Below are 72089 nucleotides of genomic sequence, written 5' to 3'. Positions count from 1 at the left end.
CACCCTTGTTCTTCTTTTGAAATGTCTTGCCCATGCTCCCATGAAAATAACAGTTGCTGGAAAAATGTCTGGAAAACCTTCCAAGTGTCTTTGACTCTCCTCCATGAAAAACGTACGGCATTTATTGTGTCATAGGGTAGGGACTGGAGATAATGGTTTGCATCAAGGATAGGATATGTTTCCTAGAAAGCCTTTTGGGTGTACAGAGCTCTTCCTAGGTGGCTAGTTATGGTCTTCTCCTATTCTGTGGCCAGGTGCAGCAGCCAGACTCATGTAGGAGTCAATTGTCTACATCCAGGGCATGGAAAAAAGGAAAGAGTATAGTGTTTCCAATGAATGTGATACAGCTCTCTCTGTGGGGGAGTGTGATGAGAAGAGACACAGCTGTACCTCAGCCTGTGCAGAAGGCTTTAATCAGTTGTTTATACCAGCCTGCTATTGCAGAATTCTTTCCAAAGAGTCTTGGGATAAGTACTAATAGATGTGTCAAAAAATATTAAGCATTGCTAGATTGTGTTGTCTCTATCACACACTAATTTGTGGTTTGGGAAGGTGTAAATGTGTGTGTTGGTAGTGTCATTGGCCCATGCTTTTATTAAAAGGATGTGTGATCTGGATGGAGCCCATGCAATGTATGGTGCACTTGTGCTCCCCCAAGCTTTGCAGCTTGGTGTAACTAGAAGAGCTGAAGGCAAAACTCCTTGACACTGCACCTCATGATGTGACAAGAAACCTTTTCCCAATGAGCCAGTGACACCTGGCAGAGACAAAGCTTTCAAACCACCTGGAGAGGAAAAATGGAAGAGGTCCCAGAATTTGGAGGCAGAAAAGACAGACAACCTGCTGTATGCCATGCTGCCAAACACATTAGGTTAATGAAGCTTAAGGAATCAGCTTAAGGAAGGGAAAAAGGTGGATGAAGGTATTGCAGGTTCCTTTCTTGTCCTCTGCTTATGGTTCTCCTAATATGTCTGGTCTTAAACTTTGCAGCTCCCTTTATAGCAGTGTATTTACCAGAGCAGTTCCAAGGTATCCTTTTTCTCCACATACTGAATTACAGCACCCAGAGCATACAAGCGTCATCAGGGACACTTGCAGCTATGATGATGGGGAACAGATGCCTGCGCATGAAGAACAGGCCTTGCCTGGGAACTCCAGCTATGAGAGTTGCATCATAAATTCATGCCTGAGTACCACTGATACAAAGCTTTTTAAAAGAGAACCCTTTTATAAAGAAGTCGAAGTCAAAGTAGGAAAGGAGGACATTTCTGACAAGAGTATTGCTTGATCTTCAACCTGGAATATACCAACTCAGCAAAGTCCCATACAAAACTTGCTAAGCAAGCCCTTTTCAGCCACTCCCGCTAGAGGTGTCTGACTGCTTCTTGCTTAGCACACGTAATTTACTGCCCACTTTGCAAGCGTTTATTTGTATTAGAATTCTGAGCTTCAGTGTGTCTGCACAGAATGGTGATCATGAATTTGGAGTTACTGCTGCAAATTTATGTCTTTAATTCTCCACTGAAAATAGGTGTTCAGAGAGATTCTGTGTTTATGGGTAAACTGAGAGGCACCAGAGTGCTTTTAAATTCCTGGGTCCAGATCCATGCCTCACTCTTCCCAACTCTACAGTGTACTGTCTTCCTTGTCTCCCTACCCCTGCTCACGGCTTTCCATAGTTAGGAAAAACCACTGAGTGGGAAGGGAACTGAGATACTTTGTTAGGAGGTCCCCAGTTTGTCACTCCACAGCACACATCAACAGCACAAGCATGTAAGTTTTCTTTGGTTACAGCCTGATGTTAGCATGAGGCTGTGGGCCCAGAACTCTGTGGCTCTGGACTCTTGCATTTCTTCAGGAAAATCCTTTCTGTAAACAGGTGCAAAATAGAAATGACCCAAATTCTGTCCAGCGTGGCTGAGGATATTAGAATACTCAGTCTAGGATGTTAAAAGAAACTTTGAAGTTGAGATGTCCGCACTTCAATCAGTTGAATTCAGCTACCAAACACGGGAAAATGGGAATCTTTCCTATCCTTACAAAAAGCTTTTCTTTAGCTATTAAACCAATTAATAGAATTTTGGCAAGTTATAGAAATCTCTTGCCAAAGTCTTTTACTGACTTAGTCAAATAAGAATAGAAGCCTTCATGGAGAAATGTACATCTAAGAGCTGACTTCTTCCTCACGAGAGTTTGATTCCTGCACAGTACTCTTCAGTGATGTTATAACAATCACAAATATCTGCTTTGCCTGGGACCCCATCCAAATGGTGGATACAATGAATTCAATGTATTCCAAGTTTGATTCATTTGGCAATGTCCATAGAATTTATAAAGTAAATGTTTCGATTACTGCTTTCTTTGGTGGGTAACTTATGTGTATGTGTTTTTTGTTTGTTTGTTTGTTTGTTAGTGCAATGGTGAGTTTTCTTCCATCTAACCAAACAGAACCTGACTTGATCATAGGAAGTGAAACTGGCTCAATAATTGAGGTGAACAAAGTTCCTTCAGAACTTCAGATATTACTTCTTGTAAACACACTTTTTTTCTTTTCAATGTTTTGAAATAAAAATTCAGAGATCTTTTCAACTTCCCTTTCACTTATCTATATTAAAAAAAACAAATTAAAACTCTGTCACTGGGAAATCTTTGACATTATATATATAAAAAAATTGCTTATCCATGCTAAGATTAACTACTTATCCTTCCAATGGCTGAGCACCCATGCCTTCAATGGAAATGGAAGAACTTGGCCCCTCAGAAGACTGGGTTATTGTCTGAGTCCTTCTCACCTCTATGGGAGCTTTACCATTAGCTTCAATGAGTCATAGGAATTGTGCATTTTTTGACTGTAGAATTTCCTGCTGTCAGGATGAAACAAGAGGAGATCAACACCTGATGATTAGAAGCATCACAGTCCCCATCACAACCTGTGCACTAAGAGCAGTCAGTCTTGCATTTGGTATGGGAATTGCCTCTCAAGAGATCATGAACCCTGTGGTTGAGGAGCCCAAGGTAGATAGGACTGAAATCTTGCTTTGAAACTGATGCTGTATACTCATAGACATTTAAGCAAGACTTTGAGTTCCAGTGAATGTCAACATACTTGCACTTCAGGTTCGTATTAACGTTAAATACTAGGCTGAACTCAGGCTCTGGGACTGTAATTTTGCAGTAGGAAGAACTGTGCAGTCCAGAATCCAACAATGCACTAAAACATGCATTTAATGCTAGCCAAGAAGTCAGTTCACCAACAATTTAGAGAAACAAGTACTCAGAAACAACTCTGTCTTTATTGGTATTTATGTTTAGGGATAAGAAGAAAGTAATTTAGTAACACAAGATAATTGATGTAATGATTTATTTTGCACTTGTTCCTTGCTTATAAGAGCTGTTTATGTAAGGACATGTATTAAGTTTTTAATTGAAAATATGGAATTTTACAACTCTTTATTGGACAGCTAGAAAATCATAACATTGATTGTATATACACAGAACACTGACTTTAGCATGCTCTCTTGTGAGGAAGAGAGAACAGTTCAGTGGAGAGATGTTCAAAGTGATGTTTATCATGGGTGCAATGGGGCAGTAATGCCTTCTTCTCTTCTGCCAATTGCTGTCACCAGTGTGACAGTCACAAGATGATAGGAAAATAACTAAACTGTTACAATCTCATTCCTCTTCTCCTTACAAATACTGGCCTCCCCGCCATCAGTCCAAGCTGATGTTTCTTCAAGGAAGTGCACAGCTTCCTACAAAGGAATAAGATGTTATTTAGGCCCTAGAATGCAAAGTGGGGACCAGCCTGTTCAAGCTTTTGTTGGGCATGGTTGTTCAAGGAGGACAATATTCTTGGTAGTGACAATGAGAAGTTGATATGATGTATTATACTTCCTTTTTGATTCTTAACAATTGACCAGACTCTGGATCTAGTCTGGACCAGTGCTATTGATGAGAAAACATCAAAGTACCACTTTTTTGGAGACACTGCCAACAGAGCTTCATGGACAGAAAGTCACAGTCTTCTCAGGAGCATCCACCTCAGCTCAGCAGCTTTCAGGTAGTAAAAATGATGTGCAAATAGAACAAACCTACCATAGTATTTTCTTCCTAATCACTTTTGGCTACAGCAATCATACAACAGGGGTCATTTTGTAATTATCTACAGTAGGCTGTTTTGGAGATTTCATTTTGGGCATGTCCCTAGGATCAGTGAAATCAGCATGAGTCACTGGAAAAAGGTAGGTGCTTTAGGGGGGTAATCCAACATGTCTAAGAGAGACATCAAGGAAAGCTGTAAGTGGAGGTGTGAACAGTGCCACCCACCCATACATACCACGTGAACAGAATTATTTTCACATTACTTAATATTTCCACCCACCACCTAAAATCCAGGTGTTTAGATGAAGGAGCAAGATCCTTCTAACCCTCACCTTGTAAAAATCCTAGCAATTGCTTTACTCACACAAGAGTCAATTGTTGGCAGACAGATCCAGACCTCTCAGCAGTAGTGTGCTTCCCTGCCTGGACAGGTTTCCGTGGGCTCAAGGCCTCTCAGAGCAATAGGGTGCACTGAGTGAGGTAATAACTTGGAAAGGGTGTAACATCCACCGCCTTCTGTGTTTGGACTTCTTTGCTGGCAGGCTCTACTTCTCTTTCTACTTAGGCTTTTACCTGGAGACGTATGATCTACATAGGATCTAAAGAATCCTCGAGCATCTTAAACTTGTGCTCTCTAGCGCTGCTTGGAAGGGGTTCTGCAAGACTGGAGCATTACAGCAGTGCTACATGTGGAACAAAAAAGTTGGAACCAGGTTTTCTGTGGATATGCAACAAAGTGAAAGCACAGAATAGAGGTAAAGAAGGCAAAATATACAGAGGATGCATAAAAGTTGCTTGGGCACATAAACATGAGTTCTTTGCAGGTATATATAGATTTTGTGCAATAATTGAGGCAACTCCCTTGAAAGCAAGGATTTAGGATTTACACTTAGCCATCCCTGCAGAACAAAAAGGAATCTATTTCCTAGTAGTCTTGATTCTGGTTTCCTATTTTATACTTAGGGCCTCCAGCAGGAACGTGTTTTCTCAGATTTATGATTTGCACATTTTTATTGCTCATGGTCTTTCAGAATAATTCACAGCTAAAGCAATTTTTGGGGCATCCAAAAGAGCAATGCTTAAAAATAAAATTTCCATGACCTGCAGTGATTTAGTACCTGGCACAAATCCTAACCAGCCCTAAACTCAGCAATAAATATCTTACAAGAACAGCTTTCTTACTGTGGCATTACTTCCTCCCCTAGTGAACAAATAGAGTCCGACTCTGCATTTCACACTCAGGCAAAATTTCTGTTGATATTAGTGGGACTTTTGCCTCAGGAGTCCAAAGTCTGGTCTGCAGTTATCATAGTAGTAACACAGTGAATTGAAGCTGTTCTGCTCTGCTCCCTGTTAAAACTGAGGTTCTCAGCTGGCTCTTGCTTACTAGTCACATTTGGCATCACTTCAATGACATAAGGGCTAAAGTTTCTTTTTCTCAGTTACGTTGATTTTTTTGAGAGTGTCAGTGGAAGGAGGAGAGGAGAGACAGCAAGCACTCAGAGGCAGGAATAGCTGAACATGTCTTGAAATGGTCTGGGTGAAACAGTAGACAGACATGCAGAAGGACAAGGGAGCAGGCAAAGACATTTGCAGTGGGTCAGAAGTACAAATAGAAATTTTATGTGGGGTGTAGGAGAAGGAAGTTTGAGGGATAATTTAGGTTTAGTACATGACTACAATGTCTGGTTTTGAGCCCTTTTGCAGCCCCAGGACATGGAACATGGACTGCCCCCCCAACATGCACCAGCCTGTACTTGCACAGACAGATGTGTCTCCTTGTGGCATGTACACCCTGCCTTCTACCAGTGGGAGCCAGACAAAATCTGTAACTAAGACATCTCTGCCCCCAAGAAGAGGGGATTTCACTGCATCATGTGCTTAGCAACTTGTCTTTGAAATGCCCATGGATTGAATGTTTACTCCTACCCTGCAGTAAACAAAATAAAAGTCAGCAATGCACCATGAAGTGTCTCATGACCCTCGGTCCAGTTGCAAACACAGTGCCTGTTCATTAGCGCATATATCACTGCAGGCAGGGATGAGACCTCACCAAAGAGAAAGACTGAAATACAGACAAAACAGGAGCATCCATGGCAGAAAGCAAGTCAGCAGTTCCCTAGCAAGATGAAAAGGTTATTGTTTCTGGTGAAGACAACTGTTTTGAATAGTTTTGAACCTCAGGAGTGTGAAAACAGTAACAGATTTATGAATTCTTCCTCAATGCATGCAGCCACCAACCTTTAGCCAGCACACGAAAGAAGCACAGATCTTACACGCGTTGAGCCTGCTGGGGATAGTGCCAGGATTGAGGAGGACAGCTAAGCTCATTTCCCACTTTTTGTGCCCAAATTACATATGGGAATAACAACATGAAGTTGAAGGAACACAGTCAGATCAAAGGTCCATCTAGCTCAGCATTCTAGCAGGAGCTGATAGAAAATCCTTAGGGAAGATCTTTAAGAATGGGAAATACAGAGACTGAGGCTCTGTTTGGCATCCTGTTCTGGTTTCCAGCAATCAGCAATTTAAAGGCTTTCTAGGCCCAGGGTTGTGTCCAGACCACCAAGTTTAACAGCCACCATGGACTTACCCTCTCTGAATCTGTCTAATCCCTTTCTGGACCCTTTACTCCACAGCTCTGTGATAGCTGCACACACAAACCCAACTTGGCAACTACATGCATGCCTTTGTGTGGATGTGAGGATCCAAGCAAGCCTGTACTCATTAAAGGAAAAGAAACTGTAAGAAAGCCAGGTCCTTAAAAACCTTTCTTACCTCCCACTTTTGAGGCCAGTTTCCTGGCTCCTCGGGGCACTACTGATTGTCACTCCTGCTTTTTTCCTTCACTAAACCCTTCTGGAGGCAGGTGTTGCAGGAAGCCTGGGTAGTGAAGTGGTCACTATTACGGAGCACACTGATGATGAGCAGCTGCTAATCAGAAGCAGCACTGCCAGCAGTGAGTATGTCAGAGGCTTGTTTTAAAATGGTCCTGATACTTTATTTCACATGAGGGGAGGTGGGCTGAGGATGATCCATATGAGCCTAGTAAAGCCATCATCTGGATGCTGTAGCAAATAGCTACCCAAGGGCCAGATTTCTTTTCTACAGCATTTATGCGCTCCACTCTTCCTGATGACCCTGGGAGAGAAGGAACTAAGTCCCTTTAAAATCTGTTGCTTTGGCTTTGCTACTGGAGTCCCCACATCCCAAATAAGTTACTTCATCTTGAGAGACTGGAGGAGAGGTAGAAGCTGTGGCTTTGTTTGCTGACTTGGGTTTGTACCTGGTCCCTGTCTGTTTCTAGGGCAAAGACTCATTATTGCCAATGTCAGTGAAAAGCTATGCTCCAGGCTGGTAAGATTACACAGTAGCAATGGGATTTGGGAGCAGGGATTTATGTTAGTGCTAAACCCAACCATAAGCTAAAGGGCATCACTACTAGGTTCCCACCACAGCAAGCCATGCTAAACACCAGACTTCCAGTTTTGCACTATGCAGGACCCACAAGTTGAAGCAGTTTTATAATCTGATTTGGCCTCATTCTGAACACATACTGAACACTTCTTCCATTTAATACAGTACTAATCTTGTCTGGTCACAGCAGAGCTCACACCTTTATGGGTTGATGATGAATGACTGTGAAGGTCATTTACATGGTGTAGAACAAACCATCACCTGCCTCTCCAATAGCCCTTTGCCCTGCAGCAGCTTCACTTCGAAGGCACAAGTCATCTTCATCACTGAGTTTTGAAGAGTGTTTTTGAAGACTTTGGAGTCTCCGAGAGACATCGTAAAATTGCTATTGGCTTACATAGGAAAATGAGAGTAGAAGAGTCAGAAAATTCCAAGGAAAATAGTGGATCTAAGAATGCGGACACTTTGTGCTTCTACAATATCTCTCCTCAGCTCTGGTCTGCTGAGTGATGGTCACAAAACAGAAGCGAATTGTTCCCCGGGCTTTGCACTCTGATTCTTTGATCTAATACAGTCCTTCAAGCCACCTCACATGCGTTTGCTGTGCATGGTTATGCCCCACTCCATCTATCTTCCTCCATCTTCCATAAGGAAATTTCTAGCCAGCTTTTGCCAGAGGTTTTTTGTTTTGTTGCTTTTTTTGTAGTTTTTGCGATACGGCAGATGACAAAAGAAATCAGAGGCAAAGTAGCAGCTCTTTCAGACAGAGCTGGATGCAATGCACCAGTCCTGCCAAGGAGAACAAGCAAGTCCCACAGGACAGCACACACATGGAATCATCATAGAGTCGTTGAATGGTTTGGGTTGAAAGGAACTTTATAATCTAATTCTCCCCCCTCTGCCATGGGCAGGAACACCTTCCATTAGATCAGCTTGCCCAGTGTCCCATCCAGCCTGACCTTGAACAATTCCAGGCACGGGTCATCCACAACTTCTCCAGGCAATGTGTACCAGTGTCTCACCACTTTCACAGTAAAGAATTTCTTCCTAATATCTAATCTAACCCAAATTCTTCCAGTTTAAAGCCATTTTCCCTTTTTCTATCACTATATATACTTGTAAAAAATCATCCTCCATCTTTCTTGTGAGCCCTCTTCAGGCACTGGAAGGCTGCTAGAAGGTTTTCTCTTCTCCTGGTTGAATAGCCCCAGCTCTCTCAGCCTGTTTTCATAAGTGATCTGCTCTAGCCCTCTGATCATCTTTGTGGCCCTCCTCTGGACTTGTTCCAGCAGATCCACATCCTTCTTATGTTGGGGGATTGCAGAGCTGGACGCAGTACTCAAGAAAATGTCAGCTTTACCAGAGTTTTCTGCTGGGGTGGCTAACAAGCTAGATCTGTTCACATCGAGTACTGTTAGGAGATTTTCCTGGCACTTTTTTAACACCTCTTTTTGTTCTCACTTTTTATCTGCCAGCAGCTAGAGCCAGTTGGCTTAATGGAGAACGAAAAAAAGGAACAATGAAGACTGGCTTTCCAATTAGCAATGGCAATGGACATCCTAGGATTAGTGTTTTGTCATAACATATGGAAAACAAGAAATAATACATTGCAGAAAGCCTGATATTGAGCACTTTAATGAAAACAGATTATGAGTTTTAGGTTCCAGATTTCAGGAATGCCAATACTGTGTAATAAAGGTAAACAGAAGTGTTCAGTGCTTTTGCTCTCAAGTCCCAAAATGAAAAAGGATGAAGTATTATTCCCTATATCTTAAAAATCAAATACAGTCTAGAGCCTTTCTCTTTGGCTGCTAAAATAAAGTTAATGATGATCTGTAATGTCATGACACAGTGATTGCCCTTAAAAGAGGAAAGGGCTCCCAAAATTTGGTTTGCTAATATGACATTTGCTGAGAGACTATTTTAATAAAAAACATACAATATGAAGGCAGGTGTCTACAAGCTGGATCTGAAGCCACAATTCAAGTCCTCTGAGATATACAGAAGATTTAGAGTAACACTGACCAAGGATTTTGGCTCCCTATCCTTGACTTCATTCACAAGTGAAGCACAGCACAAAGTTAAGCATGATGAACCAGAGGTCTGGTAGTAGGTGACCCATGTAGCACTTTGGCTAGGAAACTGAGATTGTGTTGTCCTAGAAAGTCTGGAACAGCAAGTACCTAGGAGTTATTACATCTATAGCAGAAATTTTCTACCTGAAGTCTTTGTGACCTATAGAGACCAGGAATGCCTCTTGTTAGCAGACCTAAACTCACTATAAAGCAGTGTGTCCTTCCCTTAGAAAAAATGTTGAGGGATCTGCAAACAGGGAAGAAAAAGTTGAAAGCTGTGAATTTAAAGAATTGATGAAAGCTATGATTTCTGGCCCTGACACCTGCATCTCATGGTGATGAGTTCTGTCACTCCTTGATGCCTGCACAGACCCACCTGACTATTTTGCTAATGATTTCTTCCTTTCCTGCTGCAGGCATTCCTAAGGTCAGATCCTATAAACAGCTTATGGTAACTTGGTTACTCCTTGACACAATTTAGCTCCTCCACTGACAAAATGACTTGGCAAGGGTCAGGACATGATCAGGAGAAATCTGGGGCTCTCATCCTCCAAAATCCTTTCCTTTCTCTTAGGTCATTTGTAGAAAAGGCTCCAAAAGCACTGCCAGGCCTGTTATTGGGAGATAGAAGAGTACAAAAGTACTCATGGTTCCTGCAGAAGTGGCAAGCACTGACTCACGTAGTCCCATCTCCATGAGTGCATTTTTACCCTCCCTGATTGGAAACCAAGTGAAGGCAGTGCTGAGCTATGGCTATCTATTATTATGGCCTGTTTTATCTGGCTGTGTTAACCACATTCACACAAGTTCCAGAGTTATGTATCCCAGCAATGTGCCCCAGCCCACAACAGGTCCTGTAGAGGTACCCTGAGGGGTGTCATGGCCTGCACTAGGCTGGGCATCCAGCAGCAGGGCATTTACCTGGCTCAGATGAAGGATACAGAGAATAGGGGACAGAGGGAAAGTCCTGCTGCCATCTCATCTTTTCACTCTTCTGAGAGATGCAGAGATGAGTTTAGAGAGGAATAGGGTAACTGTGGCAGGCCTATGGGCCCTGATGGGGCTGGAGAAACAAGACACCTCTCAATAGCACTGTAATGGATCACAGCAAATCCCATGTTGTGGACCAGCTCAATGGGTCAGGCGAGAAAGGGACCAGGTGTGGTTGGATGGCCACAGCTGTATGGTGAATAAGCAGCCAGTGACAGGAAGAAATGGACTCTGAGCTTTAGGAGCTGCTCTAGCAGCTGAGAGCTTCTAGCTCTTTGTTAGGGTTTATGCTTGGTTGTGCTATTCCATGTATGCATTAAATGAAGCAAAAGCATTTGTGTCTTCTGGTATCTGGTGTTAGGGCTACAGTACCTTTGAAGGATATTCCAAAGAAGTTCTTCAGGCTCTTCCACAATTTATGAAAAAAAGAGCTTGGCCTCCTATTCTTGGAAGTAGGTTGTCTGTGTCCAAATGACACATGGGGAGAAGATGAGGATTTCATAGTCACCAAATCATTCACTTCTTCTTCCTAAAGGGAAGAACTTTCACCTCCAGGGTTGAAGAGGGGTATCAATTTTGAACCTTAGGGATATTTTACTTTCTCAGATACTCCATTTCTATATCCTGCTCACTGTCCTACCAGAGGGTGCCACCATGAACAGAGAATAGGTGATTAAATGTTTGCATTATTTATGCTAATTATAACAGTTGGTGGCTAAGTTGCATTCCCTTGCAATGTTAAAGCACGAAACCTCTCCCCTAGGACACCCAAGTGCCTTCTCCAGTTATCAAAGACAGCATGTCAGATGGTCAGGCGATAGGGCAAAGGCTGCGGCCTTAGACTGCAGGAGGACTCATTTGGAAGCAGGAGACCTGCTAACAGGACACTCTTCAGCTGTTTTGTGGCCATCAGGTGATGAGCAAGCTCCTGAGAGATGAGGTCAGCTAGCTGTCCTTTGAAAAGGGTCAGAGAGTACTGCAAAGTGGAACTGCAGATGTATGACTCCAGGGCGACAGGGCCCTGAGGGGAAAGCCAGATGCGGGATTTCTCTGCTCAGTAAATGAGAGTTGCTGTGTGTGCACCCAGCAAATGTACTCTTGACACTTCTGTGATAGAAGCCAGGCCATGTATGGAGGCAAGGGACTACAAACCTTCTGATTAGAAAGGAGCTGCTTGAGTCTGTTGAGATGTTCTTTCCTCAAGAGAGCTGAATGACCTCCTTCCAGCTATCTCCCTCCTCCGTCTTATGGACCATGTCTAATCTAAAAAGGACTGGCAATGAGTGTGCCTTAATTAAGGCCACTAAGAATTATTGATTTTACACTTGGGGAGGAGACTATGCATTAAACTGCAACAGAGAGAAAGAAATTCCCAATATTCAGCAAAATGAAACAATCAATTCTATCCGACTGAAGCATTTGAAGTGACCCCAAACAAATGCTTTCCTTCCATTGCCTTGGGGCTTTAAAAAAGGCAAAGAAGCAAAGACAGAAAGTCAAAGAGGGAGGCTAGGTGTCCTAGCCAAAGCCATCAAGAGTAATGATGCCTTTCTCCTCACATTGTGGCTGAAGGATTTAAGCAATAATGAGGGGGGGGTCTTGCCAGGGGTGTGTACAAATGGGTTTCAAACATTTGATCTGCTCGGTTCAGATTAATGAACTTGTATTGACATCTTATGAGAAGATGAGAGGTAGTAAATGAAGTAAATGTATAATGAGGAGGACTTGAGACTAGAGCTGAAGGAAGTGAGATCCAGCTGTGGGCAGAAAACACCCATCTTCTTTTGCCTGACATTGAGAATGACCAAAACCCATAAATGCGTCATGACAGCTTTGACCAGGATGCTGGGGAGAACATCCTGATGGTGGGGAGATTCAGCTGGGGAGTCCCCACACAGAACCATGAATAAGGCAGCAGGGATATATGAATCTATTACCTATGTACTAGGTAATTAGGGGAAGTTCCAAAAACAACCCCTCTTTGCAAAAGGGGCCCAAATCCCCCTGAGAAACCAAATTCTCCAGATGGAGATTTGGTCTGTATCAGAAATGTCAGTGCAGAGCATAAATAATGCTGGTGACCACCCACTGTTGGCTTTTGGCAAATCGAAGGTGTGCCCAACCCTTCATCTCTGAACTCATTCCTTTCATCAGCATTGCCACAGGTACAAAATGCAGGACAAGCATAACATGGGAATTTAGTGAGCCTTTGAATAATCAGTATGATGACACATCCCTTACCTAGACTCACTGGCTGCTAACCATGTCATTTACTTGGGCTGCGTGTTCTGCCAAGTCCATATAAGTCATCAATAGAAATGCAAATGCATTTCCAATTTTTTACATGAATTACTGTCACGGCACAGGCTTTCTTATATTTTGCTTCTATGGAAAATACTTTTTTTTTTTCCATTTTGTACCCAGCAGTTTTCATCCTACACATCATGCAGACAAATAAACAGTCCCACAATCTAGCCAGGGAGGTTAACAGGCTTGATACCATGCTGTGTCTAACTGAGCCAGTCTTTTACATATGTTATATATTCACCTTTTCTCTGGCATCTGCATTGCACTTGGGAAAATACTTGCACGCAAAGGGATGGGCTCTGGGGAATGGAGAAACATTATCTAGCACGGGAATACTCAATTAATTTTCAGCAAGCAACTTTTATAATACATAACATACACTTAACATAATACACTTTGGTTGTGTGCCAGAGATTCTAAATGATTAGGCTGTATCAATTTACTCTTGAAACACTGATTAAAATCTCAAAACTTTCATAGCAAATGATGCATGAACCAGAATCTGTAATGTGATGACTGAAATATTGCAATGTCACAGATTCATCACACAGCCTTTCCCAATCCACTCTCAGTTTCAGCTGGCCCATTAAACGTTCTACTCACACGTCCTTGTGATCAGTGTTTTTCTCCTGCTCTGTTCCCCCCTCCCCAACTCTCTGCCTCTTGGAAAGATAATAGCCAGGCCTTAATTGAAGCAAACAGGTCATTAAAATAGTAATTTTGTAGGCATTCGCAATGACAGACATTCATTCACTGCCAAAGAAAAGAAAAAGAAACAAGGACTGGATATTCCACGCACATTAATTCTACCATAGACCAAATCAAAGTTAAACATTCTCCTTACTTCTTACTGTGAGAAATTTCTATCGGGAACAGAATTTAAAAAAGGAAAAATGAAAAATAACTATTCATCTCTTGTGCTGTGAATGGTGCCCTAGCCTTGAAGCAGGTCTTAACAAATGGTGTCACAACTTCTCCAATGAGAAGGAGGACTTTATCTCCTGTTTCTTGGTGCACAGTCACATTACTTTTACAACCTCTCTGTAGGATAATTCTCATTGCAGTGTCACTAAAATGCACTTAGTTCTCACTGGAATCCAGAAACTCCAAGCAAAATAGTCTGCTGTATGAAGTACATTGTCCAAAGATGATGTCTGACCTAGGAACCTTTGTACAAGAGCTTTTGTGACATGATACTTTAGCAGCAAGCCAACACTATAAATCTAATATTGGGTCTCAAATGTCTGTTAAGATAAGCACACTTGGACTTCTTCAAACTGTCAGCTACAGGTCCCTTCCTTAGCTGTCCAACTGCAGTGTCTCCAGGGAAAAGTGATGTGTGATTCAGATAGTCTGTTGGTGAGGATGTCCTGACCTGTTCTGGCAAAGGAGAGCAGGCATCACCCTGAAGGTAGGCATCTGAGCCTGGACTCCTCCCATTTAACTTCAGGTCAAGTTGAGAGTCATTACACTAGCACTTTTCCCCACAGTCTGTAGGGCAAGGCACTGCCAGACTCCTTGTCAACACTCAAATGAAGACACACTTCTGTCCCCAGTGACCCCGGAGGAAATTGCTCCTAACTAAGTGTTCAGTTAAATGCCTGAAATGAGATGAGGTGATCTGGATCAGGCAGTAGCCTGGTGTAGCTGCCCATGTGCTCCAGTGCCAAGTCCAGTGGCAGGTTAGGACCAACATACCAGGCCATGACTGGCATCACATTAACATCTTAGGATGCTAGGAACTAGGGCCCTGGGGACGACTTCTACTCTAAATGTTCTAGGGGCCACATGAGGGAGGGAGAAGTCAGAGGAAGAAGCACATCACCATTTAAAGATACAGCGTAGATGCCTGGCTAGAACCAGTGGCAGTCCCCCAAGGGCTGCCCTGCTCCCAGCTGGCAGTGCTCTATGCTATGATTTTGGCATGCTTGAACCCGTATCCAGGACCTTTTCTGGTCCATCACACACCACCATTAGGGGACAACTTCTGTGTTCTTTTCAGAGCTTTTACTCCACTCCATCTCAAACTGTATATATGCAAGGAGCAAAAAAACCAACTGAATGAGATCATTTTTCTCTTCTCATCTCAGACATTCAGCCTGCTAGCCAGGGTTACTGGAATAAAGCAGGGAAGCTCTTTTTCCATAGCAAGCCATCTGGTTGACATAGACTCACACTGATGCTAATCTGTTGGTTTCTTTCTTTTTACTAATTTTTTTTTTCCTGAGGAACACTTCATCTGCAGCTGTAAATTCAGACCTACTCCCTCTGTGTGCAGAGCATTCATTTTGCACACATATTTATTACCACATTATGCCCCATTGTAAGTGTCAGGAAATCATTGTTATCTTTGGTGTGTCTACGTTATTCTAATGTCAGGGATGTACTTTCAAATGGAAATTAAGCAATTATGTTTCACATGGGGAAACCTGACAGACGCATAGATTTTTACACCACTGGAAATGTCGCTGTCACAAAAGCAGACATTGTTCTCAGTGGACTGTCAAAGAAATATAATGTATTTCAAGAGCAAAGCATGAGAGGGAGGGGAGCAAGAAGGGGGAATGTGGGGTAATTGTGTGATTTGAGTTCATAGATCACAGAGCTGTTTAACTTCAAAATGCAGTAGCGACATGACAATTAGGCTACTTAACTCATCCTTGAAAAGTAGCCTTTTAAAACACAAATAAATACTTTCAATGCTATCTTCAACTCCACCCTGGTGAAACCAGGATGCTACTGTATGCTTACTATTTGTATTGCTTATTTAGGAATTGGTTTAATTAGCTATCAAGATAAGTGCTGTAGGAGCAAAGAGTCATACTAGTTCCCAGTTTATTGAACATCAGTCCTCTAGCTGAGCTGTCCAGGTGGTGTCCAGGGAGCTTGGAGATCCTTCACCTGGTAAGAAATGTGCTGCAGGTTGGTGCCACACATGAAATAGGGATGGGTAGCTTCTGCTCGTCCCCTGTGGCTCTGTTGTTGTAATGCAGCACACAGTGCTGGTCTAGAGCCTCATGCAGCACAACCCGCCTTCCCTCTTCCTCCTCCCACCTCCCCCCATTTATTTTTGGTTTGTTACAGGCTTTATTCAGCAGTCTTTTGTGTAACTCTCTTCTGCTCTTGGTCATTAGCTTCATACTATTCCCTCGGGTGTAATAGACCAACAGCAGTCCAAAGCCAAGAGCAAAGAGCTGTACTTATGCCCAGTTAAATTCAACAGGAATCTGGGCCCCAAGGAAGACAATATCTTAGAAAATTAAGTATTTTTAAAATGTTTCAATCAAATACTCACTAGTAAACAAAAAAGTGTGTTAAGAAGCACAGTGCTGTATACCAATAACTAAGCCTTGAGTTAAAGGGATTTCTAGACAAGATCAAAAAGCACTTAGGACTGTTCAGCAAGAATTTATTTGTGTAATGGATATTTTAGATGGACAAAGCCTGTAGCCTTCACTACAGCAAAATTCTTACAATTGAGATTAGAGAGGAACAATTGACAGTCAGGACTTCTGTAATCCAAGAGCTGCATGAACATAGCTGAGGAAATGGGTGCTGCCTCAAGGAGGTCATATTAAAAATATAAGGCATCACAAAACCACTGAGGCAGGGGTGGGGGGAAGCAGAGATTTCTATCCTTCCTCCCCCCCATGAGGCAAAAAAGGTGTATACATATCAACCCAGGTCTCAGCAGAGCTTTGGATCAAGCCAAGAACTGAACTCAGACTTTTCAGATGCCAGTCTGGACTTTTAAGCTTCTCCTCTGGTCAGTCAGGTCACCTTTATCTGTGTGAAAGGAGAATAAAGCCCACAGCTGCTTGTTTGGGTCCAGCTGGCTGCAGGTGTCCTGTGTCTGCTGCTCCTAGATGTGCAAAGCAGAAGCACTGCTTGGCACCTGGACATTTCTTATGAACATGAGGAGACCCTACCCCATCTCCCAAGCCCAAGGAGTCTCAGTGGGTAATTGTGCCTAATGCCACCCATAGCTCTCAGGCTGGGAACCAGTGTTGGTACCATCTGCTTCAGGACACAAACCCTTTTGTTCCTGTCTTCTGCAGCTCCCTTCTCACTCTTCCTGCCTACTCCCTGACCCTGGTCACAGTCTCTGGTGTTAATTCTTTTCCTGGTCCCCCAGGGAAGGCATCTCTTGTTCACTGAGACATACCCCTCCTCATTCTTCCTCCTGTCTCATTTGTTTCATTTGCAGTCCCCTGAAGAAGATAAACCACAGGAAACCTGGAAACACTCCTTGAAGAGTTTGAAGATCACTGGACCAGAAAGTGCTGCTGTAGCACAAGGAGATTAATACCACATGGCTTTTAATACCACATGGCTTCTTCAACAAGAGGCAAAAATCAATGTCCCATGGATTACGTGGGAAAAACAAACCAACAAACCCAAATGATAGAGCTTCCTGTAGGTGCAGAAGGGGCATCAGTATCAGCATCAGTTGGGCTTCTGTCAAGCAAGGCTGGGGTGGAGGGACACATGACCTTTTTTGGCCCTCTGCAAATATATATTTTACAACAACTTGGCAAAATACCCAAAAAGTTTCCTAGGAATATTTTTACCTGATTGGGTGCTAAAGAAGAAAAACAAGTTAGTGCAGTGTCAGGACAGTGGGCTACAAGCAATCCATGCAGTGCTGCCAAGCCTAGGTGTAAACAGCGCGGGCCACCCCAGGAAGAAATGAATGTGAAAAAAAAGCATGGTGTGGGCCCAGTGTACTACCGATGGACCACCCACCCCACCCACAACATTGTGGCCAACAGGGAGAATGTGATTCTTGGATATCAAATTGCAAAATCCAGAGCAGGTTCCAGATTTTGAAAAAATCAAACTTGAACAAAGTAAGTTTTACAATGAAAGACTCCAGTCTATTCAACTTTCCCCAGAAAAGCTAAAAGGCGACAACTTGGGGTACAGAGGGTGGTTATGTTCTCCACCTCACAAAGGAGGAAGAAAGCAAGCCCATCTCTTCCACAGAGGAGCTCCATACATCCAAATGGCTCCTTCACAGTAATTCCCCTCTTCATCTTCCCTGCTTTGTTCCTGAGCTTGTATCAATCCATCACAACTCTCTACTTGGGCAAACTGTCCCATTATGTCCTTATACCAATGGTGCCATAGTGTTGTAGCTGCATGCAGAGCTCTAGTTCCTCCCGGTTTTTTCCCAGACTGACTGTATTTGTGTATACTTAAGGCAAGTGTCCCTTTGCTCTGCTTTATCATTTATGAAGTCTTTTATCCAACATGCTGCAGCCCCTGCTTTTGACCTTGCACACTGCTAGCCCACTTAACTAGGCCATTGTTGCTGCTTCCCTCCTTTGTCCTTCCTAGTTCAGCTCTCCTTACTAGGTTGGTCAGCTGGGTTGGAAAAGATGCTTTTGTTCAAATTTGTCAGGTGGATCCCACCTCTCCCTAGCAGGTCTTAGTCCTCAGAGTGGGTTCCATGGTTGCAAATGCCTCATTCCTGTTGACACCAGGTGTGCAACTAGGAGCTGACCCATTGGAGCTCTGTTCCTCCCCAAGCCCTTCCCTTCACTCATGGAGACCAGGTATTGTGAGCATAATGGCTTAGCTTCTGCCAGCCTAAATACACGGTAATACAAACTGTTAGTTTAAGTACAATGCTTCCAAACCCCAGGACAGAATTTAGCTACACAACTCCCTTTCTGCTCAATAGGATTTATGTGGTTACACTTTGGCAGAATTGAAAATTCTCACACACACATAGAGCAGAACACATGGACACAAGTATGAGGACATCTGAGAATGTCACTGCTTGTGGTTATTCTGTAAGTCCACTGGAACAGACACCTCATGTCTCAGTGGTCTTCAAATCCAAGTAGGATTTTTTTGTACACTGTAAAAATAGTCTTCTATGAAGAAATGCTGAAAAAGGCCCTAGAAAACTGGACCTGGAATCTTTCTGATCCTTGTGCTACTGGCAAACTCATTTCTGAGGTGGTTTTCTCTTAAAAAGGTCCAGTAACATTTTCTTCTTGTCATGCAGTAGCATGTCTATTCTAAAGAGTTACTGCTTTTTAGTAGTTGCCTGCTACGTAGTGGTTTACACATACCACTGGCACAAGGAAAGAAGAACATTCACTGCACAACTCCCAGGCAAAATGACAGCATGAAAGTGTTGAACTACAGCCCTTTTTGTTCCCCTGTACTACCCAAGCTCTTTCTTCTCTCTGTCCTTCCTATCTCTACTCCTTTATTTCCCATCTTCACAGAATCACAGAAGTGTTAGGGTTGAAAGGGACCTCTGGAGATTATCCAGTCCAACCGTCCTGCCAAGGTAGGGTCACCTAAAGCAGGTTACACAGGAATGCATCCTAGTGGGTTATGAATGTCTGCAGAGAGGAAGACTCCATGACCTCCCTAGGCAGCCTGTGAACTTTTTGTCACCCATAACTTCCTGTAAAAAAACTCCAAACCCTCTGATCCCTGTAGGAGATCATTTGGCCCATGCTGCTTGTCACTAACCAATAGCCCTGGAAGGGAAATGTCAGTCTCTTCAAGTCCAGCATATGCACACAGGGACAGTGTGCTTTGGAAATAAAAAACACATCAAATAATCCCCCCTGAAGGTCTCGTCTCTGCCAAAGCTGCACTCTCTAACCAACAGGCTGAGAAAAAAGAACATAGTACACTTGCTGCAGTTCTGTGGCAGCACATCCATTACAGATTTCATAGAATTATAGAATAGCCCAGGCTGAAAGGGATCTCGAAACATCATCTGGTCAACTGTTCATGGGAAAAGGAGCCTGGATGAGATTATCTAGCACCCTATCCAATTGCATCTTGAAAACCTCCAGTGATGGGGACTCTACTACATCCCTGGAGAGGCTGTTCTAGTGAACGATTGTTCCTAATGTAAAAAATTTCTTTCTATGTCAAACTAAAACCTGTTGCCCCTTTTCTTCTCCATGTGATTCCCGAGGAAGAGAGCCTCAATTCTCTTCTCTTTGAAACTTTTCTTTACCACGAATGACAGACCTAACTCCTTCAGTCTTTTTTTTTTCATAGAGGAGGTCATCCAGCCCTTTGATCACCTTTGTGGCCTTCCTTTGGACCCTCTCCAGTATGTCCGCATATTTCTTGAACTGTGGGGACCAGAACTGGACACAGTTCTGCAGGTGCATCCTGACAATTGCTAAGCAGAGATGATCATGTCTCTATCTCTGCTAGATTTCCCCAATACATTTAAACTTATCTCCTCATTTCTATCTCACTCCAGTTCTGTCACTGCTCCATCTGCTTAGAGCTGGAGCAAAGCACATACTTATGGTTGTGCTGGGTGTGGAGCACTTGCAAAGGTTAAAATCCTGTCCTGGCTGGGAGAAATGTGCATGACGAATCTCTCCTTGTTTTCATGGATCTTGCAAGCTGCCCAAATACCCTCCCAGGTTAATTATCCTGCTAAAGCCCCAGAACATGTTTTTTTGCTAGGTTTCTAGTATAACCAGACTCCAGGAAGGCCAGAAGTTAAAATTTTTGGCTTACTAAAGGCAAAATCATATCATAGCAGCGCAAAAACCGTAAAGGTTTTTGTTTATTCCACAGAGCCCAGCCTAAACCAACAACTCATAACCTCCATCTAAAGAACAACTTCCAGACATCAAGACTGGGGAGCGTGGGTCAGGGCCCAGTTACTCTGCACCAGGTTGTCCCCCTCACACAGTCTTATGAACCAAGTGGTAATTTCACATTGCTTTTCCTGAAATTGGAGCAAATCAGTGTCTTTGCATTGCTCTGGTTTCCAAAGAAGTATTCCTGCTTGCGGAAGGCATATGGGAATTCAAAGAAGTTCAGGTTGAGTTCACTGGATTCAGTTTTAAATGTATTTTTCTTTAAACTGTAATCTTGTGAGCTAGTAACTGTCACACCTTACTGTGATGAGGTAGGGAGACATAACTCACAGCTTATTGATTGAAGGCTGAGGGACAGAGAGTTGAAGTACACTTGGATATACTCTTTCAGTTGAGCCCTAAAAGCCTAAACAGTTACGACCCTCTGGCTGTTGGTTGCTGTTTTAATTCACACTGAAAGCCTGAATGGGCCTCACACAAAAAGTCACAGCATCACGGCCAAAGGGGCAGGGGGCAGTTAGCATCTGAGAAACAATAACTGGAAATTAAGGGGCTAAAACTCCTTAAAATCAGTCACAAGAATACATCTGGAAAGGGGAGGAGAGGCCCAGATCAACTTACCTATCTTTATTGCCTGCAGATAAAGTAGATATTGTCCAGTTCCTCAGTGCTTCTTGTGTGCTGATGGAAAGGTTAAAAGCACCAGAGAGTGGACTGCAAAATTACTGCAAACAAATTTTGCCTTCTCAAACATAGAATAGTAATTTGAAGGCTGGGGGGTAGGGGCAGGAATAATAGGGCAAAATTTCCAGGATTGTTTTAGTGGGCTCTAAGGGAAAACAGCATGGCAATAGTGCAGAATATAATTAGTAGGGTGATTGTCAACAGAACAGGTTTAAAATTAAGTTTATTATTTATAAACTTAGTTTATAAACTGAGGAGAGAGAAAATAAACAATACTCACTGGAAAGCTAAGGAGATCTTGAGAACCTGACTTATCCTTTTTAGCCTAGAGGCTGAATGCAATTCCTCAAATACAGGACTGCCTCAAATTCTTGGAGGCACAGTCATGCTGAAGAGAGCCATCTACAAATTCTACATGCAGGCACACAGTGTCTGGGGTCATCTCACAGTGCACGAAGAAAAGCTACAGCTCTGATGGACTGTTCTTCCTGGAATACAAAAGTCATATTTTCAGGATGCTCTCTGTTAATGACAGAGAAGCTGTGTAGAGGTGCACAGAGACCTAACTGTGGTGGTTAAAATGGGGTGGAATGACTCCATTATTACTTCCTTCAAGGAAGCTTGAGTTATGCCTAGCTACCAACCTCTGTAACCATTTCGCTCAGCTTCTTCAGCATAGGATTGATTACAAGATCAGAAAAGTATGTAATTTCTTTTTTTACATTCATCCCTGCTAAATCAAGTTCGAACTGTTTATGAAGAGCCTCTAGCAACATCAGTTGCACAAGGAATTCAAGAGGAGGGAGCTGGTGGTTCCATTCACAACTGGGGCCAGCTTCACTCATTTGCAGGGCTGCAGAGAGCTTTGATTTTGGCTGTCTTCATGAGTGCAGGTGTCTGTTCTGAAATAGTTTGCTTGTCTGGTCTGAAGTCAAGGGCAGGTGGGGCTGTACCAAATTAGCATCTTTTGAAAAAGAATCAGGTTCTCAGAGTGAAAAGACAAAGGGTGAACACAACAATGAAAACAACCCCAAATCAGAAGCCAAATTTTAAAGCAGAACTTTTCACTTTCCCTTTAAAAAACTGACGAACCTCACTGGGCATTTTTTTCCCTGAGACACCACTGCTTGCTCTGCAACTGTCTCAGGGTACACAATGCATTTTAAAAGGGAGCTTTGGAAAGGTTAGGGCAATTTGCAATGTGACAGACCCTAAAAGACAACAGCTGTGCTCAAAGAGGGTACTAGAGAGCTCAGCTAAAACACTTGAGCTATGGAAGTTCTATGAAGATATAAAGCAGTGTGCTGTTTTCCTCGGTCTTTGCAATACCTTGCGAGTTGACTTCATTGAACTACGAAGTGTAAATGCTATTATGTATTTAAATAATGCTGGGCTAATGCTTTGTCCTTAGCACTGGTACTTCTGTTGCTTCAGATAAGTGGTGGTGAGTGATGAGTATATGAAATGGTACAAACCTTACTGCTTTTCTTGTTTGGTTTTCATTTATATCAGTAAACCAACTTGACAGCCAAATAAAATACCCATCACCTTGCTTTGCCCCTTGTCTGGATTTTATAAATGAAATGGCAATAACTCTCCTAACAGCCTTGAAGCCTCATGTCAGCAATTTGTACAGAATTATGGTGATACTGGGATAATGTTTTGGCAGAGAACAGCATTTCCCTTGTGTTTGATTAACTGTCTGCTATAAAAAACCACAGAAAATAATTGTCTATCAGTTCTGTGTAAGTCTGTGATGGAGCATTTATATATTACATATGAGATGACAAAGAAGGTGTAATATGTAAAACGTTACATGAATATCACATCATTCTCTTCACCACCAATCTGCTCATCCCATCATCACTCAAGAGATTCACTACCACATTCATGAAAATGAAAATATCCAGAGTACATAGGCCAACAACTGTATGTACACAAAAATGGGTCTTCTTTAGAACATCTGTACAGCAACATCCTCAAGGATTACCTTAATTGCTTCACTGAATCTGTCTTATTTATTTCAGGATTCATTATTTCCTTCAACTCTGTCTAAGAATTATGGACTACCTTGTCGAGCCTCACAGTATTAGTAGCCCGACTGCACTGCATTTTTCTTTGAATTTCTCTGTGCTATTAATGAAGTAACAATCAACAAATTATTCCAAAGGCATTTATTTCTTTCTTGTATATGAATTAATAATAAAATCTCACAAAAAAATAGAACCACATTTTACTGAAATACATCATCTTATTCATATATCAAGCATTTTTCAATGTAAGCTAGAAAAATAGAAATTTCATCTTGGACCCATATAATATTCTTGCCATACTGCCTAGAAAATGATGTTAAAATAAATATTTTTTTCCTCAAAAAGTGAAAGTGCATATTGCTTAACCAGACAAGCATAATAGTAACAAAAATAATTCAGTGCAAATTTGTAAAATAGGCATTCGGATTACCTTTCCTTTCATATAGGATTTTCATATAGTTAAAAGTTCAGGCTTTTCATATTCTGAAACAGAGTTGATCAGAATCAGTTGAAAAGAAATTTAAATAAGCTATTGCCTCTTAGAATTTAGTTTTCAGCAATGTCATAATAAACTCTCCTTGGAGCTCTCCTTTACTTGAAGTTAGGCAGAACTTGCCAGAGTGGATGTAAAATATTTCCTTCTTATCTAGAATGCTTTACAGAACATCTTGGTCATTTGCTGTTGGTGTGAACTGGGGTCACAGTTAGAATTTACAGAAGTACACAGTCACTATCTTCAAAATCCTGTCAATTATTAATTTTAAGAAGTTTTCTAGTAAAGACTTAGATATTAACGGTAGTTTGATAAACAGGTATTTAAGTTAAAACCATCAGACTGCATCTGACACATATCACTTAAGGATCTCATTAGCATCCATTTTCTGCATGTCTTACGCAGACCCAGGTTGACATTTTGGTTGAAGCTCACTCCACAGAAAGTGTCTCTTACATAAATAAAAAAAATTATAATAACATCTTTTTTTTTACCTGAAGGATTATACAGATTTTGGTTTAGTTCCCAATACAAAATGTACATGTTACTTTATACATATTTATAAGGTTTCAATCCTTAGAATAAAACAAGTAAAATAAAAAATACAGCTTCCCCATCTGCCTTTCTGAACACACAACCTACCTGAAGCTTTAGCACTTAAAAGTCAGACTGTCTGCACGACTCGAGCTAGGTGGCACCTTCTTTGGATAAAATCATGTAAATCAAACTCAATGAAGTTATTTCAAAAAATGTAAATGTCCTAAAAAAATAGAGTTCACTTTTTTCTTCATTTTGGTTGATTCTATATTGGAAAATTGGACTTCTAGTCCAAAAAGGCCACTTCACTAAATTTGGATAGATTCTGACAAAGAAAGAAGGAAAATGCATACAACATATTTTGCTATACAGTTTCTAAAACTTGTGATTATGTCCACTAAAATAATATATTCTATTAAAAATGAGTTAAAAAAAAAGGAAAATTCATAAAAAATCAAGTATTTAAGAGTTGCTCAAGGATGCTGTTGGTCTGACCTTGCAAAATACTTAGGCAGGTGCTTAATTTTAAGCATATGAGTCATTGTGCCAAGAGAGATTTTATGGTGAACACTAATGCACAAAAATTAGACTGGTTCTTCCACTTCAAGATAAGGTTGTATGTAAGTGCTTTTCTGGATATGGATCAGGATGCTCAGCACCTAACAAGACTTTAGGCGCTGATCCAGCAAAGCACTTATCTATGCGAACAACAGTGCTGACTTCAGTATCACTGCTCATGTGCTTAACATTAGGCATGCTCATAAGTGCTTTCCTGGAAGGGCCCGATAGACCAATAGCATATAAGCTGTAAAATTTGAAGCAGTGTATGTTTAACACACTACATATTTAACAATGTTAATCTGCTGAGATTTGCTTTTTCTTGGAACAGGGCATGTCTAATTTCAAGCATTTATTTTCAGAAAATGCGTAAAAAAAGCCTTTAAAAGCAGCGTTGAGATTATGGCAAGTTAAAACAATATTAGTGAGTCTCCTTATGCTCCTTTCATTTCTTCTTTGCGTGTCTTTTTGCAGGCATCTACAAAGGAAAGAGAAAACCCTAGTCATAAACATTATTCAAATAAGCATCCACCTGAAAACAAGTATCACTGAATTCTTACAGATTTCAGATCTGAATGCAAATTCTGCCAACTATGTCCCCCTTTCCATTGAAAATATTGAAATCACTAATTGCCACTTCTACAAATGGAACTAAGTTTATTACTTAAGACTGAAAATGATGTATAATTTGATCCTTACATATCCCTAAGTCAGTGCTTGTATTTCCTTATGAAGTTTTCCATGCCCACTGATGTCAATCCATTTGCTATGTGAAGTCCAAAAAAGGGAAAATATAAGAGCTGCTTAATCCCAAAAAAACAACTATAAAAGCATCACAACTCATCAGATATTTACATGAACATGTAGAGATGTCATGTTAACACAGAAAAAGAAATAAAGTAAGACCACGTTTCTATAATGGTGCTGGCATAGTGTTTCATACTATGCTAACCAAGAAGAAATAGCAAAGCAGCACTTCATAATGACCTACTGCTACTGCTGGCCAGGCAGAGTAACTATATTTAAATCCTCATTGTGGTAGGAAATATTGTTTTATGTACTTGGCACCATATGTTCTTCATAACTTCTTACAGCTACATGTTGAGGAAGTTTCAAAGTTACTTAATGTATTTCATGCTTTCCTAAAGGGAAAAGTTTTTGTTTTCACGTGAAAGCTCTAACAGCTTTTGGAAATGGTTTATTTTTTTTTATCATGCACAAATTCCTGTTCCAAAAGCAAGGTCACTAATAAAATCACTATTTTTGTAAGTTACAGCACAGTTGACAGCTAAAGTTGAGATGTGACACACTAAAGCACAATGCATCTATGCACAGAGGAAGAACTCTAGACCTAGTCCTTGAGTGCCGCAGCAGATGTGAAAGTCATATACAGAGTAAGAAAAAATAAAAACTGGTTGTCCAGATCAGAAGTCAGCACAAAAGTCTCTCATCTTTATTAGTTTTCCTCCTTCTTCTCAAATTCTGACCAGAGAAACTGGGATATTTTCTAAGAAGGTTCTTCAACAGTTCAGTCAGTGCATTTCCAAAATTCATTTCACAAAACTTTTGAACTATTGAAAACCAAACCCCTAAAAACAGCAGATTTAAATATCCTAAAGAGTTTTCACCATGTATATGTTCTACTTCATAGTTCCTGTTTCTAACTTAACTCTCTTCCATTCTTGGTTTTCCCATCAAACACCTATCCCATGCTTGTCTGCTTTCTCAGCATCTTCTAGTGCTCGAAATTGGCTTTCCATTAATAGATACACAACTCCTTTCTTCTACCAAAACACTCCCTTACATGTTGCTTAATGCATAAAACTTCTCCATTAACATGACAGTACGTGCCTTTCTTTTTCCATTTTTTTTTCCTCATAGCATTCATTATCTGACATTTTTGAGTGATGCTGAGGGGTTTTCTCAACAAATAAGCTGCTGGGCTAGGCTGAAAGTTTTCCAAAATTTAACCCTTCCAGTTTATGGCCACAATTGCTCATTCTGGGCTTATCACACCGTTGTTATTATCAGAGATAATTTTCCAGATATTCTCCTCTATCTGGAATTCTAACCACTGACTTCTTCATACACAAACTATGTCCAAAACTTCAGAAAACCACCATTTTGAAAGGCATACAAACCCCAACAACTGCAAAACACACAGCAAGGCTTCTCATTCATTTCTGGCTGGAAGACAATGCCATAGAGCTCTTTAACCTAACAGACAGCACTGGAATCCAAGGGTTGTAAAATGCAGCGAGTAAGTCTGAAGTGGAAAAATGGCATAAGTTACTCAAAAGGAGAACCCCCTAATTTCTCTGAAACTCACATTAAGCTGAAGTAGCAATGAATGACATATTTTAGGAGTGTCTTTCAAAAACACACACTGTAGTTGATCCACAGCAATGACTCAGTAAAACAACTGGTGGACGAAACCAAGTGCTATGCAGAACTGGCTAGATCCTTACAAATGATCCCAGTGACTCCATTTCTTTTTCAGTTCTGTGAGTCAGGAAAGCTGCAACACCAGCTATCCCTCTAAATATACAGGAATACTCTGTAATGACTAAAGAACATAGAAATAGTGGGTAGGGCATTTTAAGCAATAGTCCTACCTTGTGCAAAACTTCATAAAACTAAACCTTATCTAAGACACTCACAACTTAAGCTTTTGAATTCAGCTCCAAATAGGCTTCTTAAAAAAAACCCCCATTATTGCCTTTAAATCAATATTTCCCTAATTATTTTCATAAGGACCTCTTGACCTCTGAACTAAACATAAAAATACCCCTATATTGCTATGTGCTAAGAGATTTATCATCTAAGCCAAAGAGACACCGTAACTCTTTAAAGATTAAAATTTATACAACAGGAAAATACCAAAACCCCTTAAGAAATGTCTTGAAATCTAATCTAACTCTTGAAACGTACAGCAAATACAACAAGCACAAGTTTGTTACACAAAGCACTTTATTGCATTACATGTACATTGACATTTATTGCAATTAGTTTCTAGCATATTGAAAACATCCCAAATCCCAACACAGACAATATCTTTGCCTCGATAAATTGCCACCAATGACAATGCATCAGCATTACATCAGCAGTTAGATTTGTGTCAAAATAAAAATGTAACAATGCCATCCCACTCTGGTGTAATACTGGGTAAAAAACTTCAGAAAATCTCAAAAAATAATGCTCCTTATGAATAAAAGAACTCATCAAAGGAGGGCACGTTTTCAGCCCAGCATGAAGTGTGATGGAGAAAACTCTCTGGCGGCCTTGACTGGGCTTGCTCTAGAAGAAGTATGGTACCCCGCTAAGCTTTGCTTCTCAGCTCACTATGTTGAAGCAGCTAGACCATCTTCCTGATGGAATTCCACCCAGGTTGGAATATCTGCATGCCTTGCCCCACACTAAGGCACGAGAGCTCTGTGTCATGCTGCCTCTTCATCACACTCCACCATGTAACCAGACATACCCTGCATACACTATAGTAACAAAAAGCCCCAGGAGACATCTTTAACTTAACATAAAAATAACCACTGTATTAAACTCTTTCAAGAACAAGTCTTTATTTTGATGCTTTAGGTTTGGAGCTGAAGAAGGTAGAAATGGATTTCATTCCACTCTTATCAACTTTGGCCAGAGCCTTCTGTGCTGCAGACAGCTTGGTATTTGCCTGTTAGTGAAATAATAAACAAAGCCAGTTAAACAGCATCTCCACAGGGGGGGAATAAATGCTACAAACTCCTAAATACAGAAGCTGAGCAAGAAGTTGAATCATTTTTTTTGTATATAACAGTAAAGATAATGTTTTGCAGGCTTTGAATTGCAAGAGAAAAACCTTTAAAAACAAATTCGAGATTATTCAAACTGAAAAACACTTGTCATGAACTACTTAACCTCAGACAAAGACAGAAAACCAATTACAGGGACAAGGAGGTGAAACATCTTTCCTTTCTGCAGAATGAGGTATCCCAAATCAAACGTTTACTTTGGGATAATCCCTGAGTGTACATTAAGAGGAATAATGCATGCAATATAACAGATGCATACAGTACCCTCCAACTCAATCTCATGATTATGCTGTCAGCAGGCTGAATTACAGACTTGCATTACAGATGATGAATAATTCACACTGATTTACTATCAAAGACTCTAGACACAGTGAAAAAAAGGGAAAGGAGATGGAAGAACTAGGAATGAAGAAAGTAACTAACATTTGCAAAGCACTTTTGAGGCCATTGGGACAACTTACCAGACTTTTACACCTAAAACACATTTTATGAGCCACATTTTACAGAGCTGACCTCTTTTCTTTCTTTTATTTTAAAACATAATGTTTTAAATCTCTAGCTGCTTTCCCTATTAAGAAAACTTTGCATTGACCTTTCTTTATCATATTCCTCAGTCTGCAGAACTTCACAATTACAATACTTGGGATCAGCTAGATGGTTATGGATAGGATGGAGATATGCAGCAACAGTACAATTGCCTGTGTTACTCTACAAACAAAACCACTGCCAAAGTATTTAAAAAAGAGTAGTACACTGTACAGAGTCCAAGAGCTATCTTTTCTTTCCCAGATTCTCTCATCAATGTGCTTCATTACTTCAGAAGTAAATCATATTTAATGTTAAAATGAATTATTTTTCCTCAATTTATTTCTATATTTATGCTAAGTTCAAAAACTATAGGTATATAATTGGGGAAGGGGGAAACATGGATATTTTGAACTATTCATCACCCTCACTTAGGGGGCAATCCTCTTACTTCAAAACTCGAATGTGCACTGAGTACAAAAAATTTGGGGGGTCTGGGGAGAGGAAGGAATGCATCTGTCACCAGCTGCTTCTCTTTGCAAAGGGATAACGAGTAGTCAGCATTAGTCTGAAGGTCACAAGACCAGCACAGTGGGCCTTTTGGTTCCCGAAGGATTGGAGGAAGATTCATTTTCTTTCAATGTTCAGAGAAATAAGCCAGTACAAGCCTCTGGCACACAAAGACAGGCTCTATTTCTTTTCACATCTCTGTTGCTCTCCTAGGAATAGTACAGTGGCAGGCACTGCTGGACTCAGATTTGAATTGGCCTCCAAACTTGCTTTGAAGCTGGCAATCAGTAAGTTCTGTGTTGATTTAACTTCATTAAGTTGACATAAGTAAGTGCACAAGCAATATTTCTACATAAAATAAAGCCTGTCTTAGCATCCCTTGGAATGTAAGTAAATGCTGCCATCTTTGTTTCTTTTTCAAGTAACTGAAATTTAACAGTTGCTATCACTAAGCCATAGGATTTCTCATCTAAAGATCTCAAAGAGCTTCGCAAACATTAGCTGAGCACCTTAACACGTGTCTAAGTCTGCAAGGTTCACTGGAATGTTCACTGGTCAAATACAGCCAAGCAGTAACAGCATAGAAGAGTTCAGAATGGGAAATTAAAACTGTCAAAGTCAAATTAAACCTGAATGCAAAGTTCAAGGAGATGTAAGATACAGATATCAGATAATTTTGTATTTGTTTTCCTGATGTGTTTTGGAAGAGAAAGTTAAGCACTCTGTGCTAATATTGGATATTAACCTATGCTTTAGCAAAACATGCATGAACGCAAGGCTTGCTTACCTTTTTGGTTTTCAGGTTGTCGCTGTTGAGTTTAGTATAGTCTTCTTCTGGTTCCACAGGGACATCTGACAATTTCCTTTTCTGAAATGTTAGAGTGAGGAAGTTGCTCTGTCAACCACTTTTACGATGTAGACACATGGAAGTTCAAAGCTTTGGCTTTATAATGTAACCATAGCACCAAAACAGGACTGGCAATCAACTGAAGAATCTGCAGCAAGAACGGTAGATTTCTCTTTGCAATCGTCTTCTTGACAAGTGAATATATACCATCTCTACAGCATTCAGAAGAGATCATTCACTGCCATGGGAAGCATTTTCCTCCTAGCCTTCTGAAGAATGACTTTTAGAAATGAGCCATGATAGTGACTTTGATGTCAGAGTCTATTTAGACAACTTTCTGGAGTAGCTGTTGAAAGTTACTGCCTAACAGTCAAGGAACCTAGTCTCTGGTCCCCATGATCCCACGGAACTGTGCAGCAACTCCAGTGTTATTGATTGCTATCTGCCAACACAAGTGGATGATCATCTAGTCTACTATTATCAGTTTGTTCACAGCCTTTAGAATTAATTCGTTTCTACAGTTTGGTAACAGTGAAACACCGACATAGCACTGCTGACTGCTTCATCACTTGAATCCAACAGTATATTAAGAAGTTTGACCCTGCCTGTGCTGTGTGCCCTCTACCTTCAGAAATAATGCAAGTGAACGATTCTCAGTACTTCACATGATCAGGCTGTAAAAATGAATATTTCTTTCCATAAACTGTGAGCATGTGTTTAGTTTAAAGGTGAAAACTTTCTGGTATGTTTCCAAAAGGGAAAAAAAAGTACATAGTATTTTACAGCACTGTATTTTTATTATTATTATATATCTGATATTAGTACCCTGTCCTTAATATCCTGTGAAATCTAGACTGTGGCCTTCCTAGTTTTTGTGCCAAAGAGAGTGATTTTGCAAGCAACTTGGATGGTACCATACATTTTAAGATCCTGTTTTATTCATTTTGTTTATGGTGCTTGTGATACCTCTCTCTCCCCCTCCCTCTCTCTCTTTGGCACAGAAGCCAGGTCTGCAGCTTAGATTTCTCTCCTCTTAGAACCAGATCCAACTGCAGCCTTTTCTTTTGATTTCAATGGAATCTGGATCAGCTTCTCTAGGAGGCTGTTTACTGTGCTGTGATTACATTTTCAAATGACAATTTAATGAATAATCATTTTTCTCCTCTTTTTGGAATCTGATAAACAAGTTTTTAAAACTTATAACAAAAATGTTTGCATTTCAGCAAAACACTTGATGTTTAGTTGTAGCAAAGCCTACATGTTCTTTGTAAATGTCTCTCATCATCTGCCAATGGCCAGACTCCCTGCGCTGACAAAATGGACAGTACGACGATTACAACACAAGATCAATGGCTTGCAATTAATACAAAGAACATGCAATTTTGATTTAATCATCAAATCACAAAGTCCAGACTGTACCCAATTTGCTCTTGCTCTTCTAGAGAGAGAATCTGTTGTTGCTTTTCTGCTAATCACTGTAAACCTCTCCTCCCTTCAGATTTTAACATAAATTCTAAACATGTAATTATTTTAGCAAAATAGGAAATACATTAGAACTTCTTAGAACTTCTTCTTTTGCAATAATCATATATTATGTCTCTCAATACACCTTGCCTTCATGAAGACAAATGTCAATGCAAGCGAATAAAAATCGTGTGAAGGAGACTAGATGTTTGAGTGTACAAGCCTACCTTGCTTCTCTGAGACTGTAAAATAAAGTGTTTTAATCTTTGAAGATGCAAAGACTTAAACACAGAAACATCATACACACCCTGGTCAGTGCTCTGGAAATAATTCAGATCCTCAGCAAGATTTCACTGCCCAACAACTGAACAGTTGTAAGCCTCATTTCCTCTGTAACCAAAGGGCTGAAATAAAACTATTTTTAAAAATAGATTCTCAGAACTATCCCAATGGTATAAAAGCTATTAGTACATAATATGAAATGTACATCACATGAAGTTTAATACAGTTGTTGTAACATGCTTATATAGCTAATGAATATCAGTTGGCTCCTGATGTGTGTGCAATATTTCTTACAATGCATAAAGATAATTCTTTACTGAATCCAAGGGCCAAGTAACTGTGCAGCCAGAACAACTGTCCAGCCAAATGGAAATAACGTATCTATAGATATACATTGGAGAACAAATGCTATTAATAACAGTAGGGCTCTATTATTCCTGTATGTGCTAGCTGACATGTTGCTTAACAGAACAGTCACCGAACCAGCCAGAAATGAGGTTATTTTAGACTTCGTTTTGGTAAGTAGCAGGGACATTGCAGAAAAGGGCAGTGCAGTAAGCAACCTAGTTTCAGTAGACATAAGGTGCCTCAGTTTAAAGTACTTATGGAAAGGATAATCAAAAGTGGGGTTCTTGGTTCTAGGAGGGCAAACTTTGCAAACCATATGCCTTACTTGCCTAAGGCAAAGCAAAGGGACTTGATGTGTGAGGAGGACACTAGGAATGTAAAAGAAAAAGAAGTGATTTTGGATCTTTTACTTCAAACAAGGTGAAAAATCTCGAAGGACAGAACTTCTCAGACTAAACAGTATGAATGTGCTTCCTTGCTCACACAGATGCACACATGTTCACCACCCCTCCCCCCAAAAATCCAACTGATACTAGGTGTTAGCAGAATTCTACAATGAATGGGGGAAAAAGACTGTGAAAAGACTGCGAAAAGAAAAGAGAAAAGACTGCAAAAAGAGAAGAGAAGAGAGAGAAGAGAAGAGAAGAGAAGAGAAGAGAAGAGAAGAGAAGAGAAGAGAAGAGAAGAGAAGAGAAGAGAAGAGAAGAGAAGAGAGAGAAGAGAAGAGAAGAGAAGAGAAGAGAAGAGAAGAGAAGAGAAGAGAAGAGAAGAGAAGAGAAGAGAAGAGAAGAGAAGAGAAGAGAGAAGAGAAGAGAAGAGAAGAGAAGAGAAGAGAAGAGAAGAGAAGAGAAGAGAAGAGAAGAGAAGAGAAGAGAAGAGAAGAGAAGAGAAAGAAGAGAAGAGAAGAGAAGAGAAGAGAAGAGAAGAGAAGAGAAGAGAAGAGAAGAGAAGAGAAGAGAAGAGAAGAGAAGAGAAGAGAAGAGAAGAGAAGAAGAGAAGAGAAGAGAAGAAAAGAAAAGAAGAGAAAAGAGAGAAGAGAAAAGAAAAGAAGAGAAAAGAAAAAGAAAAGAAGAAAGAAAGAGAAGAAAGAAAGAGAGAAAAGAAAAGAAAAGAAAAGAAAAGAAAAGAAAAGAAAAGAAAAGAAAAGAAAAGAAAAGAAAAGAAAAGAAAAGAAAAGAAAAGAAAAGAAAAGAAAGGGAGTTAGTTTAGGGGTCAGGTAATACTGGGATTAAGTGAGAGCTGCCAAAAAGTCAAGCTGAGTTAGACCTTGGAAAGGAAATTAAAACAAACAGTACAAAGTTGTTTAGCCACAGAGGCAGAAGGGGAATTAAAAGAGAAAAAGTGAAGCTGCTATGCTGTAAGAATTGGATAGATATTAAAGTTAATCTATGTATGGACCCAAAATGGAAGAAATCCTTTGACTCAGTAAATCATTTTCAATAAAGATTAGGAGGTTAAACACAGGGGTAGAAAAGAGAATAGAAATCACTCTATTCAAGATAGAAGTAAAACTAAATATGCTGACTCTGTTGGGAGACTACCTTAGAAATCACAAGATCAGAGGCAAAACCTGGCAAATGTTCTATCAGGTAGAGACCATACTGTTGCAGAATAGCCAAAGACCCATCTATATGTAAGAAGGAAGAATAACTAAAGATAGAGAGTAAATGAACCATAGAATCATAGAATGGTTTGAATTGAAAGGGACCTTAAAGATCATCTAGTTCCAACCTCCCCTGCTGTGGGCAGGGATGCTTTTGACTAGACGAGGTTACTCAGAGCCCCATCTAGCCTGGCCTTGAACACTTCCAGGGATGGGGAGTTCACAATCCCTCTGGGCAACCTGTTCCAGTGCCTCACCACCCTCACAGTAAAGAATTTCTTCCTAATATCTAATTTAAATCTACCCTCTTTCAGCTTGAGGCCATTCCTCCTTGTGCTATCATTAAATGCTCTTGTGAAAAATTCCTCTCCAGTCCTCTCGTAGCCATCTTTAGGTACTGGAAAGTGCTATAAGGTCTCCCCGGATCCTTCTCTTCTCCAGGCTGAACAACCACAGCTCTCTCAGCCTGTCTTAGCCTGAAAACTAAACACAGGTAATGCCTACTGACTTATCTTTATTTTCTCAAATATAACACATTTTCTAGTGACAAGAGGACTTGACATGGTGCCACTTAAACAACTGAAATTATAGAAAATAAATACTGCACAAGAATTTTAAGGTAGGTAAGAAAGTGGGTAAACGGGAAATAAAGGCAAATAATGCAGAAGGGGATGTCACTGGATCGGATGGAGATTACTAGTGGACTGCCATGAACAGTATCTATTCAAAATGTTCATTAATTGGTAATTAAAGATAACAGAATGCTAACATTTGCTGAATGTACACCACTAAGTCACATTATGAATACCTAAAGAGCTTTTAACACTGTGAAGGAAAAGCCAAGGAATCTTCAAGACTGGAAACATTAAAAACAAGCTAAAAGTACAGAAGAAGTAAAACGTCATGTACACAGCAGCTAACTGCATGAATTTCTTGTAAATCTGAATGCTGATCAAGTAAAAACTGCAGTGGAGAAAAAAACAACTGTCTTAACTGTTCACAGCATGACTGAGAGCTATCTGGTACATAACACATCAATAGATGCAAACGGGATTCTAATCTGTAATGGGACAAAGTACTTCTAGTTAAGACAAGAAGGGTAGAATGCCATCATACTGTATGAATAAAGGTTTTATCAGAAATTATTATACATTATTCTGGTCACCTGCTTTGAAACAATTGAATTAACCTTGGAATAGGTGTAAAGAAATGTTTCTGTAATGATGAGGGAATGGAGAACCCACCTTACACAACCAAGCTGGCTTCACCAAATGACACACAAAGGATATATGTTTTCCCTTTACACATTGAGAGAACTAATGTTTGGGAGGGAAAAAAGCCATTTCAATTTAAAAAAAAATGATAAAGTTAGCACAAAAGCATAAGGGAATAAATTGGCCATGAATAAATTCAAGGTGGAATTTACAGAAAGGTTTCTGAGCATCAGAGGAATGAGGTTATGGAACAGTCTTCCAAGAGAAGTAATGGAAATAAAAAATCCTAGTGAGACTTACAGTGAAGAATGGTCAGTGTATGAGAGATTATCCAATATGGTTGTCTGGGAATCCATGACCCAGGAGGTCCCTTTCAGGGTCCTCATAAATTATATATGAAAGGAAATCTATGAGGTCATATTGTCCCTTCAACCTCAATAAAACTATAATCAGCAAAACACATACGAAAAGACTGCTGACCAAAACCAGAAAATATGTCTCTCTCTTTCCCTCCCCTTTTTTAAACAGGAAAACCAAGCAAGTTACTCCTTATTAAAAAATATGAGTTACCTGGTAAATTTTTTGTGTTGTTTTATACTGGCTTTCACAAGGCCAACTTATTTAGTGTATTGTACTCAGTGCTTGGCCCGGCCTAGTTTTAACAATAATTCAGAGAAATTACCTTACAACACAACGTATCTATCAACATCCTAATGTTCTCCTACCTTCAATGGTGGCTCTGGTGCTGGGTTTCTGAGTTCTGGGAGCCTGCAGAACAAAAGATTTTAAGTTAATTTTTTATAAATTAAGACAGATGGATTGCACAACCTAAAGTCTGCAACTCCTTCCTCACAAAGGCTACCTTGGCTATCAGTTGCTAATATGTGGCAAGCCCTTCCAAAAAGCAGCTCATGGACTCTGTGTTTCTGACTTATAACACTGTGCAGCTGTGGGGCTTCAAGCTGCAAATTGCACTTTTCCATGGGTCACCATAACAGAACTGAACTGAGGAGTAGGTGCAGGGTCCCAGTGATGCTACAAGAAAAGGTTCCTTCTGTCAGGGAACACGAGGATGAGGATGCTGGCTCACCTTCCAGATTTAAATATAAACTAACACAGGTTAGATATGTGAAGTCAAACTCCAGCAGCACTGAGTGAGTAGGGAAAAGGAAAGAGGACTGGACATAAGGACACTACTCCTGGTTCTGCTGCTTGTGCTTGACCATTCTGGACAAAGTGCTCTAACTCTTTCGATTTGCTTCCTGCTTGCTTTAAAATAGGATATATTACTCAGGGTTTCATGATGCAACTATGATAAAAGACACATCCAACTTAACTATTACATCTCTCTCCCAGCCCATGGTCCTTAACATCATAGGAGAAACAGAAAGGCATAATCTACATTTGAAAAATCACATTCAAAGTGTGGCAAATATAATCTCATTGTGACATTCACTGCAACCTTGATGAACAAATCTCAGTTTCAATAGAAATCACCTAAAGGACATTAATGCATGCCATATAATACTCTCAGCTAGCTGAAACAATACTTACCCTAAGTATTTCAACAATTCCTTACTCAGATCTTCAGGAATATATTCTGATATTAACCCATGGGCATACCGTACGTAGTCTTCAGGAATAGGGCAGGGAATAGAAAGGAGAAGAAAAAGAACATTCATGTTATGTAGTCAGGCCGCTTTAGCCTTGTTGCACGTGCTACCATAAAGCATAAGGTTGAATTAATAGTCAGAGACTTCTAATGGATACACTGTGATGCTTCTCTGTGTTGAGTAGTTTATGTTATATGACACTTGCAGGTTTATTTAAAAAGTGAAGACTTACTACACTCACTTTGTCAGCACATGTTATTAATATCTGCTGTATGTACTTTACAAAAGTTGTTCAATTTCTGAGAATACTATATAGTCTGTATTCGAAGAAAATAAATTTTAAAAACCTGCAAAAGTAAAAAGCTGACTCAACAGAACATGCAATCATTAATTTTAAAGCATCTGGATCTTACAAATATTTGGCAAGGGCTTCAGTACTAAAGAACATTTTCTGGCTTTAACTGAAAACAATTAGATGAGACAATGAGTCTATTTCAAAGTCTTGTACTTAATTTTCAGTACTTTATAGAAAATGCCAAGGCCTATCTAAACATCACTGGCAAGACAGGATAATTATCAGTGGAAATATGAACTACTAGAAGCTGTTTTCAGTACAGGACACTCCTGCTATAAATGTTTTTCTGAGAGATTGGGAAAAAAAAGTGACCCTTTTATAACATGAAGTCCTCAACCAGATCTTTTCCGGTCACGTTCTAGACAAGCACTTACTGATCATGGGCTCGATTTTTTAAACTTGCTGTTGTTGAGGCTGCTAGGGAATAACTGCACCCATGCACAGAAAGCATTTGCCAGACAGACACTAAGTTAAAATCTCGCCTCTGAATGCCAACTAAAACAGGCCAGCTTTATCTGCTCATATGCTTACATACTTAGAGAGCTCAGAGTGGCAAAGAACTACTTCTTTAGTGCCAGCGATAAGTTTCCCCTTTTTTCCCTTTCTTTTTTTTTTTTTAATCTAAAAAGCCCAATGGAAACTGGCATTGAAACAGAAAGCATTAACAAACTGACACCAGCACACACATTTCAACCACACTGACAACAAATTTCTAGTATTGCCTATCTGCACTTCTCCTTCCTTCACTGCCTAGATTCATCAAGGATTTGTCACTTTCTAAGCCCACTTTAGGGTCAGGAGAGAACAAGAAATAATTCCAACCCAAGATAATTTCACCTCAGCACTTAATATGTCCAACTTGCTACTTAAAACTATTCTTATCATTTCAGTCTTTGCATTATGACACTGAATGTTGAGCCCAAGTCAACTACCACTATTTTGTACTAAATATAAAATCCATTCTCTCTGCATTTCTGCTTTGAAGCAATCTTCACCGACTTCCTTTACCAATTTAAAAATACCACTGTTTGCCTTCTGGGGAGTCTGCGTTCTCACCCTAGTCTAGCTTTGTTATTAACCTTCTGTCAAATATCAGAATACTTGCACACCTCCCTTCTTGTCTTCTAAATGAAATATTCAGGTCTCATATGTTAAACCTCCCCTATTTTCCTATTTGCACTCATTATATCCTCCCATACTTACAACATCTGTAAATGCTAACTACATACACCCATCTATTTATAAGGTACTGAAATTTCATAATACCCCTATGAAAGTAATTCCCTTCAGAAATAAATTGCACTGTCACAGCAGTGAAAGGATTGGACAAGGAAATTAGTCTTATTAGACAGAAATAAGTGTTGAGTAATGTCCATTTGACTTCCTGTCATTCACCCTGCCACACAGAGTGGTACTACCTCCAAAACTCACCTACTTTAAACCTCAGCACTCCTTATTTCAATGCTGCTCTCTTAAATATCAAACAACAAGGCTTTTAAAAAGACTATTATATCCATGTCACTGTAAGTAAGGAGCAAGGTGTAAAAACCACTGCAGATGAACTATTTAATTATAAATTTCAGAGAAAAAGTATTTAAGCATAGTCAAGATGGCTGCTGCCAGGACACTTTTCCCTTTCTTTAAAAAAATGGGGGTGGGGAAAAGGATGAAAAGTTACTGTAAAGTTCAAGTCACAAGTTTTGCAGCTTCGCCTCTTTTTGAAAATCATATATTACAATCTCTGTTCTATAAAACTGTCCAGTTCCCTCTTAAATCTCATTTATGTTGTTTCCTTTGATATCATTAGTTGGTAGTTCATTTTCCACTTTGTCAGCAAGTTGCTTTGTTTCTCCTTAATTTTCAACAGTATGAAGACTTCTGAATGTCTTTGTAATAAGAAATAATTTGCTTTTGCTCATCTTGCTCTAAACTTTTCTTAGAAACTTTCATTAACATTCAAAGAATTTATTTTGAGTCCATTTTCAGGTTTCTCTACAGAACTTCACATCCCAGTAATATTCAGGACATTGTCCTCCCCAGAAAAAAGGTGACTAGAAGCAAACAGGATCAAACCAGACTTTTTGGTAACAGGACTGTCAATTTCAGGGCAATTTAATACACATATTATTAAAGTTATGCCCTTAATAATTACACATTTATGCATTCTATATATTTGTCACAAAAAGCAATGTTTGGACCAGGAGTTTTTTCTCTGTGACTATGACCTTCTAAGATCCCTTCAACTTTTTGAAGAATTCTGTGAATGCTCATATGCTAATATTCTATGCATCCTAATAAAAATAATATTAAAAAGAAGCATGTTTTAATACAGAGACACTTACTGGGTGGATACTCATACATATTATAAATATGGGTCCAATTGTCTAAGACAGTCTCAGTTCAGCAAAGCACTTCAGTATATATTTCACTGAGAAAAATGTTTTCTTGTTGACCTCTGGAGAAATAAAGAGAATCTCAGCTGAGACCTACTGTTAATTACAATGTCATCTGATGAAGATACCAAAGAACCTGGAAAAGCCAAGGCAGAGTTGCAACATATATGGAATTTTCTGTACAAGGAATAAATGTACTGCAAAGGCCAATTTCAATATATTTTAGTTTCTAATCATGTTTTTTATATCCATTTATGCAACTTCACAAAAATGGAATTCATTACAATTCAGTTTTAGGTTTAGTTTTCTTACCTTCTTTAGTATCTGTGATCTGTTTACTGCTGACAAATGTACTTGCAAGTACCCTTTCACCTACTGATATATTGTTGCTTTTAAGTGCTTTCACTGTTTGATTAACCTATAGAAAACCAAAGAATGAAATGTCTATATCAGTATTGTTATGCACATGTTAACGCAGTGACAAAGCTCTTGTAATTTTGTTTCAAGCATATAAAACACTCAAGTTATGGACTGTGGTGAAATTTAATATACATTTGTAATGACTAGCATATGAGTTCAAAAAAACCCAAAGAAAATAGCATGTCTTTGAACGTGTTGCCTTGGCAACACAGCACCAGTTTTGTAGCACCCTAAGATGAACCGAGCTACTCAGATGTAATAGCCATGATTATACAGGTGAGAAATACACCTGCTCAGAAAACAGAAAATGCCTGAGCTCAGCTGGATTGTAGAGGCAGTCCTGGTGGAAATCAAAGATTAAGGACTTTACAGGGCACTGCTATATTGGATGCAACAGAGAGATAACTGTCAGAAGGTGGTATTTTCAACAACAAAAATGGGTACCTGTTGAAATGTAAATATGCAGGTATGCAGGTAATCATTGCAAAATAGGTATCCTGATGCCTCATCACTGCAGAAAGTAGACCAGATTTTGTGCTTGTATTGACTAATTTAAATGACAAGGTTTTCCTATATCATGTGATGCATACCATCCTTTTCTACAAAGTGGCATCATATTAGAGGCACGTTTGTGTGAATAAAATGAAATTCACCTTTATACCAAAACACAGACCCCATAAAGCTTAGCTTTAACACTATTTTATTTTTGGCATTCTGTACAGACCTCTCGAACAGCATGACTGGATCAGGATAACAGCAACCAAACAAGGACCATTCTAAACAACTCTGCCAAAACTTTGGGAAACACATTTGTAGCAGAAAACCAAGGCATTTCTGTCCAGTTGCAAAGCATGGCAGAATTTAAAAGCTGTAACATTCAAAGCTCTCCTTCAGCCCATCTATGTAGGGGACTAAGCAAAGGGCAAGCCCCTAACCTTATGCAAAGCCTACAGCAACAGCTGACAGCTTCTTCTGTCTCCCCACACTCCATGAATCCCTTTCATGGCCAGCCTCGTCAAAAACAGAAATGTAACAAGCTTGTAATATCTCTAACACATGATCACATTCCCAAGTGTGAAAACTTTACTGCGATGTCTGTCCATCTTGGACAGGACATGTACCTCGAACTGAGGCACACCACATAGCTCAAATGCAGAAATGGACAAGTTAATAAATAAGCATGTGCATTTTAAACATAAAGCAAAAGAGAAACCCAATACCTTTTTCTTTAACCACTTCAGTGTCTTCTCTTGGCTGTATTTATGGAATTTCTGACTGCCAATCTCTGAGAAAAAACAAGAAAGGGGAAGAAAGTCATGTCTGGTTTGAATTGCATTTCCAATACATTTAAAATCTCTTAAGTTGTAGATACAGCATGAAAGTTAATTTGCGTCTTGGACATGTTTGATATCAGGGTAATAAGTTTCAAAAATATTGGAAACATAGAAAAATAAACAGAATAAGCTGATTTGTATCAGTCTGAACAATTTGAAAATTCTTTAATTAGGACCTAATCCAGTAAAGCACATATTTTATTTATTTATGTGTAATCTTGGGCTGCCTGAATTCACGGAGACTCTTCTCAAGCCCTTGTAGTTTCCCAAACCTTTACTGCCCTATGTCACCGGGTCAGTCATTTTAACTACATAGTTCACAACACAAAATGTTTGTTCCACAACTGCCTTTTATTAAAAAAACCAAAACACAAACCAAACCAAAACGTATTATCTTAAAGCTTTAGTTATTGAATTCCAGTACCTAGTAAGAGGCTGGGACAGTGAGTTTATTACTGAAGACAAACCATCACCCTTTCGATAAACACTTTTCTATCAGTTCTCTCCTCTCATGTCACAGAGTTCCTGAAACAGAAGTTTTACTTCTATCCCTCCTTTTACATAATTCAATATAATGTCAAAAGAAAATACAGAATTCAAAATAGTGAAACACACTCCTTGTGGGAGAAAGTGCATGATTCACTCATGATTTATGGAGCAACACAAATTAACTCAGTGATACAAGAATTTCATAAAGTGCTTCCCCTGTGATAACTAGGGTAGAATGAACACTTGCTATTCACATGTGATTAGTTATCTGTAGATATGTGAGTTCACAATGCTGAGGCAAAACAGAGAGAAAATTACAAAAGCTCATGAAAATTTCAGCATAAAAAAATCAGTATTAATTAACAAAAAACTACATTTGGGAAATGGAATGAGATGCCTAATAAGATTTCAAAGGAGATTGTGGAGCCCACTGTGTTTCAGTCTTTTTTCTTAACAGGTATTTCAGTAAGTTTTGATCTACTGTATACCACTCCCATAAATACCTACATCTGTTTCATGCCATTTACTGATACAGTGTCATATTCCAACACTGAGTTCATGAATTTCATTCTCCCCTTGCAAACAACAACATATTATTTATGATTTCTTCAGCATTTCCTTCTTTGGGGTTTATCTTGGCTCTTTCAAATTGCATACAAGTAGTGAACTACTGTGTGCTCTTTCTGTATGCATGGTAGGGGGCATGGAGAGGTTGAGGAAAGCTGTTTACAAGATAAAGTTTAAATCTGTCTCAACAATCGCAGAATAGTAAAATGCAAAAACTCTTCACAGTAAAAATGAAAAACACAGTAATATACGCTGTGCTTAATGATAAGTTGCAGGTAAAGTAATAGCTGTGACATTGCTGACTGCAGCCTTTAGGACTTAGAAGTTTTTAAATGGCTCTGAAAGACAAGAAGCAGTAAATGGAGAAACACTCTGGATACTTGAACCAAGTATCCAGCCTTTGCTTCTCAAAGGGCTAACGTGTTTTGGGTTAAAGTACAGTGACTATGACTCGTGGATTCCTCTCATATCAAAGTTTGAGGAAGGGACATCCTCCGGGCACCATCCCCCAACCCATGCTGAAAAGTAATTCTAGTCTGGATTCACTGGCAAACTCCCCCACAACAGCATGATTCAGAGTGACTCAGTTAGGGAAAGGAAATGCAGAACTGTGAAGCCATTTTCATTAAAACATGTGAAAAATAATTACACTGAACCCTTTAGAGATCACTTTGTTTGAAAATATTTTTGTGTGCCTGACAGTTTTGACTGTTAAACTCTAGAAACTGACAATATTTGAGACCTCTGAAGAATTAAAGTGAGTTATGAAAGTCACAAACTGTTGACAAAAGGATTCGATATTGGAACATGGATTTAACATGTGATGCACATTTGATATTGGTGAGAGTTAGTGACTCTGTTTGATAATATGAGTATATATTGGAAAGCCTTTTGTTCCCTAATGTGTCTGGTGCCTATAAAACTGGTCTGAGACATCTGGAAAGATTGGGTCTGAGAAATACAGATGGAATATAAGTGGTTCTACAATTAAATAATATGTTCAGCGATCGGGTAATCGTTATGTAGACTTGGAAGTTTCCCTGATGTATTGTTGAGCAAACTGCCTAAAGCACATTTTAACATCCATTTTCTCAGTGTTTTCCATAACTCTGAAACTCATATGGCCCCTTTTTTCCTACCTTCTGGGAATACAAGCTTGGCAATATCATTTAGTTATTCTAATCAGGTAAGTTTTCTTGGCTCTTCATGTTAATCACATCAGACAAGATTACAGCGCAGCTTTTGCCTTGTAAAATGAAACAAAGAGTAACACTCAAGAACTGGAATTCATAACCCTTTCTTAAACCTCTATTGTACTTCCTATCCAATGCAAACAACCTCCTCACCTAGATTTAGTGAGCTGCAAAATACCTTTTCCCCAACTACCAAATCAGGTAACCCAGAATTTAATTCAACTAAATGAATTTTCAGTGCCCTTCAACACCGAGGCCAGGGAAGGTGGATTTTCTGCTAATTCAGTAAGTGTAAACTGTGAGCGCTCTGGGATAAGAATTTGTTAGACAGATGTTAAATGTCTTATGATTAAATTAAGAGTGAAATAATTATGTTGTTAGGTTCTGTCAAGCTGCAGAAGCCTCAACACAACAAATACATCTTGCCCGAACTCCTTAAACAAGAAAGGCTACAAAGTGGACAAGTCTTAAGAGCTAGAAAAGAGTACCTTAAGCCATAATACTGGTATTTTTTACAGGCAATAAAAGACATGAGAATATGAAACACATAGAAGTGGATTAAACAGAAGGGTGATCTGTGCATGACAGGCAAGCGAGTGCCAATGGGTTTGTTGCCTAACAGTACTTCTGGTGTTCTAAAAAAGAAAAGTCCTAAGAACAAACCTCACTGTTACTTTGAACCCAATGCAAACCTGAACAAATAAAAAAGCATGGACAGGCAGGTACATGCAGAGGAACATCCCAAAGCATCACATAAAGCTGATATGTGTATGTTTTTATGACAAAAACAATTTTTACTTTACATTTCAAAACAAAGCCCAAGAAGTGAACATAACTTCTTTAACAGCTAATATCATTTGCTTGCAAAACAACACAAATGCGTAAGTGTACAGAATACATTACTGAAAATGAAAAAACCCAAGCAGTAAAGCATCTCCACTACTGTCTAACAAAATACAGTTTATCAGAGGATGCTCTGATGGATAACAGCTGCAAATACAGTATCAGAATAGATACAAAAGTTAGATAAATATATAAAATCTTGTTTATAGCAAATACTTGTTTTGTTTCATTTTTATTTTGCCTTCAAGAAGAGAACATAAATACTGCCCAAAGGCTGTGCTGTTGTTTGGAGTAAGTGCCCCTTCAGAAAAATAATCCAGACCTTGTCCTACATTCCTATGCAGGCTTAGGTTTGACAACCAAGAAGATCTGGCACATATTTTCACCTTCTCAGATGAGTGACCAATCTGATCTCCTTCTATGACAAAGTGACCCACTTAGTGGATGAGAAAAAGTCTGTGGATGTTGTCTACCTGGACTTTAGTAAAGCATTTGACACTGTCTCCCACAGCATTATCCTGAAGTAGCTGGCAGCCCCTAGCTTGGACATGTGCATTCTTTGCTGGATAAAAACCTGTCTGGATGGTCAGGCCCAGAGAGTGGTAGAGAGAATGGCACCACATCCAGCTGGCAGCCAGTCACTAGCGGGATTCCCTGGGGCTCTGAACGGGGGCCTGTTCTGTTTAATATCTTTACTAATAACCTGGATGAGGGGATCGAGTGCACTTTCAGTTAGTTCACAGAAGACACCAAGTTGGGCAAGAATGTTGATCTGCTTGAGGGTAGGAAAGCTCTGCAGTGGTATTTCGACAGGACAGATTGATGGATGGGCTGAGGACAACTCCATGAGTTTCAATAAGATAAAGTGCCACGTCCTGCACTTGGGTCACAACAGTCCCATGCAGCGCTACAGGTTGGGGGAAGAGTGAGATCTGCTCAGCAGAAAGGCATTGGGGCTGCTGGTTGACAGTCGGCTGGATATGAATCAGCAGTGTGCCCAGGTGGCCAAGAAGGCCAATGCAATTGTAGCCTGTATCAGAAATTGTGTGGCCAGTAGGACCAGGGCAGCGATTGTCTCTCTGTACTTGGCACTGGTGAGGCCACACCTTCAATCCCGTGCTCAGTTTTGGGCCCTTCACTTCAAAAAGGACACTGAGGTGCTGGAGTGAGTCCAGAGAAGGGCAATGGAGCTGGTGAAGGGTCTGGAGCACAAGTCTTATGAGAAGCAGCTGAGGGAACCGGTGTTGTTTAGTCTGGAGAAAAGGAGGCTCAGTGGGGACCTCTACAACTACCTGAGAGGAGTTTGTAGTGGGGTGGGGGTTGGTCTCTTCTGCCATGTCTCAAGTGAAAGACAAGAGGAAATGGCCTTTAGTTGCGCCAAACAAGTTTCAGATTAGGTATTACAAAAAATTTTTTTCACCGAAGGAGTGGTCAGGAGTTGGAAGAAGTTGCCCAGGGCAGCAGTGGAGTCACCATCTCTGAAAATGTTCAAGAGGTGTCTGGATGTGGCACTTGGGGATACGGTTTAGGGGTTATAGGGATAATGGTTGGGTTGGCATATGAACTTGATGATTTTGAAGGTCTCTTCCAACCTTGATGATTTTGTGATTCTGTGCACAGAAGTTTAATAGTTCTTCTCTCACCCCCAGCTATTTAGCCAGTGTTAGACAAGTTGTAGGGCACAGCAACTGCTTAAAAGATTAAAAATACTTTTTACTACAAGTATTTCTCACTTCATGGGAACGTGAAAGGGGTTTTGCAGTTCAGATCTGCCTGTCTTCAAGACGCTTTCTCATAAGGCAGAAATCACAAAGAAAAGGATTCTTTGGTCTCAATGATACCAATTGTAACTAAATGTCTTCTGAAGGTTCTTTCAGAAATCTAATATTATTCCATAATTATGTGCTTATAGAAGCACATAATTCCAACTAACCCAGTCCCAGCAAGTAGTAACAAGTAACAACAGCCTTGCTGCCCAGATTTTCTGCTCTGTTGTTACAGTGATCATTTTCAATGGAAACATATCCCGCCCTAAAGTTCAAATGCACCTGTCCTACATTGCTGCACCGGCACCATATCATACTGGAAATACTTAAACTTGTGCATCCAAATTTTTCAGGAAAACTCACAGTTTCCCCACCCCCCTCACACTTTAATGTTCTAGACAGGTAGGAAGAGGTTTGGTCTTTTACTTAGTTGGCTTTTTATTCTCCAGTCACCTTTCCATAGCCACTACCCTACTACCTAAATACTTTTTCCTATATATTATCAATAACAATGGTTGGTTTGCTTCATGAAGGCCAATTTCTAATGTTTCTAGCTTTTAATCTGTGCATCTCAACTCCTTAGAGGAGCTCTGCACGCAGAAGGGTCAGACAGCTTAGCTGTTTTGCACTTGGTGGCAGATTCCTGTACCTTCTCCTGTAGGTCTCCACCTCATGTAGGTATATCTCCATTCCCTATCAGGAAGTTCGCAAGCATAAGGAAAGTGCTCTTTAAAGGACTAAATATAAAAACCTGAAGTCTTGCATCTTTTGCAGGTCTGCAAACCTGCAAAAATTATGTAATGCTCCTTCCCCTTCCCTAGAAAGCACAGATTGTCCTCAAATAAAATAAAAGCACCCATGCCAAAGGGAATTCTGAGCATATGTTGAGGAAACTACATACAGAATCGATACTTTGCTAACTTTTTCCCTTTAGGTGTTCTCTCTCATACACTCATGCATCCCAATCAACTTTTCTACTTTAAAACAATTAAGTCTTTGAGCTCAAACCTACAACACAAAATTATGCAAAGCTAGAAAAGCTGTGTTTTCCTTTCTCCACAGCATATTCGCTCTTCTCCATCTTTTTCCTACTTCTTGTTTCAATCCTTTGCAAGAAAGGGTAAAAAAAAGTTAAATGGACAACGGATAACTTCTCCTATGCTGGACCATCCTACACTAAGAGATGCAAAGTTCTTATCCAAAGTCAAAGAAAGTTCACAACATATACAATAATGTCTGATCAGTTTATCATTTTTATGACACCTAGCAACAAGACTGCAAAAGCATTTTCCAGTTACAGCAGATAATCTGAGATCCACACATTACTATTCACAATACTGCAACGACAACTTCTAAGTCTTGGCTTCTGTTTTTAAAGTACAGCTTCATCCAGCACCTTGGGTGTTTGGTAAAGCAAAAACCAGTTTTTAAATCTATCTTGTAATTAAATAACTCTAACAAAACCAGTCTTTTTTTTGCCACCCCCCCCTTTTTTCACCTTTTTCTTCTGTTATATGTTGTATGTACTGTTTAACATTCGCACACTTCAGCAGTAATGGGCAGCTAGGGTATTCTGGGTCTAGCACAACTTGATCAAGTGGCTGGAACTTTCCTTGCTGCTGAAAATACATCAAAGGGATTACAAAAGCATTATTATAATGTTAAGACATATACAAGCCACACATATATAGAAATACATATGCATGCAATGGTCACAGTTTTAAAATAAAGGATTTAAAGAAGATCGTATTTTGAATGGTAACACATGACACATTCAGAAACTGATTACAAAGAGAGCTATAAATATTTAGTTTAAACCAGTAAATACCTGCAAAATGCTGAACTCTTCAAATACTGGATTTAAAAGACCAAATTTAAAACAACATGGGGAGAAACTAATGTGAAGTACAGTGGGATTTTTTGGAAGATGACATAAGACACAGTAGTCAGTGTGTGCCAATAGTGTTTTAGACCAAAACCTGTTGGATTAAACCCAGTGTCATAACTTCCATTGAAATTTTGCTTTTCCTCCCATAAAGATAAATCTCAAAGGAGTAGGGCAGCTCCTGGAACACAGTATTAACCTTTCACCTCTGCAAAGTCAATTCCAGTTTGGCCAGAGTAGAGATATAAAGTGATTTTGGCACAACTTAAATAGCCCCACACATGACAGAACCATCAAACAAATTTTGCCATTGCCAAGCAATGTATAATCATTCAGCATGGTTTGGCACAACTGGCAGCCTCCCCTTTGGAAAGATCCTTTAGCGCATCAGTACAAAGACTGTGAGCATCTCATCCTTAGAGAGTGCATGGTCTCAGGAGCCAAGGCTGAAGTCATTATACTGCTCAGCATGAAAAAAACCCACTTGGGTATACTGCTTTCATTATTAATTAATTCTCTTGCTAGACGGTCAGAGGCTTAAGAAAAGTAACCAACTATTGTCAAATCACAATAAAACCAAGTAAAAAATCCCACACAAACACACAAAAAGCAAACCCAGAAAGTATTTAAGAGGTTTTTTTTCTCCTTAAAAAGGAAAAGGTGAAATAACAGTGGCAAAAAGAAGGTTATGAGACACAGGAATAAAGCTGCAATAAACTCTTTCCTATAGATAACAAACAAAGAAGGATCAACATTTCCATATTATTTTGTGCCCTTTTTTCCACAGGCAGTTTAGAAGAAATAGATCAGTAAGTTTGCCTATGCCTTTTGATATATTTTAGAAACTTAAGTGAGGTTTTGCCACACCCATGATAAACCAATGAAGCCATTTATTAGTTGCCCAACTTTTGGATACTTGATCATCCCACTGCTGTTCTATGATATAACATCTCTACAAATATTGCTTCTAAAAAGGTAATGTTTCCTTTCAAGTTCAAACTTCAAAGAGAAACAGTCTTCCTTCCTCCTCCATAGCATCTAAATTTTTCTTTCATTTTACCTTCTTTCCCAGAATGACCAATCTACTGATGCCTCAGAAAGGGCACTAGTTTGTTTTACTCTGATGACATCTCATAATTTTAAATTCAATAGTGCTAGGACAGGCTCTCACAAAAGGACAATAGAGAGTCTCTGCTTCTCTTAAAAAAGGAGGTGATCAGAGCTTGTCGAGATTGCAAGCTGACTCTTGGAACATAATTTACTGACCAAAAAACTTGATGCAAACAAAAATACTTCTAGTTATTAAGATAACTCTGCTTTAAATGCAAACTAAATTTCCATTATTATGGAAACCACTCTTTGTAAAATTAACATAACTTCTGCAGAAATGAAGTCAGAAATGATGTTTTCTCTTGAGAATTCCAGTCAAAAAAATAAAGTAGGCTTACCTCCTTGTCTGCCTTTATGAGGTAGTAAAGTATCAGAAATAAGGGGTCCATTGGTGTAACAAACAGCAAGCGCCCATCTAGGTGACAGACATGTAAAAGTAAGCTTAGTACCAAGGGGCCCAATATATTGACCTTTTCAGGTTTTAGGATGTTTTTTATGAGTGTTAAGAGAATTTTTTTTCAGTAATTATCTCAATATTTCAATAAAATGGACAGGAAAATTCTATTTGTAATTTTATATTAAAAATACAGAGACAGCTCAATTCTCAGCCCTGACAAACCAAAGCGCAAGCTCCACTTCAGGTCTTCTGGCTTCATTTACTCTGAGTTTGGCCGCCTTCTGAACTATATTAAAAACAGCAAAATTGAAACTGCCCTCTATTGATAGATTTGGGGGTAACAGAAACTTGGTTTGGGATACCGGACAGATTCAACATACTCCACCTCAAACACTGGGCAAGACAACACTGTGCTGGCAGAAGAGATAAACAGGACAATAAAGAATTTCAAGAGCTAGTTAAGCTAGAGCTGTCTCATCTGTAAGGGAAGAATCTGCATGCAGTCTCCTAATAGAACAAAATAAACTTAAAGAGATCAGAAAATATGGCTCAGTATGTTGCATTCAAAGTTACACACAAAGGAAGAACTTGGTCTCCCACTGAAGCAGACACCTCTGCCCATCTGGAGTTCATTGCAGGACAATGGCTTAGTCAGGCTTTTTGTGTAATTGCAGATCATTGGAAACAATGGAACATCAAGGAAATTCACTAATGAGACTCAATAATTGATGACAATTTGACATTAATTAACGAACCAAAAGTAAATAAATGTAATCTTTTTGTTTTAAATCACATGATTAAGATAATTAAAGAAAAGGAAATCCTACTATGATGGCCCTAAAAATAATGAAAGATCATGTGGGAAGAACATGGTTTGGACAAAGCTGATCTCCAATCCAACATCTGTATTACTAACATGATGTGCTGTGTGAGGCAAAGCAAGCATCAGGACTATTTACAAACATGAAAGCTTTGACAATAAAACTGGAAGGGAAAAAAACCCATTAGCCACTTTCTCAAAGCCTCCATTTAAATGTTTTCCACTGAACCTCCAGAAAGAGCTATTTTTGTTTGTTCTAAAATGCTCAAACTCACTAGAAATGTATAAAGATTTCTACCCTTCTCTGCAGATAACAAGATGATTTGCTTTAACTGCAAAGACACAGCTTTTTCATGTTAGATTCAGATTGGTCAGGCAGGACCTGCCCCTCCTAAACCCATGTTGGCTGGGTCTGATCCCCTGTCCTGACCGTTTCAGAGATGCAGCAGCTCTAACATTCAAGAACAATTTTTCCCCTCTTATCTTTTAAAGAAAACTGAGGCCATGATTCCTTAAAGCAACTCTTTCCCAAGGGCCAAAATAAAGTTTAGAAAGGGAGAGGGAGAAAACAATGTGGACATAATTGGGAGCAGGGAGCAGACCTGGTCTGCTGGCTCACCTCCAAGATGGAGCAAGGAAAAGCTCACAGACATACTACTTGCATTGCTTTATGTGCCTGCAGAGGATGTTTAAAAGTTAGCACACACTTTGGGATATTACCATTAAAGAAGGCATATGTCTGGTGTGGTTGCTTTTATTTATTACTATAAATGGTCTTTTTTCTAATTAAAAGGAACAAAATAAATATACCTTACTCTCCTGAATTAATACTCATTGGTCTGTGGCCATGTTGACAGAGGAACACTACTATAATGACATCCTTACTGAAAAATGATCATGAAAGTTGTCAAAAGTTATTAGGTAAGTTTCCTTCTCTTTTTCAGAAAGGTGTGTAGGATCAGAGAATGTTCAGGATGGTAAAGAAATGCTCACTTCAGACAAAACACTGAAACAGCAACTTCAGACAGCAGGTCTATCCTGAGATCCCAGCACCCACACAGGGGACTACAGAGGTAATTAAAAGAAAGCAAGACAATACATTCCAACGCTTGGACAAAGCCCCCAGACCTGGTTAAATCCATATGGCAAATGAGTCTATCAGAAGGTGGGGATATGATGTAGTATGCCTCAAACAACTCGCAAAACCACCTGTAAATTTACTAGAAGAGAGAGGGAAGGTCTATGTACAAACATTAGTTAAAGTTGGGGGAAGGATACATTATGCAACTCACCTTGTTGAACAGTCTGACCTATAAACCAGGAACGACGTTCCTCTTGAAAAGCTTTTACTTCAAACAGCTGCTGAGCACCACTATTGAATAAGTAAAGGGTTGCTTCCCCTGTTGAAAAGAAATCTGGTTTGTGTTTGTAAGCTTTCATAAAAATCAAAAGAATACCCAATATGTCTGAAGAATGTGCCTTATATACATAGAGACACACAAACATACACACATTCTACATAAATTCTCTACAAAGAAAGCTCAGACAAAAAACACTATTATATACAGATGTTCATTTACCAGCTCTATAAATGAAATTGAATTTGAATCAATAAATAAGATGTGTGAATAGTTCATCTTACAACACAAAGCCTTTGATCCAAACCCAAATCAAAATCACTCAAGAAATCAGCTTTTTTTCTGTATTGAAGGGGGAAGGTGGAAAACAAGAAAATTCCCTCTCCTTCCATTATATCTGTCTTCAAGATATCAGACTCTGGGTTAGGGGAACAAAAGTGGGGGTTTTTGTGCATCAAAATGAATTGCGATGACTCAGTATGGGTAGACATATCAAGGGAATAAGGAAGCTAGAAGAAGTTGCTTTGAAGGGCTCATCAGAATCTTGATAGCTTGGAAAGGAAAAGGTAAGCTGTATTTTAAGTCATCCCATAGGGCAGATCTGCCATTTCACATTAGTTTTGGGTTACTATGAAAAGGCGACAAATAGGCAGCAAAAAGGATTGGCATTTACCTTATCTAAAATGGGAAAATGCCAGAACTGAAATGTGGGCCACTGAAACGTGGTCAGCGAGTCCATTGACCAGACTGGTCCTGTGTTGTTTATCAATCCATCTTCAAGAAACAAGAGCAACTGCAACACAGCTGTTCTGCCCAAAACACGTAAACTGCAAAGCTGCACTGATTTGCAGATTATGGGCTGGCTCAGAAAAGTCTCAGTGTAAGCCCTCTAAGCTGACATCAGCACTGCTCAGTCTGCAGACATCCCCAGGTGTGCAGGGAGGTCAGCTAAATTGGGCAGACACATCACTTCCCAAAAATTACTGATAATGCATTTTTCCCCCCTTTATCCAAAAGGCTGACCAAATGTTTAACCTCACTTAAGGATATAATTTCAGTTCTCCGATAATTTTTCTTTTGTGGAGGGGAGGAGAGAGGCAAAGAGTAGATATAAGGCGGAGTAGAGGTTTCAATCATTACCATGTGCACTCTCAACAAGGGTCTACACCACAGTTTGATCAACATCAGACATCACACTACTCACAAAAGTGCTGACTGAACAACTTAAGACTCCTTCCAGTAAGTGTGCTAGCCAAATCCAGTGGTGAGCTACACAATCTTGGGAAAGGGACCCTTCTCACTGCCTAACTGCAGCTCCTTATTTTATGTCTTTACATTAAAAGGACAGTCACCACAGATTCCCAACAGTATTGTTAGACAGAAACTCTAAGGGATGGAGAGAAAACCCAGGCAGCTTTGTTCACACCTTTACAAACATGTCCTGTGGTACTTCTGAAATGCTGCCTGAATCCTAGTTTATACTCTTTGCAAGGGATAGAAATTTTGTCTTTTTTACCTGTCTATATATAGGACCAAGCATACTTTTATTTAATAAAGTGGTGAGCATGAATTCTACAATGTGCTCAGTCCTTCAGTGCATATTTATGCAATATCTGGCATCAACAATTCATCTGTTAGACCCAAACATAAGGAAAATACATTAATAGTATGTTCTCAGTCCTTCCATTTTCAGACCATATATTTATAATAGGCTACATAACCGAAAGTTTATGCAGGTCTATAAATAAACTCCTGTAAATTCTAAAGGAACACACCCAGGCAATCATTGCACTTTAGGTTTTCCCCAGAAAACTTTTCCAAGATCTCTGATTCTACAAGGTAAACAGATCTCTTCTTACACACAGGAAAACAAATTAACATCTATACTTTTAAAAACATTAACAAATTATAAAGCCAATATGATACAGCAGGAAATAATAACACAGAATGAAAATAAATGTGGCTTTTTATTTCCACTGTAAATCTGAGCAATTGAAAAACAGGTAAGATGATGAGTGATTTCACATTCTGTATTATTATTTTTAATTATTTTCCCCTTTCAAGAACTAGTTACTACATTGACATTAAAATGTATCTGAAGACTTTAGTTACACACCTATACAAATGTAAATGCATACAAATATAAGCACTGAATTTCAAAAAACCCCCAAAACTTAAATCTACAGAAAACAAATGAGCTTAAGCAAAGAAAAAAAACCCAGCATGAAACATGTTTTTCAAACAAAATATGTTAACCCTAACAAAGGTTTACTGCAAGTTTCTGTTGCAGTACCTCATATTCCAAATATTAATTACTCACATAGTAATAAAAAAACCTTTGACAAAAAGAACAATCTGACCAGAAGAAAGTAACTGTGGAATGGTGGTGTCACTGTATTGCCTGCATGTGTTGGTCTTCCCAATGTATTTTGAATTCAAAGTGCCTCATCCTCGATTAAGGAGAAAACAGACATCATGACTTGGACCAGGTAAAGAAAATTAGATTTAAAAACGAACAGACTCAAAAAGCTTGGTAAGTATAACTGTACCACTTCTTCCAACTCTATTTATTTTATAGCATAAGATGAATGCTATCAAGCCTAAATTGGGATTGAAAAAAGTGCCCAGATTCAACACCCAACACTGTAAACTCCCCAAAACTAATGCACTTAAAAACAGAACTTAAAATACACACCTTTTTTGTGCTGCCAATATTCCTAATGAATAAACAGTTCAACCAATTAAAATTAGAAAAGAAATCCTAAATGTTTGCATAGCATTAACTATCTGGCATCACCAGCAGTATCTTTGGCACATAAGACTTGTATGATCATCGTTATTTCAGCTTTTTAAAATATGAACCTTTCGGTGGTGGAGCAAATCAACCAGAATATTAACTCGCTCATGTCACAATTCCAGAACTTGCCTGTGCTTGGATTGCGCAGCTTTGTAAACACGGGTTCACTGTCAGATGTCTTAGGGGGGTCAATAGCAGCCTCTGGAGGGGGAGAGGAAAAAGTTGTGAACTTGTAAATTGTGAAGTATTTCACATCTGCTTCTCCAAGACATTCAGAATGAATGGGATTGACACTTTTTGGAAACTCACATCTGCCTAAAAGTTACATGCCTGAGCCCAAATTCATCCTACTTGATCAACGCACCTAAATTATGATTCCAGACTTCCTGGCACTCTCTATCTGTCACAGGAAAGATATGCACCTGGGGATGATTTAGATTTTGAAAACCACTTCCCCCAAGAGAGCCTTCAGGCAAGAGAGCTCCTAAGTCTGACATCCCAGTTAAGTGAGATGAACTGATATGCTGCCCTGATTAGTCACAAAGAGAATGCTTTGGTAAGTTAGGCCAAGCACAATGTGAACATTAAAAAAGTGCAAAAGGTAAAATACTTATGGGAAGAAACAGTGATCCTTTAAAACTTTCAGGAAGTCAGATTATGCAGGAATTGTCTGACTAGTTGTTACTTCTGCAAAAAATAGGCATACTTGTTTATCTGTTACATATAAACTTGAAAAATAAAGAGTGCATTTAACTCCCTGCATGCGAAAAAAAGCTGAGAGAATACACCACCTCTGGCTTTAGCCTTGGACAGTTGTTCTCTTTTCTGTGTCTGAGGAAGAAGACACAAAGCAGAACCCCGAAAGTATAATTTCTCTGTGAAACTGAAAAAAAAGGAAACGGCTACCACAAGGACTCTGGTCCAAGTATGAAACAACATCTATAAGGATCTCCAGTTAATTATATTCTATCCAAGTTCTCTTTGTAGGGAAAAGCTAACTTATATTTATGAAAGCAACTTCCCACATCTCAGTGAAGATGACAGCATCATCATTCTTAGCTTGAACACTGCCAGTTCGTCCCAATTTCTTTCATACAGACATTCATCAGAGCAAGGAAAATTACTAAAACACTTCACATACATAATCAGTATCCAGAACCCAGAGAATGGATTGACAGGGATCAGGTTAAGGTTTGTGTTATGGTGCTGCTGGTGAAAGTGGGGAGGAGCAGTAGAGGCAGGCTGAATGGCTGTTCAAAGGAAGAGAACTGCCACGTTGTCCTTCCCGTTTCAGCAACATCCAGCAGGTTTGGGGAGAGGGAGCTAGTACAGTTATGTTCTATGGCAAACAGGGAAGTAGGAACAGTACAACCAAAAGTAGCTATCCCTCCACTCTGGCTAAAAGCCCCAACACACCTGAAAAGGGCAAGTGCACTTCTCACAGGTGCCTCAGTGGCAAAAAAAGCCCCAAATAACTCTCATCCTTCACATCCACTCCTGGTTATTCAGTTGTGTCACAAACAGAAGTTGCCCAGATAAAGACATAAGCAGGACACAAAAAGCAGCTGCATTTAGTGATTAAAGTGTTGGAGGATAATAGTTCCCAGAGTGGTTCAGAGAATTTACAGTCATTTTGTTTGCCTCAATTTTTAACTAAGTCTTCAGGTGGCTTGAAAAAGTGCTTCAAAAAGTTTCAATATAAGTTGAGGGATTTTAATGGAAAAAGTCCGTATTTGCTAACCAGACTTGCTTCACATGCTGATACATAAACACACGGTTGTCAAGCTACATTTGCCCTGGCAAAGGCGAACTTCAAATTTCTAGAACTGTGTATATTTCAATTCTTGACCGCAGTTTAACATTAGTGTATTTTTTGTTACTTTTGAAAACACTGAAGTGATTAATGATAGTGAAAGAAACACACTGCATGTGTTCACTTTGATGTGTTTCACATGAACATGTTAAAATATACACACTAAACGCGAGTTTCAAAATTTAAAACAAAAAGCAAAACAAAAAAACCCCAAAGGAACTTTCAGCGCTCACTTGCTCTGCTTTCTTCATGCAGATTTATGAACACTGGGAATGAGTCCAGCTGAGCCCTAAGCTGCATCTTGTATAATGTGAACAATTAAGTCAACAATCCTTCCTCATTTGCTGTTTTTTACGAAGTTCACATCTTTATTTTGTTGAGATGTTTGCTTCCTAACCTTCTAGTACCACACTGAATTTATCTATCTCTGCTAAGCCTGGGAGACACCTGTAGGTAGAGAACGCTCAGTGTAACAAACCCAAGGGATACTGTGTCCCTTCTCTTCCTCATCAATCCTCTGCCTTCCCAACCCAGACAACAGCCCTCCATCATCCAGGCCTGCCCCATACTATCCCAGGCTCAGCACCATCTGCTCTGCCTGGCCCTGCAGCTGCCTGGGCTCAATCAGAAGCTCTTCCCCACGTGAAGAGCAGCACAGCTCTGCCCATTTGGTTCTTTGGTCCTCCCCAAGCTCCAAGGGGTTCACCACTGCCCAGAGGACAGCAGGGAACAAACCCTAATAAAGTGTCCGAGTTGCAGGCTTCAGTCTCAGTATCTCATGCTGATAGGATCAGAGTATATTCTCCACACAGCTGCCACAGAGCATGGTACACCTGAAGGGACATGCACACAGGAAGAAGGGAAGGACTGGTCAAAGGCAAAAGCGGTTTCTGTGAGTTTCTTTAACCTTCAGTTTCCTCAAAATGTAGACAATATCCCACTCCATTTCCAGGGGCATCTGAAGTATATTTTTGTTCTAGATTGGCTTTACTATGTGTCAAGTTGGCAGATTAAAAAAAGAAGCAATTGGGAGAATGCCTGCTTGGAAAACTGAATGCAATATTAACATGGCCTTAAGGGCAAAGAAGGCCCTATTCATCTGAATTTAAACACTTCATGACTAGAAAAATGCTGAGCAAAGGATTTTTGACATTAGATGTCTAAATCTAACTTGTGTGTGTTCTGGCCTTCAGCCAGGAAAGGTAACTGGACTTCTTTAATGCCATTACATTTATCAGTCCTTGTATTTCACCAAGGATCTCTTATATCTAATAAATACAGACTTCTTAAAAAGCAGTACTGTAGCCATTTTCTAGCAAAACTAAGAGTTAAGATAGGTCTTTCTTTTTTTTCTCTTTTTCAGTTTTAAGGTTCATGTCCAGATAAGAAATTATCATACAGAAAATAAGCAGACAAAAGGGACATTACAGGAAGACCTTTTTTGTTAAATCCTAAAGGAAAACATTAGATGATTGCCACTATGCTTATTACAACAGTTCCCATAGCTCAACCCTGAGAAACAAGTTCATCTACAAGAATAACTAGAGGGAAAGGTAAGATCTTTCAGATTGAACAGTAAACTCTTTACCAACAGTCCTGAAACTTACAGCTGCAGGTGACACACAGTCAGTACAGGTCAGCTTACTAATATGTGCCAGTACAGCACACTTTTCTTCTAGGACAACATACACTACAACGATATAAAAAACCGACAGAAGGATATGGAGGGGTTCAATTAATCCTGTCTCAAGGAGGCATCTCAATCAGCAAATCACTCTTTAAATTGCCTGGGAAGACACATGACAGACACTTCCAGGAGGCAGCTGAACCCCACTAAAGCCTAATTTTATCTATATCATCCCCTGCAAGTGTATGCCTCTGCTACATGGAGCTTATAGACACCTCCAGCAATGCAGTATGAATCCAGTTCCACTACAGCTATACCAGAGAAGGGAGTTCTGAGGTAAGCACAATGCAGGACAATTAAATTCCAATACTGGGCCAGTAAGTATGTCTACTTTGCTGAAGTTACAGTCTACTGTTCATTCACAATTAACCAGATCATTCAAAGTCCATCTAAAACTGTGGGTGATGTACCTATCGGTTTGGAGTCTACAGACAGATCCTCAGAGTCCTGAAGCTGAGCTGAAGAGACTGTAGAAGCTTAAATGAAGCTTTCCATTAGAAAAAAGGAGAAAAGCCTATTGTATTTCATGGAGGTCAGACATACAACCAGGCAAATTCTATAAAATATATAAACAGAACAAAGTGAAAATGAACCAGCTGGCAAAGGATTTCTGCCAATAATCTCTTCCACAATGGAGAGATATGAGGCACTAATGAATCTGGCCATTAAAACCAAAAAAGTGTTAGCTGGTACAGCAACATGAATAAATTGAAAAGCAACATAAAACTCCCACTAGCATCTATGAAACTGTTATGGATGATGCAAAGCCTATTCATCTTTTAAAAAAAAATGCCTACAGAATACTATATATAACAAACTAATATCAAGTTATATGGAATTCCCATGCAAAAAGCTGCCAGCCAAGCAAGCAAAAAGGCTGTAAATATCTGTCAATTGCGTAAGAGGAAAAAACCCTCTGAGAGCACAAATTTCCCAACCACCATCACCCCGCAAAAAAAGAGGATTATTTAAGTCTGGAAACATAAAGTTAAGATTTCATTTAAAAACAGATATTAAACCATACGTCACCTACACCAGTCTTTTCCATTCCCTTCTTAACTTCTAACTATGCATGAAAGGTGTGTCAGATGGAGAAGTTATGATGGAGCCCATTAAACACACATTTTATGGAAGACTTTAAACTATGTAGCCTAAGGGTACAGATAGGTTAAAGCTAATAAACATTTTATTTGTGCTCTTTTTAGAATCTCAACCCTGAAGTAAGTGGCTTTAATTCAGTATTCAGTGCCTGTGTGCTTTGTCATGCAGCATGCTCTGAAAAAAGCCCAGCGAAAATTAATTAATAAATCCAGTACTTTGTATCACTCAAATTTTTGACAATTTTTGTAAGTTACAAGGTATATGTTACAACTATAAGCATAACATATGAATTAAGATATGCATAGATTGAGGACACAGTTTCACGAAGGGCTTCAAACGACCAGAGATCACAGGCCATTGAAAAGCACTGTCCTGGGGTCCCCAACTCTGCTCCCTTCTTGTGCATCTCTGCTGCTTCTTTTTCTGCTGCTTCTTTCCACCAAAACTAGCAATCTTGTGGCCCCACAGCAAGTCAGCTTGATTCACTGATCCAGCTTTGAAATAACCAGTTACAATGAAGAATAATTTTCAACCAGGTCAGTAAGCTATTTTCATTCACCACACATGATCACCAGACCAAGGGACAGAACCCATGGCAGAAGCAGATGGCATAGAATATAACCTACTCCATCTGTGACACTTGGTGTCTTTGGCCAGTGTATGCTAATTAGAAAACAAGACTGTATGTGACTTTACAGCGGTGAGAAAGCAGATGAGCCACAAGACCACACTTCTGCTTCCTTGGCTCACAATACTCCCAGAGGAGTATCGAACAGCACACAGCTCAGAGTTCACCTCTGTTCACCTCTGCAAACAGCCTATTTTGCACGTGCTTACATAGGGGGTATGGCTTTGCACTTGAACACAATTGATTTTTGAAAAGATCTTCTTAGTTGTTACTCAGTTATGTAAACTTGCTGTTATCTCACCACCTTACTCCTTTCTTGACGATACATAGCAGTAGCTTCAGTAAGGGACTTTTGCCATGCCTGTTGTAAAAGACAGAATGGTTATCAGCTTGATAATTTATTACTTGGTGCCCTAAGGAAATAATGTTTAATGTGACATAATTTTCACCCCTTGAAGTCTTTCTAGCTCTCACTTCACCTGAAAATTCTACAATAAACACAATGATATCTAAAAATGGCACTGCTTTCTATGTTGAGCACAACTTCACACAGAAATGCTACTAGACAGTTTGAATACCTTTTGCTCCAGGACACAGCCATGCAATACAACTAAATTTTAAGACTTATGCCTGAGAGCATCTTTTGGCTTCCCCTTATGCTGGCACAGTTCATTTAGGCCAAAAAAAAAACACGTTCAAGGACTCACTGGCAGCAATGGACAGTATTAATTCATCTATTACTGAAGTTTAGATGCTTGGCAGAGCATGCAGATTTTCAGCTGAATAAAAGAGAGGTCAATCTTGAGAAGTTCAAGAACTGGTTATCACTTGAAAGGATAAAAACTACAGACTTCCCTTCTCAATATTTATAGGGTCAACACTGGTGCAGCTGTATTACTGGCTGAATCAGCCCTATTCTCATGTGCAGAGAGGCCTAAGTTGGCATAAGATGCTCTCTTACAAGCCAGATGGAAGAAAGCAGAAGTAGGAGATGGTGTTACACATTAAAACATCTCCTTTCAGTTATTTATTTGCTATGCTTCCTTCTGGCTCCCTACCTCACCAGTTATATCTGCTTTATTCACAGCTGAGCTCAGCATGCCTTTTAGGAGATGACATGTAAGAAACAGTGCAAATTACCTGCAGTCAAAAGGCTTTGTTCGGGAGATGAAATACCAATTTAGGGGGATGTTAAGTAAAATATGCCCAGAGAGTGCTAACTTCTAAAATAAGCATATCTGCACTCACCTTATTAAAAAGGTATATAAACATGTGTGCATATTTTATATAATCTTTCTGATGTTTTTACTCAGCTGTTTAAAAAAGGTACATATTTGCATATTGTAAACTTTATTTCTGAGTTCATTACCTAAATTATTCTGTAAGTATTAATGTTCAACTACCTAACAGCCCCGTAGTGTGATTTATTTTGTAGCAGATATATTGAATTGTTTTTTAAATACTAAATAAAAGCATGTATCAAAGTGCAAGGTGCAAGAATGGAAAAAAAGTTAATGCGAAACCTGTCTACTTCTGATTTTAAAGCAAACTACTTTCACACATTAAGTATTCCACAGCTTCTTTTGCTATGACATCTTCTCTCACTATGACCCAAAATTTTCAAGTCAAATGCTTCCTCTGTTATTGCACAAAGACAAAAGTTCCTTAGTCTCAATTGAAAGGACGGAGGATTAATTTAATGTGTGTTGATGCCCTATGGTTTGGCATCACAGTCCCATTTATTTCTGCCTCCATTTGACTTTTGGCATATATGAGATTTGTTCAGACAATTTGCCAAGTCTAATGTGAAACTGCTCCTTTTATTTTTGAATAAGTAATTCCTAAAAATAATAGGACTGTTAAATTTCCCTCCTCCCTTGCAACTCTTCCAGTTCTATTCATATGGCAATTCCCATAAAACAATAAAAAAGCTAATCAATTTACTGTTTAAGAACACAGCAGACTGAAAAAATGTGGTCAGCTAAACCTGTCTAGTTCAGAAAAATAAAAGTGGAAAATAATTTTCAGCATGCAGCTAACCACTACTTATTTTCCTAATACAAACACAGAAAAAAAATAAATAAGGCAGTCTTAACTTCAGGTGCAGAGTGGAACACCAGACTTAGAACACTGCCTTCAATTCCTCACCTCTTTGCTAAAACCAGTGAAGGATATAAATAGTTGCAGTTCTGACATAACATCTATCCATGAGGAAGCATACTGAAAAAGAGACTGTCCTTAACACCAATCTGTTAAGCAGCTAGCGTGATTTTGGTAAGATCGGTTTGAAGCCATTATGTAAGCATATCTGTTATACTGAGCCCAGATCAGATCTATGTCACATATGGTGACTTTACCACAGTATTTGAGGGTTTTCCAAAGCCCAGTCCTTAGATTTAGATAGCCCTACAGTTAGATGGGGTCTCAGCATTATTTCTCAGTCTAGAAAATAATTTCTAGTTTTTATGATTTTCAGAGAAAACACTAAAAAGGGTTGTTCCATAGACCTAGCTCAAAAGGCAAGTAGAAATTTCCTATATGCACATAAAAAAACCCCATAACCCTCATTGATTAGGGCAGTAGGATCTTTTTTAGAAAGTACATGGATACTCAGTAAATACAGACAGAATCTGCTCTACTAAAGCACATCTGAGCAACTTTCTACATGTGAGATGGCCAGGTTTTAATCTCCAAGAGCTATTTCTCTTCCCTTGTACCTGTTCAGTAGCTAGACCAACAACAGAAAGCCTGCACAGGAATTTTTACATTCTCAAGGGCAAAGGCGGGTTTGGATATATGGGTAATATAATAGCCCTGATTATCCAGCTACCACCAGAAATCCAGAAAAGCACAATCTGGAAACTTGGCCATCCACCAAAGAAGTCCATGTGGGTCCTTCAGGACTTGTTAGCACTTTGGTGTCTCTGTACCATGATTCCTCCAGAACTCCAGATTCAAGAGGTCTTCTTAACCATCGACATCAACTACTCTGCACAAAGCAAATTCAGATCTAGATTTCCAGCCAAGCTAATAAAATCTCCTGGAATGTGGAGCACAGCAACACCCAAACGGGTCTACACAGAGCCAGCTTGGTCTATCAGGACTTATTAGTTCAGACACTGCCTGAAAGCAGCTGCACAGAAAAGCTGATTCTGGAAATAGCAGAGATGTGTTAACATGGCACAGCACTTGAATTAATAAACTGTTAGTTCTGAGCCGAGTCTGTCCCAGGCTAAATCTGGTGCCTGTAAATCCACTCCATAGTTAATCTGCAACTGGAGAAACTGCCCAAAGAGTTTACTCTATTTCAAGCCTAACATGCACAGCTCTACCCCTACAAACAGGCCCAGGTTTCTGTCCTCATCACCTCCCTCCATATGACCAATCCCCGTATCTATCCTCTTCCTGTTTGTTCATCGTTTACTATCTTGAATATTCACATCCATTTCTCAACCTTCCTTTAAATGTCCACAATAAGGCTGCACAATGTATATCAGTGGCTTCCAGCCTTTCTGGAGTGATTAACACGGTTACCACCTTCTTCTCATCCTACCTTCTCAATCAGACTAACACTTCCTAACACTTCTCCCCTGACTTCTGGCTTCCCTCTTTGTCCTGCCTTTTGTGGTTTGATCCCTAACAAAGGAACCCTTATGCTTATAAAAACAAAAGAAAAATATGATTGTCCTGTCTCTATGGAAAAAAAAAAAAAGTATCAGCAGAAACATCTTGACAAGAGGTGTCACCAAGCCAAGGGCCGGCTACTACTTCTAAAGGTAAAATTTGCTATCTCATCTACAAGTTGCTTAGCAGTCAGCCCAGATATGATCTGAGGCTCTCCTTTTCACTTCCTACTTGGACTTCTCTTGTGTGATTCTCTCATGCCAAACAGCCTGAGTGTCTTGCTGTGGCAAAGAACTGGTGAGGGCAAAGACTGTCATTAGCCTGTTGAAAAGAACAGTAAATGAGGAAAGACTGCCATAGGAAAGAATGAAGGTAGGCAAAGACTGAAATGGAGCACAGGGACACTGGCCTGCTGATGGAACATCAGCTCTGTCTTTCAGCTCAGTCAACTCTGCTTCTCCTCCCCACCTTCACCCAACTCCACAATCCATGCAAAGCAACTGCTGAGCATGTGGTTTGTAGCTCTGTCCCACCATGTATAGGCATGAGATGGACACTAATTATCAAAGTTTTACAGTACTGGAAATATGACAGAGTTAATCACTTGCTAGAGAAAGTTTGTCAGTCTGACCCTCCAGAACAGTTCAAGAGGGCTGAGATAACACATATCATTCGTAAAACAATAACTCTGACTGCATTTATTCCTCTAGCCAGAATCATGACTTTAACAAACAATATAGGCAGTTTTACCCGACAGAGAAGATTCCTTGCTTCTGTTTCCAGAACACCAAGATCAATATAAAAATTACAAAATCAGAAACAAAACTGAAATTTATCTCCTCAGTCATCATATATGCTCTGAACAGCACAGCAGCAATTTATTGTCTATGCAATATGTGTACAGATGTGTATTTATAACCTTCAATACTAAAACAAATAAACATAGTCTGCTCACTTCCTATGGCAATCAGGAAATTAAATCTCCCTGCTTTTTATCTGCCATGTTCCAGATACCTATCCCATGCTGTCAGTTGCTGAAGTCTAAATAAGAAGGTCTCTCCTTTGTCTTACATATGTTTTTCACAGCTAAGTGTTTCTACATGTCACACAAACAGTAAAACCACGGTCAGATGGATTCTCAGAACAACATGCTAACTAAGGAATCAGAGCAACACATGCACCGTCATTCAGAACTCCAGCTCCAGTTTCAGTTCCAGTTGTTTCACTTCCGTACTTCTTACAGACCTCAATCTTTTTTAGACTATGGTATCTAGTCTATTTATAGAACTAGTCACCATCTTCATCCATACAGGAACTTTTAAGATGTCACAATCAAAGCAAGATGAACAGCATATATCCAAGTGGAGATGTTATTAAGTTGTGTAGGATGGTATATATTATCAACCTTACATGATGCTGTTCTAGGACACAGACTACACAGGTGACTAGTTCAAACTAACTTAAGCACTTGAAACCCAGATCTTAGAAAGTATCTTTATTTCAAGAAAAGTTTTGGAGCTTCTTACACAGAATGAAATCATACCTCGCTCCTTCCTCCCACTATGCATAGGATAATGGCCGCAGACACAAGAACAGGCTATTTACAAGCAGAAGGTACTGGTGGATTAGTAACAAATGGCATTAAACTCACATCCAGAAACAGATCCTGGACTTATTTAAACCAGGTTTTATTATATATGTTAGGTAGCATAATGCCATGTGAGTATTATGAAGATTGTCACACAAAATGAATTTTACAGTCAAAGAAAAGGCATTTTCATTATAAATCCAACTGCATCCATCTTCATTCCTAAAAGTAATCAAGTCTTTCTACTACATGTTCTGCTAAATGACCAATGAAAAATTTCTGAGATAGATTCAACAAAGCAGTTAAGAAATGCAAAAGTTTGAAAAGTGATACATTAACTTTAAAAACCTCTTTTGGTTAAAACCAAACTAAAATCATTAAATATTTCATTTCAGCAGTCCTATTCATATGACTGGCAATTCTCATCAACTGTGGAGTTTTGAATTTATCAGCCACAGACTTTTTTTAAAAATCACTATGTGCTTTGAGGTTCAACTAAGGCTTAATAAACTTTCTTACAGGTCTGGAGTACTATATAAATTTTGTCAGAGCTGTGCTGGCATAATTGGTAATACAAACTGTCTGGCTTCATGAAAGTTACAAGCTCTGGCTCCAGTCCTGCAAACACTTACTGAAGAATTTAACTCACTGCACAGAACTGACTACTCATGCATAAGCTAAGCATATTTGTAAATATTTGCACAGTATGGACATCTGTTGGCACAGCCAGTCATCTGATAAAAGATTCAGCTTTAAATCCTAGTCTGCATAGAGTCAATATTAAAAAAAGGAATTCCTCACTTTATAAATTCTTTTCTTAGGCATCAAGTATGTCAGATACCAAAGGGTGGAACTGAAAAGTTAAAACCAGAGGAAGAGAGGAATCAGTGAAAGCATGACAATTGGTTCTGTTTCTCATTTAACTAGAGACTGGTTTCTCATGGATGCATGTCTCAAAATTGAGCTCCTGCCTTATTTTCAGCTTTTGCTGAACTAAGCTTTTCCTATACACTTCCTTCAGTGGTGTCATTGATAGCACTTCTCACACCATCACAGGCAAAGTTCATAGAATTATTCCAAAGCGCTCGTCCCTTTTATCATGTGTGGTTATTAACACTTGTAAGTTTTGGGTGGCCTAAGGAATAGCCACAGTACAAAGCTGGGCCACAGATAATTGTGGAAGTTGCATTTCCTTAGAAAACCAAACTAAGAAAGGTAATTATTATCTCCTTCCTCCAAGTGTCTTATAGTTTGAGCATACCCTGTTTCACTCATCTTCTTTAAAAGCAAAACAATTTCTGATCTGTGAGTTTAAAACCTGACACTAGGCAGAAATAATGTAAAGGAGCAAAGGTATCCTCCCATTAATTCAGCACTGCGTGAGAGAGACAAAACCTGCAGTGTTTAAGGCCTTGTATCTATTGCACCTGCGGAGCTGCCATGTAGAGAGCTCTGCTTCTTCAGCCTAGAGAGCAAGAGCTGAGATCTCACTCTAGCTTAGCATTTAAGTTTCTTTTACAGCTGTGGCTTAGGTTTCCTTCAAAAAAATGCAGGAATGGACTAAGGGGATGGAGGCAAGGTGGGCTGTCAGCTCTAGGGAGGGGACAGCGAGGCTCCACCAGGGACCTCGTTGACAAAGAGGTCTCTCCTAAAACTCTGTTCCCAGGGCTCACACACAACGCTGTTTGGCATCCGGGAGCGACCGGGCCTTCTGAAAACCCTAATGACACACACAAATTAAACAGGGTCCCTGGGGAGGAGAGGGCGGGTGCTCTGCGGGGCCTGGTGTCAAAGCTGTGTGAAGCCGCACCCGGACCGGGGCTGGCCGCACGCAGCAGCCCGGAGACCCGCCCCAGCGCTCGGCCACGGGCACCCGCCTCCTGCCCGAGCGACGGCACCGCCCGGCCGGCGGGCGGGGGCGAGACCGGCGCTGCGGCAGAGCCTGTCCCACCTCGGAGTGAAGCCGCTGGGTTACCTGGTGCAATGAGCACCCACTGCCCGGAGTGCTCTGCGCCCTGCATGCTCGTGCGCCCGCCCCGCGCTCCCGCCGGAACATGGCGGGCGGGGCGGGCCGGGCGCGGGAAGGGGCGGGCGCAGCACCGCACTGGGATGGCCGGGGCTGCGCTGCCGCTTCGCCGTTTCCTCTTCCCCCGCCAGACAGAGGGAATTGGTATAAACCAGGGCGGGCGGGACCGCGGGCGGCAGAGCCGGTCCTTTGCCCCGCCCCGACAGCGGGGCTGACGGGCGGGGGCGTGGGAGACAGGCGGGTGTGACATCCCACCCTGAAGGGAAGGGGAGGAGCCGGGTTCCGTAAGTGCTTGTGGTGGAAAGGAACGATAGGGGTCGGAGTGTCCGCAAACGATCAGAAAGTTTTATTAGTAAATTAAACACTTGGCATGAAAATTGTTGTGTTAGTCGCTGACCTGGTATATAAGCACACGGCAATGGGTTTTGGATAAAGGGGTAGGATGTAAGGGAGAGAGGGAGAAAGGAAGAGATTAATTGAAGAGGAGGAGAGAGAAAGAAAGAGAGGGAAAAAGAGATCACCAGTCCTTTTACCAGCGTCGATCCATCTGATGAGATGTCAGTCCTGATTACGGCGCTGATGGGATGCCCAGGGTCCTGAGGGGTGCCACCCGTGCTTGATGGGGGGTACATTTTTATGAATAGGTTTCCCCTCCCTGAAGATAGGTTTCTCGCTTTCTATGTAAATCAGTTATCATGTGCACTCTGTTCTTTCAGGCCTTTCTGGAAAGGGTTTGGAGGGCTTCAGGGGTCTTGGGTGGTCTTGATCCTCCTGTACAGTCCATGCCCACTTCTTGGCCTCATTCCTGCATTTGCACCTACTGTGTTGTGCTTATCTCCAGGAACTAGAACAAGGGTGTTTGTCCCAGAAAAGTGCTGCCCTACCTCCATATGGCCCCCTTCTCCAACCGCATCTTGGTTTTCTCACAGCGTGTTAGTACCAACATGTGTTAGTACCTGTTGTCTCCACAGCTATCCAGCTCTTGGTGTTTGAGACATACACATTAGCCCCTTATCTCCTGGGATTCTAGAGCAGGAAGGCAGCACCATGGAACCCGGCTCAGCCTCCCTGTCCCCACCGGCGCACTCTTGGCCCAGGAATGGACAGGCAGCAGGGCTGCTTCCTTGTACAGACCTTTACCCTTACACCCTGAGGGCTGGCAGGAAGGGCTTTCTTGCAGCCCTGTCCTTTCGAGGGATGGGTGGGAGGTGGCTGTGTTGCAGCAGTCCTTGTCAGACATTCAGGCAGCTATCGCTGAGCAGTGGCTGCCACCTCCCTGTCGCTGCCAACCCCTCTGCTGAAAGCTTTGTCTTGATGGGGCCCAGCTCTTTATGAGGTGCGATGAGTCTGGACCTAAAGGCAGAAATTTCTATTAGTACAAGAGAGACATGGATCTCCTGGAGGAGGTCCAGTGGAGGGCAACAAAGATGATTAAGGGACTGGAGCATCTCTCTTATGAGGAAAGGCTGAGGGAGCTGGGCCTGTTTGGCCTCAAGTAGAGATGACTGAGTGGGGACCTCATCAATGTGTACAAGCATCTGAAGGGAGGATGTCAAGAAAATGGAGCCAGGCTCTTCTCAGTGCTGCCAACTACTAGGACATGAGGCAACGGGCAGAAACTCATGCACAGGAAATTCCACCAGAACATGAGAAAGAGCTTTACTGTACATATGAACATGCACTGGAGCAGATTTCCCAGGGAGGTTGTGGAGTCTCCCTTACTGGGGATATTCAAGAGCTGCCTGGATGCAGTCCTGTGCAATGTGTTCTAGGATGACCCTGCTCAAGCAGGGAGGTTGGACCAGATGACCCTCTGTGGTCCCTTCCAACCAGACCCATTGTGTGATTCTGTGACTCTGAAATGCAGAGCCACAGGGGTGATGAATAGATTTGAACATATGAGATGAGCAAGGGCCAATAGCTGATCCTGTTCGGCCTGGAGAAGAGAAAGCTTTGGTGGGGGGTGGGAGGATCTTAATCCCTATACCTAAATACCTCATGAGTGGAGTGAAGAGCATGGAGCCAGGCCCTTTTCAACAGGACCAGCTGACAGGGCTTGACTCAAAGGGCACAAACTGAAATGCAAGAAACTCCATTTAATCATAAGACAATATGCCTTTAGTGTGCAAGTGGTTGAACATTGGAGCAGGTTGTCCTGAACAACCACAACATCTTTATCAGTGGAGGCATTAAAAATCAGACCTGAGAACTTCCTGTAGCTGGCCCAGCCCTGAGCAGAGGGCTGGACTTGACCCTCTCCAGAGGTGCCTGCCAGCCTTCGCCGTTCTGTAGAACTTCAGCCCTACAAGGCTGGACAGGAACAGAGCCAGAGTCCTCTCATAACAGTCATCCTACCCAGTGTATAATGTGATCCTGTTAAATAGGTTCTATACCTCCAGATCATACCATAGTCACAACATAAAAGGCTTATTTTTGTGTACATACATATATATATATACATAAACTTGGCTTTACTAAGACAAAACTGGGTTGATGGCCACCTTCCCAGATATTTAGGAGGCAAAAATTGTTATCAAAAGTATTAAAGTATACATATCAATAGCAAATCTCAAAGATATGAAAGAAATATTAAAAACATACTAACATCTATGCCCCAAAACAGAGCAGAACTAACCAATATTCACATATGCAAAACAGCTGAGTTGATGTAAGTCTGAGAAAAATAATTTCCTGAAGTTTGAGCATATACCTTCATAACCGAGATTAATGTAATCTAAATGTGTTTTATTTTAATTTTTCTGACCTTTTTCCCCCTGCTTGAAGTAAGGCAACATTTAAGTGCCAAAGACCACGTTGCACCATGTGTTTTGAAGAAGTTCCCAGTGGAATCACTTGTTCTTGGAGTGACTGCAATTTGCCATGGCATATGCCTGGATTGCAACATTCACTAATGGGTCTTGTAAAACTCTCCTCAGTACTTGTGTCAGCAAAGAGAGATAGAAGATCATGACTGTTCCACTGTAATCTGTATAAGACCACTGGAAGAGCAGAACAGAGCTGTTTGCTGTGTTTGAAACTTTCCTAGAAGGAAAGCCTTCCATATGTAGAAAGGTTTGTCCGTAATTCGGCTTCTAGTCCTGAAAATGGCAACGAGTCCTAGGCTCGGTCGTACACCACAGAGCTTAACAAAGCTCTGGAAAAGCCGGGAATTCAACCCTGCAAGCCTTCGGATGCAGCGTGTATCAGGGTCAAGTCTAGAGGCATAAACTGCATTTGTTCCAGATATCCTATTTCCTCCCTTACTGTAGGGTGTGATGGAATATTATAGTAAACACTGCTGTACATTTACAAAACTAACTTATTAAGTTCACATTTTTCAAAGCCCCAATCCATCCTTATTTAGGCATCTGGTAAGCAAGCTTATTTTCAGAGGTGCTGAGTACTCCTAACATCATATGAGCTGAATGGACATTCCAGCTGTTAATTTCTTTTGATTTATGATCATCTCCCACAATCTCTAGATGTATATTGGCCCTGAGATCTATAATGTCCTTTTCCATGAATTATCAGATAGAAATGTTTTTCTTACATACTTTGAAATACCCCAAATGGAAATTCTCAAATAGGCCTGGATAAGGCTCTAGAATGACATCAGTTTTGGAATAAAAATAATACATTAATTTATACATACTAAATATTTAAAACTTACTGCTGTTACTCATGCACACTTGAAATATATAATTCACCCTTATAAACAGAGGATATACTATATCATTTTAAGCTAAAGATAAACTAATTAGGGATTTCTGTCAGGAGTTGATGATACTAGAGTCTTATTTGCTTAAGAACTACTTTATCTCCAGGCTTGCCAACACTTTTAAACCTTAGTGATGTCACCCAGAAAGAAAATGATGAAGTTTAAAACATTAGACTAATCTGCACTGCTGTGGTGATATCATTTTAAATACTCAAATCTTAATTTTACGCACATGGATATTCTCATTTGGGTCCGTATGACTCATTAAGTTTGGAAAGCTAAATGCATCCAATATGGGATTACATCCGATCTGAGGACAATCATTTTCCACATTTCAGAGCCATTTGATGTGCATTCAGACTTCACCTGCATGCTGTCTGTTCATTCATTTCTGCTAGGGCTGTTTCCTATAATCCAAATGTCTGTGCAAATGCAAGCATCCCTCTTTGCCAAACGAAACTTACTTTGCTGCCAAAGAAGTGCTACCTTTGTCCATCTTCAGCTATGGAATTTACCCCTTCCTCCTCCCTTACACTAGTGTTAAGTGAAGCAACATTTAAATTTTGCTCAGAGCAAGAAACAAAACAATGTTTAGAAAGAAGTGTGATTTATTGTTAAGTCAAGGTTGTCCTTTAAAAGACAAAAATGTTTCCACATGATTATGTTTCATTTTACACTGTTTCAACAAATATGGGCCAAGTTTATCTATTTTATGCTTCAGTGGTTCAAGCATTTACATGCATAACTTTAAATTCATTGATCTGCACATTTAAGGGTCAGATGTATATATATGCAAGGGTTTAATTTCATTCCAGTAAAAGGCCTATTGATACATGTAACTTTAGCTGATGTACCAGGATAATTATGATTCATTTTAAATTATCTAGTTTGAAACACTGTTCTCAGTTCATCACAGGTCAAATTATTGTTTGGTTTTATTCGAAACAAAGTGGGTGTGTCATTGAAACAAATGGAAAATATTTCATTCAGTCCTTTTCTCCCTTATTTTTCTTCCTATTAGACAAGAACCACACCTCTTTATCCTCAAGACTAATCATGGATACATATAAAAAAATAAAACAACAGATAAATATGAAAACTGAAAAGCCTAACAAAACTGTATAAAGAACATGAATCATGCTTTATTATACTTTAAAATAAGCTCATTTAAATGA

At 39.9% G+C, this 72089-nt stretch overlaps 1 protein-coding gene across 3 annotated transcripts; it reads right to left on the bottom strand.

Moving 5' to 3' along the window:
• Nucleotides 1–27748: 27748 nt before the first annotated feature.
• Nucleotides 27749–67210, bottom strand: RNASEH2B (ribonuclease H2 subunit B). Of its 3 annotated transcripts, none has more exons than XM_018071477.2 (11): nt 67146–67210; nt 54859–54930; nt 51867–51974; nt 49696–49772; nt 47861–47981; nt 41391–41455; nt 40063–40168; nt 36944–37022; nt 36115–36157; nt 30419–30499; nt 27749–28478 (listed from the first exon to the last, which is right to left on the bottom strand). In XM_018071477.2, the coding sequence occupies exons 1-11, from the start codon at nt 67189–67191 to the stop codon at nt 28371–28373; spliced, it is 906 nt and encodes a 301-aa protein (XP_017926966.2). In that variant the 5' UTR covers nt 67192–67210; the 3' UTR covers nt 27749–28370. The 3 variants fall into 3 exon arrangements, with proteins under 3 accessions (XP_017926966.2, XP_017926967.2, XP_017926968.2); XM_018071478.2 differs by having other exon boundaries at nt 47861–47978; XM_018071479.2 differs by lacking the exons at nt 27749–28478; nt 30419–30499 and adding an exon at nt 30507–30626.
• Between the last annotated feature and the right edge of the window lie 4879 nt (nt 67211–72089).

This window comes from Manacus vitellinus, unplaced genomic scaffold (assembly GCF_001715985.3).
Source record: "Manacus vitellinus isolate BGI_N305 unplaced genomic scaffold, ASM171598v3 scaffold_2_pilon, whole genome shotgun sequence".
In the NCBI taxonomy this organism is placed as follows: domain Eukaryota; kingdom Metazoa; phylum Chordata; class Aves; order Passeriformes; family Pipridae; genus Manacus; species Manacus vitellinus.
Note: the sequence above shows the minus strand (reverse complement) of the source record. Positions and strands in the feature narration are given on the sequence as shown.

What these genes read in the sequence shown, in the direction of transcription:
- RNASEH2B (XM_018071477.2), bottom strand. Translation starts at nt 67,191, where the DNA reads ATGCAGGGCGCAGAGCACTCCGGGCAGTGGGTGCTCATTGCACCAG. An exon ending in AGGTCAGACTGTTCAACAAG is followed by an intron (nt 49,773 to 51,866) that starts GTGAGTTGCATA and finishes TCTGTCACCTAG; the next exon opens with ATGGGCGCTTGCTGTTTGTT. An exon ending in GAATTGTTGAAATACTTAGG is followed by an intron (nt 36,158 to 36,943) that starts GTAAGTATTGTT and finishes TTTGTTCTGCAG; the next exon opens with GCTCCCAGAACTCAGAAACC.